The sequence below is a fragment of the Podarcis tiliguerta genome (assembly GCF_965153285.1).
Source record: "Podarcis tiliguerta genome assembly, chromosome: 7".
In the NCBI taxonomy this organism is placed as follows: Eukaryota; Metazoa; Chordata; class Lepidosauria; order Squamata; family Lacertidae; genus Podarcis; species Podarcis tiliguerta.
The window spans coordinates 61504956-61577044 of NC_139540.1; positions in this window are offsets into that span (position 1 = coordinate 61504956).

The following is a 72089-nucleotide window of genomic DNA, read 5'->3' on the forward strand; positions in this document are numbered from 1 at the left end:
CCACCCTGTTTCTGTGCCTTTGATAGAAGTTAGCTATGCAGAAACCAGCAGACAAGCTTTTCATAGCGAGGAGCTAAACATTATCACCTACTAATTGTGTGGATCAAAGTGGTCAGATGGCACAGGAGTTGGCAAGTCTATATAATAGTGAAAGAAAGAAGATTCTTTCCGAATATTCCCCTGCACAGTAGTACGATACTTGAAACAGTCCTTGAGAGAAGAACTTCACTGACTGAAGACATCAGAAAATGCTAACAAGGTTTTAAGTGGTTGAATTTCAGAAGCACTTGTCATTAATTTCTTTTGACTAGGGTTTCTTGACCAAGGACCTGTGCTTTTAACAACTGTGTGATTCAACAAACGGTGTATGTCTTCATCACAGATGCGGAATGAAGGGCAAACAACAAATGGCAGCTATAATCTTTGCTAGTATTCAAGTATTTCTATTGGGGGAAAGCAAATTGGATAACTAATCTATCCAAGACTTTAATATTAGACCAAAGATGGGGCATTATAGAAATAACGAAAGGCGCTTAATTAAGCCAGCCCTGCACAACCAATGACTTACGAGGCCAAAAGCATGTGCCTAGACAGCCACAGTGGCCCACCAGGTGTTTGCCAATCTCATCAACCTTCTCTAGGTTGTAACCAGGTGATGATATTACAAGCCCCTTGTGGGCTCCAAATAGATGACTGGTTGTTGTGTTTGGCTTGGTGGAATCATAAACTGAGCAAATAAGGACTAATCCAGGAGCAGCCAACTAGGGATGCTCCAATGTTATAGACTCCCATTTCCACCATCCCTGGCCATTGGCCATGATGGCTTTTAAGCTGCAGTTGTCTCACAAAATGAGTTGTGAAACTTTCCTTTGTTCTTTTGAAGCACCCAAATACAGTAACTCTCATTTACAAGGATTCCCGCACACTGGGACAAAACAATCACTGCAATCTAACCAACGGCTAAAATGCTTGATATTTTTAATACCTTCTACTGCAATACCAGGTAAAAAAGAGTGCACAGTAGATAGAAATAAATGGAAAGACTTTGAAGCAAAGCGACATAATGCAAACAGGTTGCAGTTGCCTGAAATTCTAGTTCTGAAATCGATTCATAAGGCAATCTAAGAAATCAATGAGATCCTGCTGAAGTAAGGGAATGCAAACCTCTTTTTTTGCATCCCCAGTTGCTGCCATTCAACCATTTTTAATCTAGAAAAATAGCTAAGTATTTGCAGGAATGAATTGGCCTCCATGTCCATTGCTTCCATTTCCTCTGCTCATTCTATGCCACCTGCACTTTTTGGCAAAGGATGGTGGCCAAATATAGCCAATATATGTATATCAACATTCCTCACCAACAGCCCCTGAACCTGTCTTTGCAGCTGGATCATAAAATGCCAGCACATAGCATAATGGGGCTGGGTGTTGTTGTTGTTTTAATTCGGAGTTTTACTTTGCAATGGTCTTGGTTATGAAGAAAGTGAAGGCTAAAATTACCCGGCAATAAATAACGCTTTGGGCCCTGCACACAATTTTCATTAGTGGGCTTGGGTGCCCAATTATCCTTACCATAATAAGGTTCAAACTGCGGCTTACTCCGTCATGAAATTCCACAAGGCAGAGACTACAGCCAAGTCTTAGGTCTTGAAATACTTGGCACCTGATCCCAAGAAAGGCCTTTGAAAGTACCAGCCAGACACCTTTCTCCAACGTAGCGCATGGAGAGACAAATCATTGGTTGACATGCACATTTAATATGGTTGGTTTTACTTATGTTATCAGTGGGATGTGTTGGGAGGCAGCTCATACATTACAGAAAATCATCCTCTCTTGGTTGGGGGTTGCCAGACATCTCAGATCCCCTCCTCTTAGGTTCCTCAGTGACAAGCTGAAAAAATAGCCAGCAGATGAGGACGAAGAGATGACTTTGGGCCCTTCCGTCAGCACTGCCTTTGGTGACCTACAGCATAATCTATCTGCATCCAGCCATTTAACAAGTGGCGGGAGCAAAATGAGTGACAGCCAAGCCTTGATGATGAGCTCAAGCCTTGATGAAGAGCTCAGTAGGCCAATCCACTCTGCCGCTGGCAGAAGGCGGGATCAGAGGCCACAACACCCTATCACTGGCAGGGCCATCGTTTTAGGATTTCAGGGTGGTGGTAGGAAAGTAAGAGTCACAAGAATGCTCTGTTGTCCTGTTCTGTGGGCCCCGCTGGCATCAGTAGGTGCTGGCTGTTTATTAAAACAGATTTTCCTTTTAATAAGTATAAAAATGGGATATATAGAAGATAACATAAATATAGCTTTCTGTGCTCACCAAAGTTTGTCTGGAATTTTGCAGGAATCTGTGACCTTATGTGAGCAGCCCACTTTCACAACCATTGAAATTAGCATATCAGCAATTAAATATAATGTAAGAAGTAGTGTTTGGCCAGAGTTTTGAAAAACATAGATAAGAGAATTCTGTGTGTGTGTGAGAGAGAGAGAGAGAGAGAGAGAGAGAGAGAGAGAGTTTCCCCCGAGGCTATTTCATTTCAGAGATATCCACTGGCTGTGTTCTTTGGCCATTTCTATTTCCAGTTGCGTTTAAATATCACCCTGATGAGTGTTTGCTTTGATAAGGCCGTTCAACAGTTGGGAGTCTTACCCACTTCCCAAATCCTACTCAAGATCACACATATGGCACTGGGACTATTATTTCTGTGGCCTCTCTCAACGTATACTTGCCAGCTTAAGCTGTGAACATTCAGAAATCATTAGCAAGGTGTGTGTATTTAAAAGTGGGTTTCTTTGTTTTTTTTGTTATGTCCTTAGGGTAGGAAAGTCAAGACTAAATCATGAAAATAAAATGTGTTTTATTCAGTTATAACATGATGCTCTCTATTCTGCGTACTTATGCCCTCGTAAGTTTCTGAATTTGATCTTGGGGAGGGAGTTACGTCCTGCTTTTACAAAGCAACCACAACCTATCCCTATCTGCACATGGAAACCTGGAACACCAGGGAGAAGAGTTCAGTCCAGTTCAATGCAGCTAGAAAACCTGGCGCTTGTCTTCCCATACAATTTCCTTTCATGATGATAATCTTCCAGTGGGTTGATTTGAAGGCACCACCTCTTTAGGGAGAGACAGTAGTTCTGGAGTTCCCCAGGCTCCTGAATCACATGCTTTTTAACTATTTTATTACCTCTTCAGCATATCAGTCACTGACAATTGTAATTAAAAATGTTTTCTTGGTAATGCATACATAGCTTTGTGTTCAGTTCCCTTTTCAGCTATCTATGCTCTGTTTTTCAGATGCCACTGAACAGTGACAGTGATTAGGGATGGGCGGGAAATTTCCTGAAACCATATGTGAACCAACCACAACAATGCATTCAAATTTGCACACCTCTGAATTTTATGATGCAGTTCTCCAGCCAAATAATGTGCATAAAATGTGCAAATTAAAGTGCATATAAAAAGGCATTGCATTAGTGAAAACAATGTTTTAAAAGGCATTGCAAGGGGAAATTGCTTGCAAAAATGTGTATATCAGGCAGAATTGTATACAAAAGATGTGTATATTAGGAGAAAATTGCACTGCAATGCTGATGAATTTTCAAGATGACTGAAAATACCGGTAAATCAAAAACCATTGCAGAAATGTGGAGAATGAAATTAAGATTGAAACAATCAGAAAGCAAAATTGACCGATTCATGCATCCCTAATGAAGGTACATAATAATTATTCTTGTCCTCACATTATGGCCAGATGGAGACACACGGAAGCAGGCCCTCTGCTGAACTATATACTCTGAGGCTCCACATATCTCAAAAACCGGTCTGACTGCATCACATTCACACAGAGATGCAGATGCACAAACCCTTGCAGAAGCTACATCCGATTGAATGGGGGAAGCTATGAAGCGCTACATCCTCAGTTCTGGCTCCTTACTGAAGTGAAGACTAAGGCCAATGGATTGCCAGAAATTAGACAGCCAGCTCTTTGCTTAGCCTCTTCAGCATCCACTTAAAATATTTGCTTCCCAGTAGCACAGAGATACAGCCACATGGACAGAATGACCATTTGTTTTCATATGAAAAAAAACAAGCAAAGGTTGTGTCAGATTCAGATTGTAATCACTATTGCCATGTAACAAAATGGAATGTATTTGCATACCTAGCAGACCAGCCAATCATACAAGTCATGCATATTCAGGAGCTTGTTCAGTAATTCAGCAATCGGTGGCAACTGATCTTCCATTTCTGAAGTAAAGTTTATGAATAAGGTAAAAGTAAAGGGACCCCTGACAATTAGGTCCACTCGTTAGGTCCGACTCTGGGATTGCGGCGCTCATCTCGCTTTATTGGCCGAGGGAGCCGGCGTACAGCTTCCGGGTCATGTGGCCAGCATGACTAAGCCGCTTCTGGTGAACCAGAGCAGAGCACGGAAATGCCATTTACCTTCTCGCCGGAGCGGTACCTCTTTATCTACTTGCACTTTGACGTGCTTTCGAACTGCTAGGTTGGCAGGGAGCTCACCCCATCGCGGGGATTTGAACCACCAACCTTCTGATCTGCAAGTCCTAGGCTCTGTCATTTAACCCGCAGCGCCACTCGCATCCCTCAAGTTTATGAATAGCCAGTACTTTTTTCTTTAAAGCATATATCATCCTGGCTTCTAGACATATTGGAATCACTGGCGGAGGAATGGGGGATGGGGGAAGTGCACCGCCCCCGGCACCATCGGAGAGGGGGGGTACCATCGTGGCCACCCCGTGGACACGTTCCACGCACCCCCCTCCCACTGCCCTGGGCACCATGCCCCCAGGACACACGCCACACCCCTGTGGGCAGCGGGCCATGCCCCTGGGACGCGCACCAGCCACGCCCCTGCCTGCTCTCCACCCCCAGAGCCAGAGCATGCAGCTTTGCCACTGATTGGAATGTTCCTCGTAGGTTGAACATATTGTGATGCTACGTTGATGATGTTCAAGCACTTTGAGAAAATATTCTTGTCCAGATTAGATGACATGTCTGCTCATAGTGTAGTGAGGGAAGGTGAACAAACCTGTCCTCCTCACCAATGCACCAGGCTGTCTTTGCTTCCTCCATCTCTGTGCAGGAACAATAGCATCTGTATACGACCCATGCGATTAAAGCCTTCATACCACATCTGGACAAATTCTTTTGTATCATATAATCCAGTGCTTTTTTTCTGGGGGGACGCATACCCCTAAACATTTTGTGAATCTAAGTTTGGCCTCATTGAGGGGCAGTAGTTCAATATGAGTAGGAAAATGAGAGTACCCCTAAACTTTTTTTAAAAAAAAAGAAAAAAAGCACTGATATAATCTCTGCAATTCTGGTATACATGTGTAGACCACATGTTGTAGGGAAGGAAAGGTAGTGCAGAGGTATGTTATAACATAGGACTTTGTACGTTCTGAGCTTGCTAGCCTTTTTGTTTTTTACAAATCCACTCTACAGCAACATAGTAGATCAGGAATCAGGCCTACTGTTCTTTATCTTGTGATGAGGTGAAATCCATCATTTTCTTCAAGTGGTGGCATTTCAAAGGACATCAATTTTTTGATATTTTTTTAAAAGCAAGCTAAGCAATCCAAAGACTCAGCTTCTCAAGGATGTTAACTCTGTAACTTCATGAAAAGCATACAAAATGAAGAGGTTGGCATTATATACAAACAATGACCATTGACTAATATGGAACATGTTGTGTGAAGCACCCCTGAATCAGATGGTAACCCACCTGACAGATGAGCAAAATATCCACACGGCTTGTGGACACACATATAAGCATTGGATCCAAGCAAGAAATTTGAAGGAAGAGGAATTATATACTTGGCTCATCTGACAGCAAAAAAAGTGTCTATGGTTAATTAGCCATTTAACTGCCATCACAGGCATAGAAAAATGTAACTGCTTCACTGTTCTCTAAAAATATATATTTTCTGGAAATACATAATGACTTTACTAAGACACAAGACAGGTGATGCCTTCATAAATTATACTCCAGTGTAGGTATTTTTTCCCAGTTTTCCATGATGGTTGGCATATGCTGGAAATTGCATTCCTTTCTTAATCCCTGGATTTTACCTATAGCCCACATGCAAGTGATGCACATTAGTCAATTAATAGGCTGTTAAATGACAACAGTTCCAGGCAATTTAATTATTGTTGGTAAAATACAAAATGAATTATTGCTTGCCAGTAACTAATTTCGGCTCCTTTCCTTGGAACAGATTAACTTTGAACATAATGACTCCTTTCTTGCAAATACAAATGCTGAATCATTTATTAGCGGGACTATGGAAGAGCATGCCATGCAAATGTTGGACCTTGACCCCAATGCTTTCATAAATGCATAACGTATATCAGCACTTAGGATATGATCCTATCTCCTGGATAGCAGCTGTGGAGCTCGATGGACTGGTGAAGCCAACACTGTGTCCACAGCCCTGGAAAGGTCAGGGAAGTAAATGCCCATTTGTTGTACCAGCTCCCAAGCTGGCATAGCAAAGAGGCCTGGATTGGGTCCATTGCTATCGTGCGACAGCAGCAGGCCCAGCTCAGGATCCAGCAGTTACTAGCTGGCTCTGCTCCCAACTATTCCCCACTCCTGAAGCACCCTACTTTGGGGTTTTCTGCTGGCTACCATCAGTGGCAATAGCACCAGCCACAGCTTCCAGCCACTATTTGAGAAGAGTCATTGAGGCACCTCTCACTGACCAAGATTCCCCACCAATGGCAGATCTCCTCTAGCAGCCAAGTTTGGAAGGCTGGGATGTCTCTCCCCACTGGAGAGCCAGTGTGGTGTAGTGGTTAAGAGTGGTAGTCTCATAATCTGGGGAACCGGGTTCACGTCTCTGCTGCTCCACATGCAGCTGCTGGGTGACCTTGGGCTAGTCACACTTCTTTGAAGTCTCTCAGCCCCACTCACCTCACAGAGTGTTTGTTGTGGGGGAGGAAGGGAAAGGAGAATGTTAGCCGCTTTAAGACTCCTTAAAGGGAGGGAAAGGCGGGATATCAAATCCAAATCTAATCCATCCAAACCCTCTCCAGCACAGAGGGCTGGGGTTTTGATTGCTTCAAAAACTGATTATTTTGGGTCCTCCTGCTTTTTCTGCTGATGAGACCCCGAACCTCTGCCCCACTGCCCTGCCCAATGTCAAACTGGGCAAAAAGGGTGATTTGTCTTATGCGCATACTGCAAGATGCTGCTTTGAGCTTCCTGGAGTATAGATGGCCCACTCGTAATCTAGTAGCAAACCATCTCCACATTTGATTGTCAAAGATGTCAACTGTTTGATAATGAAATGTATCTTGCCAAGACGCAGTGTCTGTCTGAGTCCAGGGATTAATCTACTTTCATCCTGTGAACCCTCATCTTCCCCAGCCTCTGGCACATCTACTATTCGCCTTTTGAATTAGCTATTAGTAAAGGAGACTTTCCGAATGCTTTCCAAGGCAACGTCTGCCTTCCATTTTCCAACTCATAATGAAGATTTACAGTTTAGTTATCTATTGTGAATAATTAGTTTCCCAGAAATTGCTTGGGTAACATTTAAGGTGACATGGGTTCACCATTCTGTTCTCATTCCATAATTCAGAGTTTTATATTGTAGCTCCCCTTATGACAAACCCTATTAACCAAAACCTTCCAGGCCTTACTGAAAATGTCAGGCTACACACACACACACACACACACACACACAGCAGATAAGAATCATCATTTTGCAGCGCTGGCACATAATTGCTGACTCAAGATCTGGCAGCGCACTGCATTTCCAAAGCCATCGTTCATCAGCTAAGAGAAGAAACAATCAATTGCCATGGCAGTAGGAGAAGAAAAAGGAAGCACATTGCGACTTGTTTCCAGTTGGCTCCATTCAATAGATGGAAGCCATTTTCACATTCACTGTAATAGAAGCACAATACACACAAATATGGGTTAATGAGGACATGAGTGGCTAGAGTGCTGGGTTTGGATGTGGGAGGCCTCTTCTTGATGTCACCATTCAGCCACAAAGGTCAGTGACTTGTTCACAGTAGAGCTGCCAATCTAGCAAGTCACTATGTTAAGGCAGGGGGGAGACAGACCTTAGGGAGTTCAATGCAATCACATTTTTTGCTTGGGTATAATTACAGCTTTTTTTCTTGATTAAATATAGAACTTGGAAAACAGGTTGCCTGTGTCTAATAATCGTATCTACACACAATGTGTTAGCCTGTTTTTCAGCACAAAAACCTGAAATCTAGTAGCACTATAAACACTGACATACTTGTTATAAGATAAGCTTTTGTGTATAGAGCCCATTTCATCATTTGATGCAACAGATGATGAAACAGATGATGAAATTCTTTCAGAACTTATGTCATAATAAGCTTCTTTGTCTTTAAGTTGCTACAAGACTCCTCAGAGTTTTCAGAGTGGACATGAAATGCAGACCTGGTTCAGATCTAACATTCCTTATACTCCTTTTTTGAAGGAGTAACCAACAGGGGGTCCTACAGATGTTGCCGAACTCCAGCTCCCATCAGCTCCAGTCAGCATGGCCAATGGTCAGGGATTATGGTAGTTGTAGTCCATCAACATGTGGAAGACACAACACTGGCTACCTCTGCACTAAACTGTGGTTTTGTGTCATGTCCATGAGCTTTTATCTCAAGCCTTCCTCCTCCTTTTTCTGGTCTAGCTGTTATCAGCGGATCATAACCATGCACTTCTAATTTAAATTAACCACAGTTGTTAATTTCTTCTGATTCAGGAAGTGTGTTTTGTTTTTTTACTAAGGTTTCTCTGAACTAACCAAGATCAGAAGTTATTGTTTGATCCGGACTTGTTTTGACTAACCATTGTTTAAATGAACCACGGTTTGTCCTGGTTCAGACAAAATGACAAACTGCAGTTAGTTTGAAATGGAAGCTTTCACACAGGATTGTGCAGAAAACAGTCTACTCCAGTTTAGTATCACATCCAAATTCTCCAACTCATTCAACACAGGGGTCAGCACCAGGGAACTTTTTCTCCCCTGAGGGACATGGGGAAATTGTTCGGAGTCTGCATGCCAGCAGTGGGTGGAGCCAGCACCAAAAGTGAGTGGGGCCAAGGATAGCCCACACAGCCACACATCAATTCGCATACACACATGCATGTATTCTATTCATGCATTCTTTTGCTTGAACATGAACAGGCAGCTATCAGGAATGAGCCAGCTCCGAGCGAAGGTTTGTAGCCAACTGCTGAAAGCAGCCAGGAACAGAGAAGTGTTGATGTCAGTCAGACAGGGGAGAGCCGAAGTCTGCAGCTGCCAGCTCTTCCTGACCTTTACGGGCCGGCTGATGAGGCAGTGGCTGAGAGCAGGCTGGACCACAGCCAAAGCTCTCCAGAAGCTCAAATAGGTGTGAACAGACACAGGGAGAGTCAATCAGAAACGGAAGGGGTTGGAGATGATCCAATCAGTCCAAATGTGCTGGTCCAGAGGGTTAACTGTGCAGCGAGGTCCAAGTCCAGTCCGACGTCAAGGGTGCGATATGGAGGCTGTCCATCAAAGCTGAAGCTAGGTCCAAGGCAGGGAGTCGGGTGAGGTCAGGAACTCGGGCAGAAGAGCAGGACAGGGTGCAGGCAGGAACAGGCTACCAACAATGTTGCTCCTGCAACCTAGGGCTGGGGCTGGCTGGCTTTTATCTGCCCCAAGGCATAGGGCGGCCCCGGTCCACAGGTGACTTGCCTCTCCTGGCCTGGAGGCGAGCACTCCTCCTGCGGGAACTTAGTTCCCTCCACCTTTCTGCCCTGAGCCTCTGCAGCTCAGGAGAGGCTGGAGGGTTACCGGACCCAGAGGCAACCTCAGCTTCCCCTGACAGGGCTGAGAGTGGAGCACCTGCAGGCAATGGGTCCTCCATCACCACAGAAGCCAGAGCAGACTCAGCTGGTGCCTGCACCTGAGGATCCAGCACAGGTGAGGACCCTTCAGGCTCATGCCCCAGCCCCGGCTCAGCTGGTTCTGGAGGCGGGGACTCCTGTGCAGGCTGGGATTCCTCAGGTTCAGCCTCCGAGTCCAAATCCCAGGCCATCACACCAAGGAGTTGGCGGGAGGGCTTCTAGACAGGAAGCAAAACAAAAGACGTAAGGTGCGAAAGTTCAATATATTCTGTAGTCACAGGAAGCAGTCTTCAGAAGGGTCATCTTGAGTGATAATGCTGGCAGCTGCTTTAGAGCTGTCCGAAGCTATCTGTTTGTTTTTGCAATAAATCCTCACCTACGCTTACTGCGTTATCAAGCTGGGAACTTGGACTCCGGACAGCAGCACAAAATCACTTCCCACCCCAGATCCTTTGCCTTCAATGAATCTGTTCCTCCTCCATGAACAGCCTTTTGCCCTTATAACAACTTTTAGAAGATGTTTAATGGCCTGTTTTATTTTGTCTTTCCAGGCATTCCAGGAGCTGGGAGGCTATGCTGAAGACCCTTGCCGCTGGTGCTGTTTCCTTGTAGAGAGCTTTTCCAACCCTTGGGCTTATATTGTTTTATTTTGTCTTTGGAATTGTAGGCCTAAGGGTGGGGTCAGCTGGGGGGGGGAGCAGCTGGAGGAGGAGCAAGGCTCTTTGATGCTGGCTCTTATCTGCCACACTTCCTTAAATACTTGGAAGGAAAAAGTGTGGGTGACCAAACTGCTGCGTCAGAGAGCTTTGTAACATGGCAAGTAGTTATGTGATACTCCTCTTTCCCCCAAAAAGAAAGTTTATAAACCAAAACAGTCAGCCATCTAGTAAGCAAGTGGCAGGGCCCAAGAAGAGGTGGTGGAGGAAAGCTGGTTTGGGGCAGAGTTAAGCAGAGGGGCAAGGCGGAGCAAGCTAGATATGGGGAAGTATGGGGAAGTTTTGTGGGGAAAGCAAAAAGTTTTGTTTAAGAATGGTGGAATTTTTTAAGGTGGGGCATTTCCATGCCTCCTCACAGGCAACAAGAAAACATTGTTCTGAAGTTCTAAGAGGGTAATTAATGAGCCAGGTCTATTGGGAAAGAAAACTCCCGACCTTTATTACAGGAAAATTTAGCGGTGATAACTGCCGCTTGCCAGATAGCACAAGTGATTAAGGCCCAACGCTGCTTTGTTTTTAATCAGTTCCTTAATCAGTCTGCCCAGCGTGAACTGGTTTGACTCAACAGACTGAGTGGCAACACATTTCAAACCAGAGCAGAGTAATAATAATAAAAAATCGTACCAATAAATCACGGGGAAGCGATACCACAATTCCTTTTATTTACCCCTTTGCTTCTATCAAAGCAAGTTAACCTCGGTTCTCTTCCATTCATCTTTTTGTTGTTATTGCTAGGAAATTTAGCATTTAGCTCTCAATGTTTCGCATGATGAATTATTAAAAATCTTTAACTCCTGGACAACCTTTGAGAGGTAGAGGTTTCCCCCCCCCCTAAAAAATTATCCCTGCTTTTTGCTGTGAGGAGAGGCAGCTAATGAAAAATGGCCTGGAATTATTGTGAAACAATTGTCTGTAGTGTAATCAACTCTGTTTTTGCCCTCCAACTACTCTAGGATATAATGATACATGTATCATTAAGCAGCTGCTATGGATGCCTGAGGAAACTGGTAGAGATCTGTACCTATTGTTTTCCTTTCTCTTTCCCCTGCCCCCACTCCTTCTCTTCTGTTATATTCTCTTCGTTCACTCCCCGTTGCACTCTTCAACAGCCATTTGCGGACAAAGGTTGTTCTATATTACACTTGCGCACACAGTTTTGGTCCGCTTTTGCCCTTGGTTAAAATGTGGCAATGCCCAATGCTGGGGAAAGCACGAGACCTGCATTCTGAAGGCCAACTTAATGCTTAATGAAGCTGTTCATGTTGTAAAATGGAGGGATGGGAGGGGGCAAGGGATTTTTTTTTTTTTTTTTAGGGTTTCAGTTTTTAACAGAGGGCAAGGGAAAGTGTGCGACTAACGTTTAATTAGAAAGGATTTGCAATAAAACAATTGTTTGTCTAATGCGGCATAATGAAATGGGGGTGGTGGCCTAATTCTGGTACATGAGATTTCTTCTGCATGCGTAGTTTTTGGTTATCAAGTGATTTTTATACCTAGCCCAAGGCAACATGTGCATAGAAGATCTCGTACTGGCACTCGGAAACGCTCTCTAGAGGTAACTATATCTTCGTCTACGTTCTGCTCAATGGCTATTAACAACAGCATTAGCAACAGCAACAGTAGTCATAAGTAGAAATTCAGCACCACCCAACTTTCTTAATGCAGAGCTAAACAGAAAAATGTCCTACGTTACAAAAAGAAGCCCAGCTAATTCTCACCGTCACTGAGAAGCCACCACACTAACTCAGCTTTGGAGTCTTGGAATGAATTGTCTCTATTCCTCAGGGATTATTCCTATTTTACGTGCCTCTGGCAAAATATTGTCCCAATTTTGCCTTGGGGAGATGTTGCAGAAGTTTTTGTAAATATTACTATTGTGCAATGCGCATACGCATTACAAGCTACAGTTCTACAGGTTTTGGCCTGTGGCCTAAATTTCTCAGCAAAGGGCGTGTGCCTCTTTCTTGACATGCATATGCATATAAAGGAACTCACAGAAACACACAATAACCTTATATGCACACCCAAAGGGCGGCCATACATCCTATTAGGGAGAAAATAGTCCCCTGTTTGAAGGAGCTGTCCAGCCCAAGGCCAGTTTAAAAAGAAAGAGGGGAACTGCATTAATATCAACTGCCCCTGGCATCTGCTGCTGGTGGTCTTGCACTGGTAAATAAGATTCAAAGGGGTTATAAACAAATTTGCAGCAATTAACTTGTTAATGGTTTGGACTTAAATAACTGCACATGCTACCAAATCAGTATAGGTGCCATTTGAGGTACTGGAAGAAATGTATGATAGCTTTTAGTTACTGAAACCAGTGTATTGTATTGTATTGTTTTGTTTTGTTTTCAGGAGGTACTCAAGGGGACGTAGTACCGGCACCTCTGTTGTTGTGTAGCATTTACTGTAACAACTTCATGGTGAGTATCAGAACTGATTTTTCTAGGGGGGTGGGAACAACTGACTAAAATGTAAGTTGAAAATTGTTAAGAGTAAATCCCAAGTTCCTTCTTCTTGATTATAACACCCCACAATTAAAAACAATCAAGTGTGCCCTCAGCCTTACCAATTAAAATTTGGCTCTACTGGTTATAATTGGCTGTAATATCCAAGGCAACATGATGACCAAATACAATGATACGATATCAATACACACTCTTTATATAATATGAAATATATGAAATCACATAAACAGACTGAAAGTCTTTGAAGACTATGAAAGTCTCTGAAAGAAGCAATGTATCAGATTCTTATCTGGTGAAAACAGGCCGTAAAGCTTTGTTTGTGGTGTCCAACGCTGCCAAAGTAGTTCGCAAACAGACGTTGTGGACAGTGATTCCGGATATGCCCACCATTTCATGGAATTCTTCTTCAGCACAGCAGAAGGATACAGAAATGCTTCATAAACCCATCTATATGGTTAATGTGGAGCAGTGGTCATAAAGTTATGTAGTCACTGCAGGTTATAATTGGCAGCTACATTTAAGTAACTAAAGTTACGGTGGACAAGTCCGCTGATTTAATCTTCCAGCCACATAGTATTCACAGCACCTTGCAGATGAACCAAACTGGGAAGGAAAACACACACCTTTCATCACTGACAAATTATTTTAAAAAAGAGAAATTGTATCTAAATCAAGCAAGGCAAAAGACTCAATCAAACTCAGAACAGAAAGTGCAGGCTTTTGTGTTCTCCCCATAATCGATAAATGCAGTGGGATGCCTAACTTGGAAGTGCATATTAATCTTGCACTCAGCCTTGGCGTCTCGCTTGCAGCTGGAATTATTCATCGAGCAGAGTATATCGGAGAGATTTGTTTCCATTGCATCACACATCCCATGTACAGCTAAGTACAAAATCAACTTCTGTTTAACAAAGTGAGCTAACAGTGTGAAGCCTCTCCTCTATACCCTGGAACCCTTTTTAAGAACACTGGGAACAGCTGCCGCATGCCAGCATAAGAAAACAGTCGTTGGAAATTTAGTTTGTAGTGAAGTCATGCAGGTTAGACAAGGCTAACAAATGACCACAAAAATTAGGTCACAAGGAAAAACCCACCAGACTCCTGTCTGAGCAGTTCAGTAAATAAACGTCTGGCTGAAAGTCTTCTCTTGTCTCTGCCCGACTTCTGTGCAATAGGGTCTGTGTCGCAATTTACGATGACAATGCAACTAGCTTCTTTGCAGGTAATGGAATGAATCTCTATTGTTAGCCAATATGAGTGGGAGGAGGAAGCCATGAGCTAAGAGAGGAAGCCTGGAAGGAGCTGGGATCCTATGTCTGGGTTCAAAGGGGCCTCAGGGACACTGGCAGCATGGAAATCTGCTGGAGGGGTCCTTCATCCGTTGGCCCACATCCAAGGAGACCCCGGGTTCCATGTTTGAGCAAATCTGAACCTTGACACCTTCCTACCCTGGTGTTTCTGCCCATGGAAGTGAGAAGAAGTTGTACTATTTGTCTGCTCTATGTAGTTCCTTCCCATAAAAAATAAGAATATAGACATTACTGGAGCAACATAGGATCCAGTAATAGCTCTCACCCTGTTCCAGTTGTGTACGAGTGAGCCCCAAAATAGGTGCATAGCGTTACTAAGTAATGTTGGGTTATCAGAAATGCACATCAGGACTTTCTGAATGGCAAGCTTGGGGAAGTACCTATTTTACATCTGTTGAAAGGAAGCTCCCTTTATCTCTGTTATGAAAGCATTCTGCGCTTTCATAAATCTCCTTCACGGAATCCATCAAGACCACAATATTCCCTGAAGCTACCCAGCCTTAGTTTGCCTATACCTATTCTATGATCTCACCAACTTTTCTCCAACTCATCCTCGCTAATTATTTACTTTAACGTGTCTATTTTGATGGATTGGGGTGTGTGGGGGTGTAGGTGTGTGTTTAATATAGTCTTGGCCTCCATACTGACTCCATCCTGGTCTGGTCCCTTTCGGGACAGACTGCATCCGATAACAACCCATGGGAGATATATGTGAGACCCTTGGTGGCAAGGTACCAATGCTGTGTGGGGGCCAAAAATATAGTCCACATTGTGCATGTATCGTAGTCTGTCCAGATACAAGCTTACAAGGTTTACACTTGCACAGGCCCTTCTCCGTGTCTCTCCACCACCACCACCCCAACCGTAGACATGGTCAGTGATTGGTAATGTTAGTTAGAAAATGCACGTATGGGCTGCACCTAACCAAATGCTTAACAAATCCATTAAGTGAAAATATTGAGGGAGTGGCTTTAAGTTTAAGCAGAAAAATAGAGGAAGGGACTACCTCTACCACACACACACACACACACACACACACACCCAATTCCATCTGCTTTTTGTTCATGTTCCACTCGTCCAAGTGGCTTTTCCCTTGCAATGTGAAGAGTAGCCAGGAGCTATTTCAACAAAAACAAGAAACTGCTAGAGGGAAAAGATTTAGGCTTGTGGTCGCCATCCCCCCACCGGCCCGACCCACATCAGTCTACTTAAACATTAAGCCGCTTGAAGCTGCTTTTCATTTTTAAAAGTGAGGAGAAAGTCGCACACCACTGTGAAACATCTAATGTCAACTTAAGCCAATTACAATAATGGATAATTTTGGCAATCTGGTTTCAGAGGAAGATGGCAAAATATGGTGGTGTTTTTTTCGTGGTTCTCTTAACGCTGTTACAAAAAGTTCTCATTATCTGTGTCACATTATCTGCCCCCCGCACACCCCTTCCATTAGTCTCTCGGAAAACTTCATTTATTCAATCAATGGCCTTGTTGCCATGGAAGGCAAACAGGAGGTTCCACTGATGATAACTTGATTTCCTTTTGCATCTGAAGTGGGCAAAGGGGGGAAGATGGACTAAATGAAATCCCATCCATCTTAATGAAATACAATTATATTCTCCTTATTAATCATTTAAAAATCAATATGTCTCCTCTTAGTGAACCTCGCCAGAATTTGTCATTCCATGCCAGGCCTCAATACATCTTCGCCTGTAGTGATTTTTATAAGTTCAGTCACCTGTGTCCTAGAGTAAATAACTGGGTTTCTTTATGCCATGGAGAGCAGGCAAAACATTCTCTCTCTCTCTCTCTCTCTCTCTCTCTCTCTCTCTCTCTCACACACACACACACACACACACACAGAGAGAGAGAGAGAGAGAGAGAGTACTAATGGAGTAAGGGAGATAATAAAGATGGCCAATACGCTTCAAATTGTCAAAAATGGCTTACCCCCCCTCTTGTATATAATTTTGTAAATTACTTTTTAAAAAACAAACAAACAGTGAATTGTCAGGTAACACATTCATTAAATATCATATTGGTGACATTTGTCAATTAAAAAGAAAAGCGGGAGAGAGGCCTTGCATTGTGTTGTATGCTTACTATCATGTGAATAATCTTGTGAGATAATAACGAGGTTGATGGCTGATCAATCAAGTTACGGTGCAAAAGGCACATACCGGAATGTGCACAAAATGCATATATTAGTGAAAATAAGATACAAAAATGTATTATATTAAATTGCTTTGCAAAAAATTGCAAATGAAAATGTGTGTGAGAGATTTATATGAAACGAATTGTGAATCATTTTGATGAGGATTTATTTTTTTTACTAAAAAAACTAATATAAAAACGTAGAGAATTGAACTAATATTTGAGAAACTGAGAAACTGGGAGAAACCAAAATGAACAGATTTGTCTACCCCTAGTTTCAGGAGTGGGCGTGAGGTTGAGGAAGGCCAAGCTAGATCATGTACCAGAACTGTTTTTCTGGGGTGTAAAACTAGGCACTGAAACTGTGGTGAGGTGGTGGAGAGGGGAGAGAACAACTCCAGGGAAGCGAAAGGATTCTCTGAAGAGGATCAACCCTCTTTCCACTGATGCTCCCTTATGTGTGACACACACACACACACCCTTGCATTTCACATTGTAGGAAAGGAGATTCCAACTAGACATACAGAAAAAACTTTCTGACAGTAAGAGCTGTTCAGCAGTGGAACAATCTCCCTCAGGAAGTTGTAGACTCTCCTTCCTTGGAGGTTTTTAAGCAGAGTTTGGAGGTCCATCTGATGGATGGCCAGGTAGAATGTGTGCAAAGGAGGGCAACCAAGACGATCAAGGGTTTGGAGCTCAAGCCTTATGAGGAGCGGTTGCAGGAGCTGGGTATATTTAGCCTGGAAAAGAGGAGACTTAAAGGAGATATGATAGCCATCTTCAACTATCTCAAGGGCTGTCACATGGAAGGGGGAACAAGCTTATTTTCTCCTGCTCTGGAGGGTAGAACTCGAACCGACACCTTCAAGTTACAAGAAAGAAGATCAGGAAAACCTTTCTGACAGTAAGAGCTGTTCAACAGCGAAACAGACTCTTTCAGAAAGTAGGTGAACCTTCCTTGGAAGTTTTCAAGCAGAGGTTGGATGGCTATCTGCCATGGATGCTTTAGCTGAGATTCCTGCATTGCAGGGGGTTGGAAGGGATCCAAGGGTTATCTAATCCAACTCTATGATTCTGTGATTTCCTGTTCGCTTAACAAAACTGGATTTAGGATCACGTGTTTTCCAAAGTAATGTCTAGATTGGCGACTCGGTTCCAAACTGATTTACCATATGGGATGTGTTGGGAAAGACTTCTCTTTGAAGAAAATCCTTTGGGGCAAGTTACACAGTTCTTTGAATCCTAGTCTAGATTTTTCTGGCATACAAACCTCAAATCACACCACTGGGTCTCTGCACTGCATCACCTTACATTAATATCCTCTTCAGGCAAGGAATATAACTATCAAGGTCATACGAAAGCACTAACACAAGCCTCTTCTATTGCTTCCAGTATATTCACATAATCAATATTTGCCAAGACAATTACACTCCTTAAAACTGGTTTAAAAAGAAAAAGGAACATACTACCACTACTACTATGTTTAATATTTATACCTCGCCCATCTGGCTTGGCTTCCCCAGCCACTCTGGGTGGCTTACAGCGCATATAAAAATTGGTAAAACATCAGACATTGAAAGTTTCCCGATACAGTATTACCAGCCCCTTTTAACCAATTACTCAAATTTTCTATCAAATCATTTGTTCATGCTAGCAAAGCCCTGCAACAAAACGTTGCAGTGTAGAATGTTTCTGTTCATGGTTCCAGCCACTACATTCCCTTCGCCTTCAGCCTGCTTTTCTTTACCGCCACAACCCCCTCCCCCCATGAAATGGCAGTCATTCAGCATTCCTTGCCCAGTGAACGTGCTCAGTCCATATTGGGCTGTTTTCTCCAATATGAGGGGTTTTTTTAATGGCGTGAGGTCAGGTAGGGAGAATGGCTGGGTAAACAGATTTCTGCCCATCCCAGCTGCATTAAATTGTTTGGTTTTTCAACTGATGTCTATGAACAGCTCTCTTTTCACTCCCCAGGGACATTTAAAGTTGTTTTTTTCAGTGTTAACCAGATGTCCATGGGGCTGGTGATGATATTGGCATAAGCCCTGGTGGTCCTCCCAAGCTATGTAGTTGCCACCGTGTTGAGGGGTGATGTAATCTTTGAATGTGATGTGTATTTTGTGTTTCTGCATATTGTACATTACCCTAGGGTCCTTTGGGTGCAAAGGCTATCTAGAAATTTCCCACTGAGCCCCCCCCCCCCAGACCCATTTAGGTGTCCACCTGTGGGCTTAGAGTGGCAGAGGCCCCCATGCAAATTCCCCCATACCCCAGGCAGGTGGGCTCCTCTGTGGGTGGTTTGCATGCTTAACATGAAGATCTGCCAAGGGTTTCGAAACCCGTTGGGTTGAGCACACTTAGAAACCTCCCCACAACCAGAAACCCTGCCTCACAAGAGGTTGTTAAGTGCATTAAACTGAACACACTTAGAACACACTCCACAGACCTTCTGACTAATTGCACAAATGCCTGAATAGGAGCTTACATGCCTGAGTATATTGGGGGTAGAACTTTCATGCTCATCCCTGCCTGTATCTCTGTTGTTTAAGACCTCACATGTTCAGGCATTTGCCTGAACACCCCCTCAGCCTCTCAACATTCCTTCCTTGGAGTTCTATGGGGCTGTTCTGTGGCTCTCACCTTTAAGGGTTTCCTCTATTGCAGATATTTTGAACTTATGCACCACATGGTTACCTCGAGTCTCTCAATATATCTCTGTTGTATATGGATTGCTTTTTTCCCCTTTCTGTCCAGGTTTGGCCATACAAGCATGAGCACAGGAAGACTCAAATCAGTATTAGTATACCACAGTTTTCCTAAACCATATAATAACATTTTTGAGATATGAAAGGAAGCATGAAATAACTTACAATTTATCAGGAAAGAAAGAAAAATAAGGTACCACTCATGGTCAGAAGGAAATGCAATCTAGTCACATTTCCCATTTATTCCTTTATTCTAAACACCAAAACCAAAATAGCTCAAAAATCAGCTACGCTATATAGCATGTGTTCCCTTAACTCACAGTCCCACCAATTAAACTTGGACACCACTGATTTATCAACTAAACCTTTAGTTGATCAACCGAGTAAACCAATTAAAGCCTGCAACCTTAAAGACAGAAAAAAATTACATTCCTTTAACCCATACTAAAAGCCCCCATGCAATCTCTTCCCCCCAAATTTGTCCACTCTTATGATCCTTGTTTTATAAAGGAAATGAAATTTGTCACGCACCATACATCATCCATACTGTGGTGCAACGTCCCATCTGTGTGTCAAGTACAAAACAAAAGCATTTTGTGAAAAATTGCTAAAGTAGTAATGATTTTTGTCCTCAACTCTTTGTTTTGCCTTTCAATAAAGAAGGCGACAAGTGCCACAAATGATGTATAGTTGTTTAGGCACAAACCCTAGTAACGCAGTGCATAACCAAAACCATGTTTCACAGCCGAGAAACTATAGTTTACTGCCCCTGTGGCTCTGATGAGAATGTGATGTTCCACAGTTTATAAATGCTTGGAGGTCAATACATGATTTACCCCGGCCTGTTCATCCAATGAGCAGGAGGTCCAAAAATATATCATACTATTAGACAGCCCATTGGAAGCTTGGCTGAGCCCCCCAGTGATGGAAAATGTTCTATGGTAGCCTCTCTGTCAGCTGAAGATGAGATAATTAGATCCAGGTAATACATTGAAGTCCCGTCAGGGAGCAGGACAGCAAACATGTCATCTTTATGGGTCTTCCTTGTTCTCCACAGCAACGCTGGACTGCGATAGTAAAAATTGTGAAAGATGCATCAGGGCAGCACAATAAACACAACAGTGGGGTAATCAACCTATCATCTTTCTACCCTGCTCATCACCTAAGAGACCCAGTCGACGTCCTGTACAAAAAGCAAAAAACAAGCAAACAGAAAGCACTGAGTTTATGTCAGTTTTATGTGCTCTGGGATATTGTGACATGAGCCTAAAATTTTGCTAAAATTTTCAGCAGCTTGTGGACATATAGGCTGTAGCTATATGCTAGGCTTCTGTGGTTTAAAAAAAGCATGTGATTCCATAGGGCTGGTTCACCCAGCCATGCTCATCACTTTAAGACAGCGGTATGTAGTTGGGACTTGCTTGTGTGTAGGTGCTCTTACAGCTAAAGCGCCACATTGAAGACTCCCATGTCGGTCCAATGCATTGTGTTTCAGTGGAGTTAGTCATCCACACTCCTCTAGTTCTTGCTGAAACCCGTGTTGTGGTTCCACCATTTTACATTACTGGTAGTGCCTCTCTCACACACAAAAGTCTGGAAACTAGATGTCAGTGGCATAGTTCTTACCTAGTCATACCTCCACATTTGTTTTTTTGATGTTGACACATCTCCCCCTTCGTTGCTGGGGGTTTTTTTGGGGGGGGGGTTCATATGATAAAAAGCATTCCCAGTTCAATTATATGAGGTGCAAAATGAATTGGGGCAGGGACCACAATATGAGAGAATGTATTGAATTATTGGGCAAAGGAAAAATTATTCTTAAAAACATGCACTTAAAAGTGAGAACACTTTAAAATACTGAGGAAGGCCTATTATAATATTATTAGACAACACGGATGTGGCAAAAATAAAATAAAATAAAATGAGAAGAAGTAGCAAAGAACTGCTTTCTGCACATCTGATTCTTCCATAAAGCACATTAAATAGAAATAAATAGTAATTCCTTTTCAGCAGAAGCAATGTCTTCCTTTGAAAAAGAAACACTACATCTTAATATATATCTCAAAAATGTAATGAATACTAATCTAGTTTTCCTGTTATTCTAGAACTGCCTTTAATGCGATTGCTTAAGATTATATCTCAGTACTGCTTTGTTCATTTTCCTTATATATTTTACTGTAAGGTATTGTCTAGCATTAGTACTAGTCACACGAATTTAATTATATCTCAGATGGAGAACAAATCTTATTCCCTACTATCATGGAAGATTTACATGCGTTGGTTTTGCATACAGTACTGAAACGAGGCATCTGCTAAAGCAATTCACTTGGAAAGATGCAAGACAATGGGACATCAGAGTAATAAAAGCTGTAGGAATGGAGTTGGACTGTGATACTTAAAGTTCTGTCCTCCTTACAGCCTTCCTTATACTGATTCTACAACCAATTTAATGTCTATGGTTTCATCCTCATTCCTTCATTTGTCCTATGTCTATCCAGAGTAAACATCTCATTCCTACCTATCTGAGTCTACCTGACTGGCATCATTTTTTATTTTTCTGTCCTGGGATCTTCAGATGAAGGGTGGTATACTACTACTACTACTACAGTGGTACCTCGGGTTACAGACGCTTCAGGTTACAGACGCTTCAGGTTACAGACTCCGCTAACCCAGAAATAGTACCTCGGGTTAAGAACTTTGCTTCAGGATGAGAACAGAAATCATTCTCTGGCAGTGTGGCGGCAGCAGGAGGCCCCATTAGCTAAAGTGGTACCTCAGGTTAAGAACAGTTTCACGTTAAGAACAGACCTCCAGAACGAATTAAGTTCTTAACCTGAGGTACCACTGTAATAATAATACTAATAACAATAATAATAATATTAAATAAGTCTCTCTTGGAATCCTCTATAAAGTAGCAGAACTTCAAATGAGCCTGACCCCAATAAAATAACACCTTAGCTAAACTTTAAAAAGAGAGAGAATGGAGGCACATTGGGAGAGAAATATTGAAAAGTAGGTCAGATTATATTTGGGACAAAAATCCCGAAACTACATTCTCACTCTTAGCACTTGGAAAGGGAATGACACCCTAAATGTACTAGGTAAAGGTAAAGGGAACCCTGACCGTTAGGTCCAGTTGTGAGTGACTCTGAGGTTGCAGCGCTCATCTCGCTTTATTGGCCGAGGGAGCCAGCGTACAGCATCCGGGTCATGTGGCCAGCATGACTAAGCCACTTCTGGCAAACCAGAGCAGCGCACGGAAATGCCGTTTACCTTCCCACTGGAACGGTACCTATTTATCTACTTGCACTTTGACATGCTTTCAAACTACTAGGTTAGCAGGAGCAGGGACCAAGCAATGGGAGTTCACCCTGTCACAGGGATTCCAACCGCCAACCTTTTGATCAGCAAGCCCTAGGCTCTGTGGTTAAATCATAGAATCATAGACTTTTAGAGTTGGAAGGGACCACTAAGGTTATCTAGTCCCAACCCCTTGCAATGCTGCAATTTTTCACCCAGTGTGGGGCTCGAACCCATGACCTTGAGACTAAGAGTTTCATGCTCTACTGACGGAGTTAAATAAATTTAACCACAGAGCATCACAAAGCATCACTTTCATGTCTGTTCCTAAAAATTAGATCCAGTCCTGCCTTCTATAACGATGCCTAGGAACCAATTCCTAGAGAAGAGACGTGACCCTGTTGTTTCTCCTTGAGTGACTTTCGATACTGGAGCAGCTATCCGAGTTAGGAGTGGGTGGCACTGCTTTGCTGTGTTGTTCAAGTCCTACTTGGGTGGTCACTTACAGAGGGTGATGCTTGGGGACTGCTCTTCAGCCCTGTGGAGACTTCAATATATCTACATGAAACCACTAAGTGGCTTTAATATCTACATGAAACCACTAACTGGGGTTATCTGGAGTTTTGGAGTCTGTTGCCAGCAAGATGCTGACGGCACACAGCTCTACTTCTTCCTTTACATCCGTGGATGTTCTGGACCATTGTCTTGCCTCAGTAATGGACTAGATGAGAGCCAACAAGCTGAAGCTCAATCCAGATAAGACTGATGGGAGGTTGCCAGCTGTTGATGGGGTTACACTCCCTCTGAAGGAGGCCACGTAACATGGGGTTACTTCTGGATCCTTTGCTGTTGCTTGAGACTCAGATGGCCTCAGTGGCACACAGAGTCTTCCATCAGCTTCAACTGGTGGCCCAGCTGCACCCCTGTGTGGACAAGGATAGCCTAACTTGTGTCATCTATGCTTTGGTAACATCTAGGTTAGACTACCGCAGTGCATTATATATACATAGTGCTGCCTCCACATGAGGTCCAGAGGGCGGCAACACGAGAATGGGCCTTTTTTGCAGTGGCTCTCCATTTGTGGAGGTGGTTCGCCTGGTGCCTTCATTATATGTTTTTAGGTGCCAGGTGAAAACATTCCACTTCAGCCAACCTTTGGCTGATTAATATCCTACAGCCTTTTAAATGTACCTGTGTAAGCACAAGCAAGGGGGAGACCTGTGAACTGAGCCGCTTTGGGGTGTAACTCTTGTCTTAAAATGTGGATAAACATATAGTAAATAATCTTGTCTCTGAATTATCCTCGTTACATTTATCTTGACAGAAGGATGTGCTGGAAAGTTATCATGTGCCAGTGTGGGGGAGCCAGTGTGGTGTAGTGGTTAAGAGTGGTAGATTTGTAATCTTGTGAACCGGGTTCGATTCCCCGCTCCTCCACATGCAGCTGCTGGGTGACCTTGCGCTAGTCACACTTCTCTGAAGTCTCTTAGCCCCACTCACCTCACAGAGTGTTTGTTGTGGGGGAGGAAGGGAAAGGAGAATGTTAGCCACTTTGAGACTCCTTTGGGTAGTGATAAAGCAAGATATCAAATCCAATCTCCTCCTCCTCCTCCTCTTCTCCTTCTTCTCCTTCTCCTGAAGATAATTACACTGCAACTACATAACAAATCTGTAAGCACCTCCATATATCAGAAACCTACTGAATGCTACACATGCCTACGTGCTTCAGCTTTGACCGTGGGGCCAACTCCTAGGGGCTGAGGTCCCTTTGCCCCCCCCCCCCAATAAAATATTTGTGTGTGCCAGCCCCTCCCCCCCCCCAGTTGATAGGCACTGCAAATTCAAATAGTGTTTGTGTGCCGCACCTTGGAATCGATTATGCAGGGCGGGGCTTCCCTGGGTCCCCCCCCCCCCATATTTAATTGAAGTTGGCACCTCTGGCTTCGACCTAGAATACATAGCAAAATCCATTGCCTGCTGTGTGGGTGGAGAGCCTTAGACCCAGCTCTCTAACACTCTCCATTTCCAGTGTGAACTTGCTGAATTAATACTTAACAAGGAGTTCATTTCCATCTCCTGTGACTTGAATCTAGATAATTTTATTTTTATTATTATCACACTACAGATGTCAGTTAAATTTCCCAAAGCCAGGCTGTATGTATTTTTATCAACATTGTCTTGTGAATGGTCACTATATTAATTTCACATTTAAGCTTTAACACAGTTATGAGATCTGCTAACTAAATAGGCTTTAGTCCGTTTTTAGTCCAATGCAGCTTGTTTGTTAATCTTCAAAGCGCCACAGCACTCTTTGTCATCGCAACAGACTAACATGCCTATCCCTCTGGAAATCTTTGGTTGATGTCACTGGTACCATCCAGTCAGGCACAAGTGACAGGTAAACGACAGCCATCTTACACAGAGCAAAGGAATGTGCTGGCACTCACCTGGAAGGTGTGGTGCCCATTTCAGCACCGAGAGAGACACAGGAGAGATGTATCCTGAGCCACAACCAAAGGTTTCTGGGGTGTGCTAATTTCTCACAAGAAGAAGAATAATCTGTGCACAGCTTGACGCCCAAGAATCTTTCAGCCATGTGAAATCGCGATATCCTTGCCCCCTTTGTTCTTATTAGAAAGATCTAAAGGAGGCCATTTCCTAGTATTATCCCTTTTTTCTTACATGGAGTTAACATATTTAGCCCTGTTTTGGGTGCTTTCTTTTCTTTCTTTTCAAGGTTGATACTTTAGAAGAGTGTATATACTGTATTCATGTTACCATATATGTCTCAATATATATTTTTTTTTAAGGAAAGAGGAAAGGAAAGGAGGGGGGGTGAAATCATTCTGTTTCAAATAATGAGCATGTGCACCTTTTTGCCTCAGGCCTTCATACACAATTTAGCCAGAAAGCCAGGGCAGATCATGATTTAGCTTTTGACATCTCCTGCCTTCAGGCCAGTAGAGACTAATACAGATTTCTGACTCTGAGCACACCACAGGAAAAAAAAAGTGAGGGAGAGAGGCCTTTTATTGACTAAATGATAAAGAGGTTTGTAATGATAAATAACAGTCATTTTATTGTGGAATTCCCCAGAAAAGATGCATTTTCAGTATCTGAAGAAGTCGACGAGCCAACACTGGTTCCCCGTGGATCTGAACCTGCTAAGCTCCAAGTCTTCCTGTGCAAAAATGAAGGTCGCAAATTGCATAAGACCCATCCTATTAAAACTGCATAAGCACAATACATAATCATGGCTCTATCCAGGCCAGCTGGAACTGAGAGGATTAGCTGAAGGCAGAGTCTGGCCTTGCATTCCCTCTCAGGCTGTGTGTCTGACACAGTCAGCGGTGCATCGTCGGCACCCGGACTGGACGAGCCTTTTTCTTTCTTTCTGCCAGCTTTGATCGATAGTTTAATTGTAGACTTTGGGAGCAATAATGGATAATTCAGCCTGAACCATCCTTTATGAGCCACGTTGTCAAGGATGGAGCTTTCAAAATTAAACAAGAGTTGGGTAATATTATTACATTTGTACAGCTCACATACAGTTAAAATCCACTTACAAATACTGTCTTGACAACTCATGGAGTTCAATAAACATTGGCTGAGGTAGGTTGAGAGATGCGAAGGGAAACAAGAGGAAAGAACTGGCGCCGATTGCAATATTTTTTCTGGGAGGCCTTACATTTACCTCAGGACTAGTAAAAACGGCAATATATATCTGAACTAAACAAGAATGGCAAGGTGAGGGGAGACTCAGTAAATAACTAGTATTCTGTAGCCAGGCATAGTTATACACACACATAGTCCATGGAGACTACAGATATTAGTTATCATTATGAATGCCCTTCTCCTCCTCCAGTGATTGGAGGAAATATGAAGTCAGTTTGACAAAAGGACATACCTGGTAAAGTCTAGAGGTTTCATGAGCAGTATGCTGATGGAAGTGGGCTAGGGAGATGAGCATACAGGATTTAGAGGGATTTAGAGGCTCTGAAATACACATATCAGTTCAAAACAACCAGTCATCAAATATTTGGCTGGAAGTCTCTGGTGCTTGTGTCTTTTCTGCACATGTACATTGCCATGCACTTCACAGAACCAGTGAAACAAACTCGGCATTACTTGGAACCAGGGTTTCATATTGTATCAGTGAAAACTATTGTGGTACAACAAGATGCTGGAAAACAACATGCAAATTAAATGAAACCGTGGTGAAATGCACATGAGAAGTACAGAGTGATTTGCTGGTCCAGTCTTTTTTTTTTTTAATGGCATTTATATCCCACCTTTTTCTCAAAGGAGTCCAGCATCCTTTTTCTCAAAGGATACATTAAACCATGCAGTAAAAACCATATAAAATTTAAAATCAGAGCTCAACCAACTAGTATTTTAATGGCCAGCGAAAGCTTGGGGGCATAGAAAAGTTTTCAACAGGGCTTTAAAGGTTAAAGCAGAAGATGTCTGCTGACTCTCTATTGGTAGAGCATTCCACAGGCAATAGCACTAAATGATATATAGCAGTAACGGTATCATATATCACTTAACAATAGCAATAAACCAGGTCACCTTGGACACTGAGGGCGGATCTACACTCACGGTTTATAACGTAAAGAAAGGGTTAAAGAATAGTTTTCAAAACAGAGGGACAAATGACACATTGCTCTTAACGTTCTTAGTGCATTATTAAAATGTGGCGCCAGAGGACACTACAGAGCAATCAGAAACCAGAGAGACAGCAGAGAAACAGCAAGAGAGAACGTTTCCTGTTTTGACGTTTTAGAACGGTATTTCTAATATCGTTTTAATAGCGTTTAAAAGGTCAGCCTAAGTTAAGTCTCTGATCCATTTGTTGATGCTGCCAATGCTTATCTTGCTTCTCAACAATTAATTCCATATCTGTTGGTTGCTGCTCATCTAGCGATCTCTCAAGAGTGGAAGGACACAACTTGTTATTCTGTGGTTCTATGGTTTTAAAAAGTCATGTTCGTTGCCATTTCTGAAAAACCGACAATATTTTTTTCTACAGTATGACAATACATGCGACAATATTTTTTTCTACAGTGGTACCTGGGGTTACATATGCTTCAGGTTACATACGCTTCAGGTTACAGACTCTGCTAACCCAGAAATAGTACCTCAGGTTAAGAACTTTGCTTCAGGATGAGAACAGAAATTGTGCTCTGGTGGCGTGGCAGCAGCAGGAGGCCCCATTAGCTAAAGTGGTGCTTCAGGTTAAGTACAGTTTCAGGTTAAGAACAGACCTCCAGAACAAATTAAGTACTTAACCCAAGGTACCACTGTACCAGGTTAAGAGACTTTTATTTGCCCAGGCATTCTAAAATATTTTTATGGCCTCTTGTTGTCCTTAATAGTTTTGGGTTGTAGCTGACTGCTCTCTACTCACTGAAATTAATTGGCTTAAGTTGCTCGTGTCTATTAATTTCAGTGGATCTGCTCTGAGTATACCACACATGGACTTACAACCCCTTGCGCCTTTCCATTTTATTGTTGTTTGAAGGAATGAATTTATTACAATAAAATGTTTTTCACTGTTGTTGCACACCGTCCAGGCATCTGTTGGATCAAGAGTGGTTTAGAAATGTTTAAAATAAATATATAAAAGAAGCAGAAATTTTCGAGAGTTCACAACAGCAATGTTGTGAAGTGTTTTATATCTCAAGCTGTATAGTGTTCTTAAGAATCATCCAATATCGCCGCCATAACTTTTGTTATGAAGGAGCAATTATGTGGAACTCTCTTTCCATAGAAATGAAGTGGAACTTCTGTTTGGCCTAGAAACCACTATGAGTGGCATATACTTCAATCCACTAAATTGTATCCTGTTGCCATAAGTCATTAACCTGCGCCTTGCATCACTGAAGGAAGTGGTCCTGTCCATGGTATCCTATTTAATAATGCTAAGTTCTGTTTGTCGCTTTTCCTCCGATGCCTGAGAATTAGATTAAGAGAAGAATATAGTGTTGGATTAAAATCATCATAAGCCACAACAAGCAAGGTCCTGTCCTTTCACATTCATTTTATGATAAACTGATAGGCTTACATGATACAAATTCACACTGAATGAAAGCCTTGGGCAACTTAGCACCCTAGGGATATTGACATCGATATATAGATACAGTGGTACCTCAAGTTAAGAACTTAATTCGTTCTGGAGGTCCGTTCTTAACCTGAAACTGTTCTTAACCTGAGGTACCACTTTAGCTAATGGGGCCTCCCGCTACCGCCATGCCGCCACCATGCAATTTCTGTCCTCATCCTGAAGCAATGTTCTTAACCCGAGCTACTATTTCTGGGTTAGCGGAGTCTGTAACCTGAAGCGTCTGTAACCTGAGGTACCACTGTGTATGCAAAGCATTGTGGTACTTCCCTTTAAATATGGCTTCTATAGCAGAAATTGAATAAAAAAGCACACAAGTTCATTATCATGAAGAGGTGGTAGTATTTTCAATATTATGTCTGAAAAAAGCTTAATGAAGTAAGAATAGTTGCTTAAGCAGTACCTCTGGGCAACACATGCAATGATATCTCCCAGTGTATGTCCTTACAGGGTGATCCATGCATGACAAAAGTGTCAACTGGCAAATGGCATGTGTAAAAGAAGAGGTATCCCATCTCAAACACCACAGATAGAACTTGCACCTCAAACACACCACTTTTTTTTCATAGATTCAGTCCGCCTCATTCAGCCGTCATTCATCAAGACCGAACAGCACCTTATCATGGTGTGCGAAAATTAAGATGTTTTGAAAAGTTATCAGAGATCTTCTAAGGATGTAGCCTGCAACTAAATCCAGTTCCAATGTTACTAGGTCATATTGGCTAGCACACAAAGGAAGATTTTTGGTATTCCAGTTATGGGTAGCAACTTGGATAATGGTAGCAAAATCCTGGAGAAGCATTCATCTTTCCCAAATTGCCCAGTGGTTCCTCAGCAGTGTGGGACATCATGGTCATGAACTTCCCTTCACTTGTCATCTTCTACATCAATGGTGTCCATAGTGTAGGACTTGTGGCTAGAAGGCTGCATGGAACTCCCAATATATTTCGATGTACCTCTCCGGCATTGTAGATCCACTCTTGCTTGTAACTGCTTCTTATTTTCCATGTAAGAGGCAGCGAAAGAGAAATAGGGAAAGCTATGCAATCCTGCATAGCTGTAGGGACGCGGGTGGCGCTGTGGGTAAAAGCCTCAGTGCCTAGGGCTTGCCGATCGAAAGTTCGGCAGTTCAAATCCCCGTGGCGGGGTGCGCTCCCGTTGTTCGGTCCCAGCGCCTGCCAACCTAGCAGTTCGAAAGCACTCCTGGGTGCAAGTAGATAAATAGGGACCGCTTACTAGCAGGAAGGTAAACGGAGTTTCCGTGTGCGGCTCTGGCTCGCCAGAGCAGCGATGTCACACTGGCCACGTGACCCAGAAGTGTCTCCGGACAGCGCTGGCCCCTGGCCTCTTGAGTGAGATGGGCGCACAACCCTAGAGTCTGTCAAGACTGGCCCATACGGGCAGGGGTACCTTTACCTTACCTTTATGCAATCCTGCAAATTCCACCCACTTTTGCTTCTGGTATTTCCCACTGGTGGCCTGTAGCCCCTAACAGATCATCTCACAGGAATATGGTGTTTGTCAGGAGGAGGGGGGAAAGCTTTTCCACTCCTGCAAGATGCATTGGCCCTATCTCCTAATAAGCTACGTACATTTGTGCATTACATCAAATACGTCACACAAAAATACAAATATAGCATTGATAATAACCTATATGTGCAGAACGTGGTGGAAGAACTGAGATGCACAAGATGAAAATGTATCATACCATCCATAAGCATATCAAGGTTTCTGCTCAACACTGTTCTTGGGGATGTATTACTTTTGATACTTAATCACTGACGCCAACTCCAGGGGCACCTAGGTGCCCGGGCACACACACAAAAAATTGTTGTGGGTGCTCAGCACCCACTCCGTGGACCTTGGACATGGCTTCTGGGTCTTGTACCTTGCAAGGAACTGGAAGTGATGTTGGAGGTCGTGTGGGACCCAGGACGCCAGTTTAAATGCTCTGTGAGGCCTCAGATGGTACCTCCGGGACCTTGGAGGCCTTGGAAGTGTCATCCTAGGCCTCACAGGGCATCCGACGCCACTTCTGGGGGTGACATAACATAACATCATGATGTCACATTACGTCGTTGCCACTGGGCACCCATGATCTGGGGCCCAAGTCAGCACCCTTGTACTTAATGGTATTGGTAAGGGGGATTTTAAAATAAATGTTTAGGCCATACTTTCCCAGTGACTAAGGACTTGTTCATCCTCAATATTATGCCCATTTTATGATTGATTTGGATAAGGCCTACCAAATTATACTTTACAAATCACACACACACCCAGCTACAATGCTTTACGTGTACACCTAACATGCAAAGTGTAAATGTGACAAATCCATTGGTGTATCATGCAAGTTCACTTGCGCTTAGATTGTGTGGTTCCCTTAACACTCAGTGGGATCCGGCATTTGCTGCAGTATCGTGCACAAAATGGGCTTCAGTGAATTTATGGTACAGTAGGTGATTTCATCTTAGGCTAAGACAGTTATTATAACCGCTCTAAATGTAGATAGGCAGCTCTGTAATTTTTTTTGGCTCCACAAACAGGGCAAAACCTATAGCCAGATGCAGGCTCTGGCATGTAAGTATTAAAGAAGAAGGTGAAAGTTGTCTCACATAGCTCCTATGGCTCATCTTCCTGGGCTGCTGAGCCACAGACTGTGTGAACTGAGGGAAACCTACTCAGAGTATTCCTACCACAAGCACAAATTTTGCTCACTGGGATTAGCATCTGTACCTCTCCCCGCCCCTGACCTTTGCACTTCGCTTGATAGCAGGCTGATTGATTTTTCAAGTTGATTTCCTTCCTAGGGTATTTCACTCTGGACTAATTTCATTTTGCTAAATCCGATAAGAGATTAAAAACCACACACATTTTTGGTAGAGATAATGCGTTCACATGGGCAGCCAGCCATCAAGTTCAGAAAGAGGGGGTGGGGAGGAGAGCGAACGGCTTTATTGCAAGCGCTTGAGATTCCTGTTTGTAACATAACTTCTTGGCAGATGCTTCTTAATTGATATGCACATTTCCAAGGTCACTTTTAACAGCACAACGACTTTCTCTTTCTACTCCATTTTCAAATTCATGCGCTTCCCCAATGTTGATATCTATGAAAACAAACCTGTTCTGTTTTGAAGGCTGGGGACACAAATCAGCCTAGCTCTTTAAACGCTGCAAGGAAAACAATATTGCAAGTTCTTGCAGAGTCAGGGCCGGCTTACCCATAGGCACTAGGGGTGCGGGGCACCCGGGCGCTGGGCTCTCAGGGGCGCCAGGCCGAGAGTCTGGGGCCAAGAATTGGAATCTGGGGATTGAAGAGCCAGGCCAGCCGACAGCCGCTCCCGAGCGGAGCAGACCCCGTCGGAGCGCCACAGGCTTTTCTGCTGTGGGCACTGAGGCAGCTGGCTGGCTCTGCCTCCTGCATGCCTGGAATTGGCAGGCCATCAAGAGGCCCAGCTAGCATACACATGCTGCTCACACAAGACACACAGTTTCCCTCCCAAGCCTTTGCAGGAAATGCTCTCCTCCCGCAGTGGCATGGGAGAGAGTTGGGCACCTGCCACTCATCTGGCTGTAGGGCACGCAGCTTCCCTCCTAAGCCTCTGTGGAGATTGCTCTCCTCCCTCCACCTGCAGTGGCATGGGAGAGAGTTGCGTGCCCCCCCCCCAAAGCTCAACAATTTTGGCCTGCCCCCCCCCAATTGGGGGCGCTGGGCAGTTTTTTGCACCCGGGCACTGCATATGCTAAAGACAGCCCTGCGCAGAGTGCAGGCCAAAGCCAGTGTAGTGCAGCGGTTAAAATGCAAGACTATGACTTGAGACACCCAGGTACAAATCTCTACTGAGTCAGCCATGAACCTCACTGTGTGGCTTTAAGTCAGCAACAGTCTCTCAACCTATATCACAGGCTTGTTGTAAGGATGAAATAAGGTGTATAGGCCACCTTGAGCTTCTTGGAGGGAGGCTGGCACTGCCATGAGACAAGCTTAGACACTGATCTCAGGCAACAGGCGCAGGTGGGCAGCACCTGCCAGCTCTGCTGCTGCTACCACCGCTGCTTCCCACCCACCAAGACTCTGCACCTCTGTCTCCCACTCCTCTCTGCCTCACTCCAAGGAAGGGACAAAAGCATCCTTCTTCCAAGTGAGGCATTCTGGGTAACAGATCTGAGAAAGTGCAGGTAGTGTTGTCGTTAGAAATGCTGTTTAGTAGCTTTTCACTACATTTTAAAAATACGTCTAACTGCTGCCTAACCACCATACTAAGAATGCCTCACTAACACAGCAGTATATGAAGGAGGGGAGACGACAGGAGAAGGAAAAGTGGGGGTCAGCAGTGGTAGACGCAAAGGAAGATGAGGGGTGATGGTGAGGCAACAGAGCTGCCAGAGCTCTTTCACCAGCCTTGCCTCCTGCAGTCCATAATTATCAAATGCACATTTACTCGGGGGGAGGGAGTTAGGGGGGTAGTACCTCTGGTGGTGGACATCCTTCTGAGGTAGTTTGTCCACCTTTGGTCCCCACCCTGCACTCAGCTCTCACCTGTGGCTCATAGAAGCTGTCAGCATACAATAGTTGCCACATCCCTGGAACAGCTTTGGCTGGCCAGCTAAAGCAGGTGAGGGCAGCTGATGGGTCTCAAACCCTCAGTGAGTTAGGGACTTCCCCTGCACGTGAAGATAGGCTCCAGTGGACGAGACCAATAGTGGGTCCAGTGGTCAAGAAGGCAGCTACTTCACAAGCTGTAGAGGGAAGTGAGGGGCAGATGGAGCTCATCAACCTGGGAAGGTAGCTCATCCAGAAGGAAAACTCTGATCTTGAACCTCCGTTGCCTTGTAGGACGTCTTTGGGAGAAGAAAGGGCTAAGGAGTAAAGTACCTAGGGTAAGTTCCTAAGACGGTTGGATGGCACCTTGTACATGTGATGGCCTGGGAATCTGATTCAGAGGCTGAACCTGAGGAATCCCAGCCCGCACAGGAGTCCCCACCTCCAGGGCCGGCTGAGCCGGGGCTGGGGCTTAAACCTGAAGGGCCCTCACCTGTGCCGGATCCTCAGGAGCAGACACCAGCTGAATCTGCTCTGGCTCCGGAGGTGATCGAGGACCCATTGCCTGCAGGTGCTCCTCTCCCAGCCCTGTCAGGGGAAGGTGAGGTTGCCTCTGGGTCCAGTAACCCTCCAACCTCTCCTGAGTTGCAGAGGCTCAGGGCAGAGAGGCGGAGAGAACTAAGTTCTCGCAGGAGGATTGCTCGCCTCCAGGCCAGTGCACCTCCTTCCAACAACTTCTGCAGCTGGTGCCAAACATATTGCTCTGCTTTCCTTTGGACCACATCCGCAAGACTAACAGTGGGGTCTTGTTGTCTAGGCAGCCCAGGACTTCCATACACACTAACCAGGCTTGTGCCCTGGGTAGATCACTTCAGTGCTGCTAACACAAGTGGTTTGACTTCATCCCTGGAGGCGCCCTCCATTTTCTTTTGAGACAGACTGATGCCAACATTTACTCAGAATCCATCTTTAGTCTCAACTTGATACATGTTTTTCCTCATCACCACCATAAATCCCAAGACCAAAAGGTAGTATTATCCATCAATGTAAAGTAAATACAAAGAAATATGATTTATTTTAAGATTGCCCTGGGGGCCTAGTCTTTATTCTGGGTAAGTTCATGTGGCATAGTGTTGTCGTTAACTGCATCCCATAAATAGCTCTGGTTTCACCAAGCTTTGGTATGTGAAACCAGAAAGATTACTCCTGAGGGATTGTTGTCTTCCCTGGTTATACATTATTATCACCAATTCCTTTATTTATAAATAAATATTTGTGTACTACTATACCATAAAAATATATCAAAGCACCTTAGAGCAATTAAAGCATAAAAACATAAAGCATAAAGAGAACTTATACCCATGGCTGCTTTTAAACAAAACTGAAAGATAATGCGAGAGCCTATGGTAGCTCTTCAAGTCTTATATAGCTCTGCTCTGACAACATGCAAAAATGTACTTGGTGAAACTTCACCTATCACTCTATCTCCCAGCCTAGAAATGTTCCACCTGTTACATGTCTGCTTATCAAGCTGCTTTTAAGGCAAGGGAGATGGGTCAGTAAAAGAGTTGGCAGCCCTAAGCTTTCAGCCGAATCTTGATAGGGTACAAGTTTTTTCAGGAACATAGACAAGGAAGGTTTTCCCAGGAGGAGACTGTGATTTAAGGAACCATTGAGGAGAAAGGATGTGTGTGCTAACAGCATCTTAAGGCTCTAAAAAGGCAACATCTATTTACTAGGGTTTTTTCTCTCTGTAAAATTGGAAATTCTACTCATTTAAGGGCTCCAGGGATTCTCCCACAAACAGAACTGGCAACTTCACTTCCTTAAGGAACACAAACACAGCAGGGTACAAGAATGGAGAAATAAGAACAAAACCAAGTTACAGAATTACAGGGCCATCAGCCGGTTTGGTTTTGTTTTTAACAGCCCCAGTTCTTCCGCTTTTAACACTAGCTCTGAGCAAATGGCCTCTCCATATCCTTCACCCTATTGGTGGGCAGAAAATTTTGAAAGGTCAATTTTGCCATATTTTTTTCAGGATGAGATATTCTCTAACACTTTCCATGGGGCAGGGCTCACCATTCAGTACAACATCGTCTTTCTTTTTTCCATTGTTGTTGTGTTGTTGTTGTTGCTGCAAGAGGCAGCAGAGACCATTCTGGTGGCAGCCTGACTGCCATTTTGCATCCTCCATAACACCCTGGGCCTAACATTGGTCTGGGGCATTGTGGATAGAAATGGCGGCCACCACAAAAAAAAAAAAAGGAAATATTGAAATAAAGTTCTGCAAAGTGGCCAGCCACAGCCCAGCAGAATTGCCCATCCATTACACACAAAAGGTCCCAATTTAGCCTTTGGCATCTCCAAGCAGATCAGAAACTGGTTCCTGTCTGAATTCCAGGGAAGCAGCTGCTCATCAATGTAGACAATACTGAACTACATGGACTAATACTTTAACTCAGTATAAGGCAGCTTCCTATATAGTGGGCCACGAAAATAATCAATACTTAAAACCCCATATGCATGAACCAGAACTTACAAAGTAAGGCAAAGTTAGAATCCAACAGGAGCAATATCGTGGAAGGGGCAACGTAAGCAGAAACCCACGTGGAGACTGCACAGCAACAGCAGGGATATGGCTTGTTAGACAGGTGAAAGGGCAGGCCGTAACCACAAAACTGATAGGCTGCCTAATCAAAATTCAGGATAAACCTGGCCAATCCAGCTAAGTCAGGTGTAGATGGTTAACAAGCTCAGAGAAGGTCATCGTGGAGCAGGCGAGGTCTCAGCCCTGGCCACTAGATAGCTCCCTGTGGACTGCCTGTGCCCTCAAGGCTAACTGTTGCCAGTTTTATTTTTAAGCCTCCGCCAAACCCTCTGCCTCTCCAAACAAAGAAGAGATTCCCTGCTCTGTTAGTCATAAGAAATGTTATCTACATGCTCTTTTGGCAGGTATGATCTCCAAGCTCATCTTCAACCGACAGCAAACGATTGGTTGAGGAAAAGCTTGAACTCACTAAAACCAGTGTTAATCTTGCCATTAAACTCAGTTGGGCAAGGTATCACCCAAGGGGGGATTAAAAATATTTATTTTTTTAGAGATGAATAAGCAGAATTCATAGACACACAGAAGCCTAGTATGGAAACAAGGGAGCCTCTGAGGACCAGTTTTCATAAATAATTACCTCATGACACTAGTTTTGTAACTGGCAGTTCTCTGTTACTATCTGTAAATAAGCGGTATTTCTTAAGGTCATTGTTTTATAGCTCATGAAAGGTTTTCATAAGGTGCACATTCCGTGTGCCTTTCCATTTAATTGCATGGGTCACTGAATTAAATAAAATAGGGTTTCTGGTTTGAAGCGAGGGGTGGGTGGGAAAGGGGAGAAGGAAAAGATTCTTATTTCTTTCCATTACTCAAGAAAATTATTACAGCCCAGCTCACCAAACACAAATTGCAGGCTTTATTGGTGTGTTCTGTGGCTACTTCAGTAAACCACAAAGTGTTTACATGTGCGGCACGCATACACTTTGGGTTTTTAATAGCTGGTTGACAAGAGATTAAAGGCAGAAATATGGCATTTTATTAAAGCAAACATATCAGCATGCCTACCATGATAAAATGGTCTAGTTTTCTTCAGACACAAAAGTTTCTGTTGAGTGATACCTTTGAAATTCCTTGAGGGCACCCTATTATTCACTTCCCTCAGCAGAGAGCAGCTGCAAATGGCCTCCAATTTTCAAAGAGTATTGCCTGGTCATTCTTTACTGTCAAAATGAAGAAGAGCATAAAAGTTAAGTCAATAAAGTAATATGAAATGCTTAATATAAAAATTCAAGAATGAATGATTAACCATTAAAAACTTACAGTAGCTATTTCAGCCTAGGAAAAAAAAAATTAACATTTCCCCTGAAACCTATTAACACTCCTTGTAAACAATATTCTTTCTTGAAATATATGGCTTTCCCCCCATTCTCTCTCCGTACCCTTGGCATTTTTCTTACATCCACTTTCCCACCACAGATATGCACTTGAATTCCTCAGGAGAAGGGCCTCGGAGCCCCCTTGCTTTCATGAACTGGAAAAAGGGGGAAAGGGAAGGGTGGGGGAGAAGCCTTTTTCTCCCCTCCCCCTTTTGGGGACTAATAATACACTTTCAGGCTTCCTAAACCTTCCATAACAATCATACTACCTGTTGTAGCTTCTGGCACACTCCTGTATATACAAGTGTTGCATCAAGTGTTTTCTTGCTCTAAACTATTTTATTACAAGATGAAAATGCCTGATGTCATGCACTCTTGAAAGAAAGAAAGAAAGAAAGAAAGAAAGAAAGAAAGAAAGAAAGAAAGAATTATCTTTCCAGGAAGTAAGTTTTAGGCAAAGTTTTATATGAATGTTTTCATTTAAATTATGTACAGCTCAACTATGCATTATATGTTCTAGTTCACGGCAATCTTTACACCAATAAGGGATTTGGTGGCTGGTATGCTATGCACCTTTGCTTAGTACTAGAGTAAGTCCAGGTTAACTCAGTGGGACCCCGGCTTCTGAGTAAACATAGACTGGGGTGTGCTGCATGCAAGGCAAAGCATGGGGAAAGTTCAGCAACATTAATATATATATATATATATATATTTGCTTTCGTAGATTTTCACGGGTACAGGAATGCAGGTTTTGGTGTCCTCGGGTGTCTTCCCGTGTAAAAGTTGGGGTGTCTAGGCGACGTTTCGACGAGGTCTCACTCGTCATCTTCAGGCTGGTGCTTTCGGCTTCTTGTTACTGGAACAGAGCAGGATCTCAGTGTTTGAGTTCCTATAAATACTGTTGAGGAGGTGTGGTGTATAGCCTCCAATGTTCTGGGCAGAGAGGAGGTTCCCAGGCTAGTGTGCCTTTTCTTCTTTTGTTCCTTAATTACTTGGGGGATATCTTGAGTGATTTCTTGAGTGATTTCCTGAATCCCACTTAGGTGGGTCATTAGGTGTGGATTAGTTGCTAAAGCCTTCGTGTCTTGAACTCTTGAACTTTGTGAAGAGTTTTTCTGAGAAGATGGCTGTACTGCACTTGGCTGTGCTCTGGCTTGGCTTCGTGTATAGGGGCGAGCTGTGGTTTTGTGGCCTGTGCCAGCCAGATCTGTGTAGGGATTGCAGGGGGGTGCAGCATCCGGAGGTGCCACCCTGGTTTGGCTACTGGATGGTGTCTGTAATTTATCTGTGGAGAGGGTCTGGGTTTGGGTCTGGTGTGGTTGATTGGTGATGGCGTTCTGTGTGCCTCTGGATCTGGTGTCAGATTTTGTGGGGAGGGCTAATTTCCAGATGTCTGGCAAGCGGGATGTGTCGTCACGCTTGTTCATGTTGTGAGGGTGTTTCTCTATCTCGATGGCTTCCATGATTATTCTCTTGTGGTGATGTTCCATGTTAAAGAGCAATTTGGAATCTGCAAAATTAATTTCGTGTCCTGTTTCTTTCATGTGTTGGAAAAGAGAGGAAATACCCTGCAAAGTCTGCCCAGCCACGTACATTGGACAAACAAACAGACGAATAAATGCACGGATCGCAGAACACAAGAATGCCGTCAAAAAAGAAGAAAAAACTTCCTCTCTTTTCCAACACATGAAAGAAACAGGACACGAAATTAATTTTGCAGATTCCAAATTGCTCTTTAACATGGAACATCACCACAAGAGAATAATCATGGAAGCCATCGAGATAGAGAAACACCCTCACAACATGAACAAGCGTGACGACACATCCCGCTTGCCAGACATCTGGAAATTAGCCCTCCCCACAAAATCTGACACCAGATCCAGAGGCACACAGAACGCCATCACCAATCAACCACACCAGACCCAAACCCAGACCCTCTCCACAGATAAATTACAGACACCATCCAGTAGCCAAACCAGGGTGGCACCTCCGGATGCTGCACCCCCCTGCAATCCCTACACAGATCTGGCTGGCACAGGCCACAAAACCACAGCTCGCCCCTATACACGAAGCCAAGCCAGAGCACAGCCAAGTGCAGTACAGCCATCTTCTCAGAAAAACTCTTCACAAAGTTCAAGAGTTCAAGACACGAAGGCTTTAGCAACTAATCCACACCTAATGACCCACCTAAGTGGGATTCAGGAAATCACTCAAGAAATCACTCAAGATATCCCCCAAGTAATTAAGGAACAAAAGAAGAAAAGGCACACTAGCCTGGGAACCTCCTCTCTGCCCAGAACATTGGAGGCTATACACCACACCTCCTCAACAGTATTTATAGGAACTCAAACACTGAGATCCTGCTCTGTTCCAGTAACAAGAAGCCGAAAGCACCAGCCTGAAGATGACGAGTGAGACCTCGTCGAAACGTCGCCTAGACACCCCAACTTTTACACGGGAAGACACCCGAGGACACCAAAACCTGCATATATATATATATATATATATATATATATATCTGGAATATGGCAGTTTGCTTTGGCTACCTGTCTCAGCTTTTAGGGTACAGCAAAACACCACAAAGCCACATAAATTATAATTGCTATTACATATGTGTCTGCATCATTTTTTGTTGTTGTATTGTTTGGCTTTTGAAGTGTGCCAACCCCACAAATATTTATCCCACAATTTTCCCCCTCCCTTCTAGGGCTAATTTGAGGAGAAGACAAGGCTCGCCCTCCCAGTGAGTTGTATCCAATCCTACTCAGATTAGACCCGTTAAAATTAATGGGGATAATTTAAGTTCATTCATTTCGGTGGTTCTAATCCAAATAGAATGTAGGCCCTATCTGCAGTATACATTTTTAAAGGCTGTTGCTTTAGCTCTCCTGTGCTCAGCCAACCATTCACTCATCCCCTCTGGGCAGGGCTAGCACCTTCACACAGCTCTCTGCTCCCAGGGATGCTTAGAGGCAGGTGAGCATGACTTATCCCTGCCAGAAATGGCTTTTGGAGGGGCAGCTGGACAGTCCTTCCAAATCAAGGGGTTCCTTGCTTACTTTATGCCCCTCCCATGTGGAAAGATCCACCACAGACCTTTCTTTCTGACCATTTCAGTGCTCATTGCATCCACAAAAATAATAACTTCTCACATGTGGATGATACATTTCTCTGAGCAGGAGTGCGACAGGCAACAGAAGAAGCTTTTAGCTGATTTCAGCTGATTACTGGCTCTGATATACAGTAGATATAACTTTTTTCATATTCATGTCTTGTTATACTCGTTCAAATGGGAAAAAAACACACATAGGGTGGGGTTGGTGGGTGAAAAACTACCTAAGTGGCGTTCCCAAAACAATATATGAACAGAAACGCAGCCATTGTTTTCTGAATTTTGCAATCAATTCAGTTTTTTTTAAGCATGCACATGTGGGAAATGAATACATTACAGGAAAGTGGGCATAAAATGCATATATTAGTGAAAACATATAAAATGCACAATGTTTGGGGAAATTGCTTGCAAAATGTGCATAGTACGTACACAAAGGATGGCTATTCGTAAGTACTTTTTAAAAAATGCAAACTGATGGCGAAATGTGGCAAGCTGAACTAGGGAAAATGAGAAACTGAGGTAAAATGAAATAGGGCTGCAGACCAATGAGAAGCCTCATTGTATTCTCTCTCCTTCTAGGGCTGGTAGTAGAATCTGTCCAGGGTTAGGACAGAGGAGCTGCAGGTAGTTCAACAGACCAATATCAAATACTCAATTAAAAGTTTCCATCGGTGAAATGGGATAATATAGTTCGCTATGAGAAGCTTGGGTCAACAGGATGCTATCAGAAGGTCTTCTAGTAATCCTTAACAAGGCTTGTATGTTGATTACCTTTCTGAAGATGTTTGCCTTCAAAAATTAGATTGTTCAGGTGAAATTAAATTTAGCCCAACAATGCTTCCATTTGTACCCATGTTATGCTAGAGGTAGGCTACAATTGATTCTCCATTACCACAACTAAATTACATCTGGCTACAGTTTAACAACAGGCTGGTTCCTGTCTAGAGATAAATGCAGCAGTCACCTCATAATACAGCAATGATACAGCAAAACATTTTTGGCTTGTTTGTTTACATGCGCAGAACTTTCCTCAGCACTGGACTTATTCATGGGATAGGCCTTATTCATGCAGACATCCATGAACATACTGCACACTCAAGTCAGTGCCCTGGGAAAGCAGTGGTCTTTCCCTTTCCCTTCCCATTAAAAGATGGGCTCTCACACCCTTTAGATCAGATTTTGAGCAGAGAATTTTTAGAGCCAGTTACAAATCAGACTGCCTTCTATGGACAACAATAGTGTTGTGAATAAGACAACCATACAAAAAAAAAACCTGGAGTTGCAATTGCTGCAACTAAAATACATACAGGCTGTAACTGCCACAATTTTCTATGAAATAGTGCTGCACCCAATTTTCTTGATATTCAGCTTTTTATGCCAAAGTTTCCATTTCAAAAGGGATGCGGGTGGCGCTGTGGGTAAAAGCCTCAGCGCCTAGGGCTTGCCGATCGAAAGGTCGGTGGTTCGAATCCCCGCGGCGGGGTGCGCTCCCGTTGTTCGGTCCCAGCGCCTGCCAACCTAGCAGTTCGAAAGCACCCCCGGGGGCAAGTAGATAAATAGGGACCGCTTACTAGCGGGAAGGTAAACGGCGTTTCCGTGTGCGGCTCTGGCTCGCCAGAGCAGCGATGTCACGCTGGCCACGTGACCCGGAAGTGTCTCCGGACAGCGCTGGCCCCCGGCCTCTTGAGTGAGATGGGCGCACAACCCTAGAGTCTGTCAAGACTGGCCCGTACAGGCAGGGGTACCTTTACCTTTACTTTCCATTTCAAAGGCTGTGAAATAGTCTAGCAAAAAACAAAAAACATACACACTTTCACCATTTCTGCACCAGATTTGCCACTATCTCTGTACCATTTTTGTTTTAATTGCAGGAACATTGCTCACACCTCTCTCTCAGTCTCGCTGATGTGAGCTGATCTGCATAAATGCCTGACTTTGAGCAACAATTGCAGAATTAAAAGCCTTTATAAGCCTGTTGCTATGTGCTAAGGCACAATAAAACTTTTAAAGCCCCAGTGCTGCACACTAGTGTGCAGAAATGCTTAGATTTAAATAAAATAAAAAACTTGAAATCATTCTGCAAGCATTTGTATGCCGAATGTCACCCAGAGGAAAGAAAAAGCCAACGATCGAGGCTGTTTTTTGAGGGGCACAAAATTTAGCAAAATTCAGCCTTCCTGGTTCAGCTCATTTCTACAATGAACCTTTGCTATTTGTTAATAATAATAATGTTGTTATTATTTATACCCCACCCATCTGACTTGGTTGCCCAAGCCACTCTTTGTTGCCTAGTTGGATTTTTTTTTCCTGAAGTTTTATTATGCTTACATGCATTCTGGTTTTAGAATTAATTATAAAGGCTTTGGCTGCTCATGATCAAAGCAGTGGTGGTGGCGGTGATGGTGATGATGATAATAACCCTGAAGGCCCCTTTCAATCTCCGAATCTTACGGAGTCCCGATCACAATTTTCCATTTCATACTTAAGTGTTATATAAAGGTAACAGCCATAAAAATCCACAATTTTGGAATGTGATTTATTTTATATGGACTTACTGTTATATATGTTAAAAGGCACAATTGCTTCCAGGTGCTTTGGGCTACCTGGTTGCCAAGAGGTCATGGTACTAGTTAAAAAGTAAGTCACACTCTCTTTTCAAGCCACTGTGTGTTACATAGCACAATGTGGCACACACACACACCTTTTAGAATTCCTGGGGAACAACAGTTCAGACAGAGGAGCAGCTTTAGCAAACATCAAGATCTCACAAAAGTAAGCAAGGCTGAGGCACAGCAAAGGTTAGCACCTGTACCAGAAAAGTCATAACACAGGCCCTGGCAGCGAGTGAAGGAAAGGATTAATAGGGGGGAGAAATAGGCTGTCACCAAGCCGAAGAGGAGAAGTGACCCTAATAGCTCTAACCTCAAGACACCTCTCGAGATTTCGTTCATTCACAACATCGCTAGACATGTTAATCAGCAGCCGATCCCGCAAAGGGACACCTCTTTTTCAGGCCTGCGTTTATGCCATTAAAAATGGTGGACATGATACTATTTTGCACTTTCCTTTTTCAGGTGTGTTTATGACAGGCAGCAGTGCTGCTGACAGAATGAAGGCATGAGGATGTATCTTTAAATGGCTCGTTCCATCACAATAGATTGTAAAGAGCTGGGAGGGAGGGGGGCAGGAAATCAGACAAGGAGGTACGTTCACAAAAGGTTTTCCATTCCTAAGGTGGCTACATCTTCGATGAAATAAGCAGGAAGGCAGGAATCGCATGACACCTGCACTTACTGTTGCCCTTCCAACAGTGTGGCATCTGAAACCAGTCATAGTAGAAAGAGGGAATCACAGAACCATGGAATTGTAGAGTTGGAGGGGACCTGGAGGAACATCTGGTCTAATCTCTTTGCAAACTCCAATTTGGGAGATTTGGGGAGTGAGGTTATTACCCCTCTACTACTATCCGTACCAGGTTGCTCAACCATTGCTACTAGCAGATCAAGATAATAGCAAACAGTGCAGTTCAAGATAATAGCAAACAGTGCAAAAAAAAAAAAAAATTAGCAGGGGCAATTAGAATAAGATACAGTGGTACCTCAGGTTACATACGCTTCAGGTTACAGACTCCGCTAACCCAGAAATAGTACCTTGGGTTAAGAACTTTGCTTCAGGATGGGAACAGAAATCGTGCTCCGGTGATGGCGCAGCAGCAGGAGACCCCATTAGCTAAAGTGGTGCTTCAGGTTAAGAACAGTTTCAAGTTAAGAACGTACCTCCAGAACGAATTAAGTACTTAACCCGAGGTACGACTGTCTATTATTTGATTATTGATGTAAACCTCTTTGTACAATTAAGTTTTTACCTATATCTTCATTTTATTTTATTTTATTGCTACGGCTAGTGCCTGATGCAAATAAAGATTCTTCTGATTCATTCTGTCCCATAAGGGGATCAAACCTGCAATGTTGGCCTTGTCAGCACCATGCTCTAACCATTCTAGCATAGGAAGGCATACACTCCTTCTCTTATAGGTACTGCAAATGCAGTCCATATAGACACGTAAGCTGGTTTAGATTGCTTCGCCGGGAGTAGCAGTAATATGAAGTGATCAGACGCAGATTTAGGGCAGCACGACTGGTTCCGCTGCACTGGATGCCAAGCCGAGGGGGCATCACAACTGTGACACTGTGAAATGAGCAGAATGGAAGGCGGGAGGCACCAAATGCTGGCCTTGCACAGGGTGCCACTGAAATATGAAAGACCAAAGTCCTGAAGTGATACAGTGTCTAGTGCAAGGAGAGAACATGAAAAACTCTGCCACTAAAATAAGGTTACCAGATGTCCCTCTTTCCTGGGGACAGTCCCCGGATTTACAAATCAGTCCCCATACAAAATCAATTGAAGTTGAAAAGCATCCCCGGATTCATTGAAAACAATCTGGTAACTTTATAGCAAAAGATTAAATGAAACAAGAAAAGGGAAGCAAGGCGATATGTATTGGGTTGGGCCCAGATGTAGTTAATTGGAATAAATGGAATAAGTTGAAATATATGGAACAAGTTAGTCAAGACTGGACTTATCTCTAATTAATTTCAATGGTAGCTTTCAACTCTCTTTCCAAGCCATTGTGTCCCATGTTACTGTCAACCATCTTCAGGAGCACAAAAGTTGGGGCTGCTTTTCATGAACTCTCAGTGGCTCGAGAAAGTGCTAATCTCTTCCTCCTAATAGGGTGAGTGACATCTTGGTCGTTCATTGACCCACTGTATTGCACTTCTGATCTCAGAAATCATAAGTGAAAACCATGCCCAAGCTCAGTAGTCCCTGAATTCTTTCAAGACAGCTCAGCAATCTGCAAAGTGCGAGTTAGAATAAGTTATTACAAGAGGCTTCCTAGAGTGGCTGTTTTAAATCAAGTGCTGTCAAATAATTTTTAACTTTCTTTGATCTGCGCTCCATCTCAGCTTTACTTTGCTGACCTATATATAGCATATAGCTCTCTTAGCCTTCCACACCTTTTTTATTCCCTGCCTATAAACTTTTATTTCCCCCTTTTTATCATATACGTGTTAGAATATAAAAAGAGAGCCGTTCCTAGTTTGGATGCTTCGGAAGATTATATATAAAACCCGTAAGTGTGTTAGCAACCTAGAAAGAAATGAGAAAGAGACAGGAAGGTAAATAATCGCGCAAGAGACAAAAATATGATGTTCGGGACTGGGAAAGTATTATCCCTCAGGTGGTTTATGGCTTATAAGAGACACATCTGAGGAACTTGGTATCAGATGCCTTCTTACAATATCTTTTATAGGAGTAATGACTATAATTTTAAAGGCTAGGAAGGAAAGGACTCTGAACAAAGACTTGGGGGTGGGCGAAGAAGGAACTTTAATGAAGACAAATGCATGTAAGAAAGAAAGGCACAGCAGGAGAGTAAAACCAAAAGAGGACAGGTGGAAAATTAAGACTCAGCATCAACTCAGACTGTAGATATTAATGCAGAAGTGCATTAGCGTGCCAGTCAATTAAAGAATCAAGTTAAAATCTGGGCAGGTGGCAATTATCAGGTTGGAATTGAGAGTGGTTAATACTTGCCAGGACCAACTGTTTCCACTGATCATACAAAGACCTGTGAGTGGGTTGGAGGCATCCTTCGGGCTTGTTTTATACAAAGGAAAGTAAGTCAAACTGCATCCTGCCCAAAGGCCTGGCGGAACAGCCCCGTCTTGCAGGCACTGCGGAAAGATGTCAAATCCCGCAAGGCCCTGATCTCTTGTGGGAGAGCATTCCACCAGGCCAGGGCCACGGCCGAAAAGGCCCTGGCTCTAGTCGAGGCCAGTCTAATTTCCCTGGTACCCGTGATCTTCAAGGTGTTGCTGTTGTTAGCAGACTGTAAGGTCCTCCGTGGGGCATACCAGAAGAGGCAGTCCCCTAGGTATGGCGTTTCTGTGCGCTCTGGTTTCCGTCACGGTGTCCTGTTGCACCAGAAGCAGTTTAGTCATGCTGGCCACATGACCCGCAAAGCTGTCTGTGGGCAAACGCCAGCTCCCTCAGCCTGAATGCGAAAGGAGCGTCACAGTCGCCTTTGACTGGACTTAACCATCCAGGGGTTAAGGGTTGGTTTTTTTAATTGCATTGACTCTTATGTAGTTGTATGTAGGGTGGCACCTGGAAAATGTGCTTTGCTGATTTGCCATATGAAAACATATTAGTAATATAGTATGTAATCATAGTCTATAATGATAAAATTCTATCATCACAATTACCATCAGTGTATTACCCCTTCGCTGATAATACCAAGCTCTCCTTTTTAACTGGTGGCTATAATATCCAAGTCCGCAGGCTTTTATGTAAGTAGAAAAGTGCAGGTAGCAAGGGATCTGTGCTCTCAGTGCAATTCTTTTTCATCTTGCAGATTTGACTCCCTAAGACTTGTCTTATGAAAGGCAAATTTGCAGTTATCATTGAAGCAATGAAGAGGCTATTATTCATCCTTGCACTGCTGAAAACTGAACAGTCTGGTCTGAAGCTACCTGGATTTCTATTTTGCTTCCCATACTTCTCTCTTTAGGCATTCAAATTGACAAATGCTCTTGTATATAGTTTTTAAACCCTGTCCATATCTAATGCATCAGCATCTTGTTATGGAGCCTTTGATTTCATTGTTTGCAAGGCTACTATATCAGCAGTGTGGAATTGCCAAGGCACTAAGAAGCCCAATTTTTCTTTAATTTCTCGGGAAATTGACAGCTTTATGAACTGTCTCTTTACCTATGCCTCATAAACATGTCAGGCTGTAGGAAGCCATTCTAATTAAATCCCAGGAGAACTGCAAAGGAAGATTATAGCTTCCTGGCAGATTATTAAAAAAACAGTTGTTCATATATACACAAGTATCTGTACTGGAACCTAACATTTGATAAAACAGCCACAGAATTAACCCCACTGGCAATTCCAGATGACACCTACAAAAAAGAAAATCTCAGGGGAAAATATGCTAACCATAACTTTTGAGTGGTGTTTTGTATCTTCCAAACTGAATATCGATTCAGGGGGGAGGCACCCCCCCCCCAAAAAAAAAACCTTCCCAAATACAATTAATTCAAATTAAGATCTGGGAGTTTCACCTTTTACCCTTGATTACAAGAACCTGATAGAAAATGAGGTATGAATATGTCTTCAAGGTTAACCCTGGAATTAACGCATTCAATAGATTCAAGTTACAAGAGATTCCAAAGAAGACCTTTCTAACAATAAGAGCTGTTTGACAGTGGAACAGTCTCCCTTGGGAGGTTGTGGACTCTCCTTCCTTGGAGGTTTGTAAGCAGAGGTTGGATGGCCATCTGTCATGGATGCTTTAGCTGAGATTCCTGCATTGCAGGGGGTTGGACTAGATGACCCTTGGGGTCCCTTCCAACTCTACAGTTCTATGACTCTAATATTATAGGGGGAATAGTTCGCCTGGTAAAACATGGTAACAAGGAAACTTATAGGCCAGTAATATGTTTCAAATTCTGCTTGATATTTAGGAGACCGAGCATCCAACCATGTGGCTTCATAAGGGTTCGGTGGAAAATAATAGATATGAGCTTAACAGACAAATATTGATGTAGCGGACTGGCCTCCCTTTAGAGTTGATCATAAGAGTCATGAAGAGGAAGAGGAAGTGCAATGGCTAAAGGTACAGATGTAGGTACAATGCAGTCATTGTGATTTGATTTTATTTTATTTTTATAAATTTTTAATTAAGTTTTCCACAATTATAACAAATATCGCCTAACAAACTAACAAACAAAAACAGAAACAAAAAGCAACAAAATACATCAAAGAAGAAAACAATACACAAATAAACAATAAAAACAAACATAGTTCTTTAAAGATCCAACCTTTATAAACATATTATTGACTTCCCCTAGTCCCTCCCTTCTGAGTTTCCTTGTATCTGGATGTAACAGCTTTCCAATATCATTATTAAGCAAAAATATTTCCAATTGTCATCTAACTTATTCACTTTTCTTACTGTTGTAAATCCCATTTATTAAATTAAATCCTAATTTGATCCTAAGCCAATTTGGTACTTTCAAGTAATTTCTAATTTTTTATATTACAATATTCATTCAAATAGTCCTTAAATTTCTTCCAATCTTCTTGGTATTCCTCTTCTTTCTTGTCGCAGATTCTTCCAGTCAGGTCAGCTAGCTCCGAGAAGTCCATCTTCATCTGCCAATCTTCCACTGTTGGTATTTCTTGTGTTTTCCAATTCTTGGCTATTAAAATTTGAGCAGCCGTTGTGGCTTACAAAAATAACCTAACACCTTTCTTTGGCAGTTCCAAACCTGTTATTCCAAGAAGAAAGGCCTCTGGTTTCTTGATAAATGTATATATCAATATTTTTTTCAATTCATTATGAACCTTCTCCCAGAAGTCTTTCACCTTGGGACAGGTAGGTCCACCACATATGGAAAAAGGTACCTTCTTTTTCTTTACATTTCCAACAACATTGTTGTTGGGTGTAAGCTATTGAAAGGACCACTGAAATCCCAAAGCCAGGATACACATTTGGGGTGACCATGTCCCCTGCTTTACAAAAGACAGCCCTCTACTGGAAAAGCTGTCAAAGGACACTTCTCCATTGGCAGGTATCCTCTAAGCCTAGGGATGTCTGGTCCCAAGTCCCGTTTAAAGGCAACAAGCCACAAGAAGGAAAAACAGGCCCTTGGCACAGCCCATCAGACCCGGACAGCAGACTGAACCTGTCTGGTCACAGTCTTCCTCGCTATGGTAAGATGTATTGTATTTCTATTTAAATTAGAGTGATTGTTTCTATATGTGTGTATGAAAATGCTATGCAGGTCTCTTACTTATTTGTCATCTTTTTCAGTTAGGCATTTTCTCTGTTTTGGTGAAGTGCAAGCAGCCACTTGATGCACACTTTAAAATGAGTGTGTTTGGTGACACAAAGCAGGTACATCCTTTGCCCTCTTAAATAGAGCCTTCCAATTGCTATGCAGTTCCTCAAATAATTGAATTATTGGGCAACTACAGTCCTAGTTACAAAGAAGTATTCATTAGGCAGAACGGCCCACTCTGTAATTATTTGCTGGCCTGCCGAATGTATTCGTTCACTTTTTGAAGAATTTTGTCAACAGTCACTATATAACAGAAGTGACTTTAGCAGTAATTTTGCTCTTGCACACTGCTTCTCTGTGTCTGGGAATCTAACCAACTTTCCACTGAAGAAGACTTCCTGAAGACTCCAAAAGAAGCAGATCTAATAAAACAAAAAGAAGACTCCAAAAGAAGCAGATCTAATAAAACATATTAGCTTATCTCTTTTATTGCTCTTTTCTAGTGCCTTAATATATTCATGTTTTAGCAAAAACAGACTCCCCTTGTCTCATTTGTGCTTTATCCATGAAATCAGAATCTAAAAAAAACACACACAAACATGCTGAGTTGCTTGATATGCAAATCTACGTTTAAAAGACCATCTGGGTTTACTAGCTTTATCGCAAGATGTTGACTGGCAGAAGTGACTAGGAGTGTATAATTTGAAAGCACACTGGACAGTCATATTGTTGTGCTGCAGTAAAGTCACTGGCTTTTATCATTTTCACTTATGGCCATGAAGTGTAAGGGAGGGTAGGCATACACCATTCATCATAAACCAGCCTGGCCTTGTAATTTGTACTGGGAAAACAATGGTTCATTTGCCACAACCAAGGAAAACCTATATACTGCGTTGCCAGTCTGTGTGAAGGCTATTAGGAGTGCCAAACCAGATGGCAAAAAAATGTCACAGTGATGATCTGCTGCTAGCCACCCAAGTTCTCATGCCAGACATCAGTTGAAAACGAAGAGTATACAGACCAAAGCCCACCAGGAAAAGTCGAGATGTCAAAGGGCAGACAGCAGGAAGTGGTGATTGTTCCTTGCCAGTGACAGAAAAGCTGTCTGTTCTTTCACCAGCTCTCCCTCTCAGGCCAGCTGTGAGGAGTGGATCCTGTGATCTCAGTCTCCACCACCACCCAGAGAGAGAGGTGGGCACTTTTCCATGGATGCCTTGTTCACCTTCGGGCTCTGGGTGAGCAAGCAGATGATGCTTCATAGGAAGAGCCACATGGGCCACAATGCACTGAAGGAGGCTTCCAAGGTCATTTCATGCATAAACACTTACCAGGTAGCCAGAATTCATGGTTGATCCCTATAAAATGTATACTACTACTAACTACTACTACTAATAATAATAATAATAATAATTTATTATTTATACCCCACCCATCTGGCTGGGTTTCCCCAGCCACTCTGGGCAGCTCCCAACAGAACTAAAACTATCCTAAACAGGGCTGCCTTCAGATGTCTTCTAAAAGTCAGATAGTTGTTTATTTCCTTGACATCTCATGGGAGGGCGTTCCACAGGGCGGGCGCCACTACCAAGAAGGCCCTCTGCCTGGTTCCCTGCAACCTCACTTCTCACAGGGAGGGAATCACCAGAAGGCCCTCAGAGCTGGACCTCCTTGTTTGGCTGCAAACAAAGGTAAAATGGCCTTAAGGAAGAAGAAGAAGCAGTGTTTGGATTTGATACCCCGCTTTATCACCACCCTAAGGAGTCTAAAAGCGGCTAACATTCCCTTCCTCCCCCACAACAAACACTCTGTGAGGTGAGTGGGGCTGAGAGACTTCAAAGAAGTGTGACTAGCCCAAGGTCACCCAGCAGCTGCATGTGGAGGGGCGGAGACGCGAACCCGGTTCACCAGATTACGAGACTACCGCTCTCAACCACTACATCACGCTGGCTCTCCTCTGGAATATTCTTAAAGTAGAACAGCTCAATGGAACATGGTGGGGGTGGGGGAGTCTGGGTTGGGCCGCTTGCCTGAAGCCGTTCATTTTTATTTTTAAGGAGAGTAGAATTGTCACCTCCACAGCTGTCCAAGCCCCTCTTCCTGCATGGAACCACCAGCTGCAATGCTTTCCCCACCTTGATCTCTTTTCCAGAATAATGTAAGGATGTGTAATTTGCAACTTACACATTATATACACAATCTGGGGGGAGAGAAGGGCAGAGGTGTTTGTCTGAAAAGAAAGATAATTAAAATTCATAGGACAAGCCAGTAACGGGGGAGTTAGCGTTTCAATGTGAACTCACCTGATTCACTCTTTCCCAAACAATATCCAAACTGAAAACACAGCTTTCCATCTCCAAATTGCGTGATGTAGTTCTCCAGCCAAATGATGTGTATATTATAAATATGTATGTATGTATGTATGTATGGCGTGCTCTGGTCCATGGGGTCACGAAGAGTCGGACACGACTGAACGACTAAACAACAACAACAACAATGTATGTATGTATGTATGTATGTATGGGAAGTGTCCTTAAAAATCTATTTCTTAGTGAAAATAAAATATAAAATGCATTATATTATGGGAAACTGCTTGCAAAAATGTATATGTCAGATAAAATTGCATGTTAAGATCTGCACATTAGGAGAAATTTGCACTAAATACTGATTAATTTTTACTTCCAAAAAAAAAAATCTCAAACTGATTCAAACATGTGGAGAATGGGAGACATAGAGAAATAGAGAAATGAGAGGAACCAAAACTGACAAATCCATCCATCCCTAGGAAAATGTTATGAGTATTCCTTTAATTCATACTCTTAAATACTTCTAGTGCCATTAGGGCACCATTTGTGCCTTAAATCAAAGTGTGTCTATAGTGGTGGGGTCAGTTACAGGGAAATGAAAAATAAACAGTTCAGTTGAGCACCTTTTTCAGAGCAGCTTAACTCCAGTCTCATTCATTCATATAAATATTCTTATTAACACCTGCAGTAAGCCCAAATTTCCTGACAGAGTTTTTGCACGCAAAAATCTCCACTCACCCTTGCCACAGTATGAATGTTATAAAAGTGAACAAGGATGCTACTGGTTTAGAATTTAAAGATTTTTTTATTAAAATAAACACCCATTCACCTTAGCTAGAAGAAACCAGAATCATATTATTAAAAGGAATTTTTGTACCTAAAGACAGTACATATGTATGAAACCAATTCATTTTTATTTTAAAGCAGGCCTGCCTGTTTGTCATGTGCATCACAGACAGTAATAAAACTGACAGCTAAATAAGGACAAACGGCCTAAATGCTGACATAAACTAGAACTTGGCTCTTTCACCTTGCATGACAGAATCACAAGTTCTGCTCTTCCCTGAAGTTAAACGTGATGCTCTCTTGTATCAAATGGCTGGCACCTTTTTCTCTACGGGACTTTCAGTCACAGCAGCCCCAAATGTAATTTGAGTTAATATATGAAGCGTGTTTGGTAAATGGATACTTATTGCCTGCAAGATAAATAGTCAAAATATATCAAATCTTGCCATGTTTTGAGGAGATGACATTATGGTTGTTTAGCAGGATCGCGGGAATGAAATGAATATACCACTTCTCTCTATCTTTCTTTTAAAAAAAGAATTCGTCTGGCCCTTAGGAAAGCACGATCTCACTGAAAATAAAAGGACAAAAAACTTCTTTGGATTTATACAAGTTAGGGCAAAGCCCCATGCTCAATTTATGCCAGCCGGAACACCTTAGGAATTGGCTTTAAGCAATGTGCTATGGTTTTCCCAGTAGTGATGTATGGAAGTGAGAGCTGGACCATAAAGAAGGCTGATCGCCAAAGAATTGATGCTTTTGAATTATGGTGCTGGAGGAGACTCTTGAGAGTACTGCTACTCCTGCAAGAAGATCAAACCTCTCCATTCTTAAGGAAATCAGCCCTGAGCGCTCACTGGAAGGACAGATCGTGAAGCAGAGGCTCCAATACTTTGGCCACCTCATGAGAAGAGAAGACTCCCTGGAAAAGACCCTGATGTTGGGAAAGATGGAGGGCACAAGGAGAAGGGGACGACAGAGGACAAGATGATTGGATAGTGTTCTCGAAGCTACCAGCATGAGTTTGACCAAACTGTGGGAGGCAGTGGAAGACAGGAATGCCTGGCGTGCTCTGGTCCATGGGGCCACGAAGAGTCAGACACGACTAAATGACTAAACAACAACAACAATGTTGACTGGTGCTCATCAACACAGGTGGGGAGGAGAGCAAGGGACCCAACAGCAGGTGGAACCAGAACCATGGAAAGGTGGACTAATTCTAGTTTTGTGTGAGGACCCAAATGCAAAGCACACACCCCTTCCGTCTCTGAAAACTGTGCCTGGGGCCAAAACACCCCGGCAGCCTCCCTCACACTTACGCCCCTGGAAGAAGGCAGAGGGTGGTGGTAGAGCGAGTTCAGGAGGCACACAGCGGAGAAGAAGGTCAGATCTGCCACCCTTCCCAGCTCCCTGGAGCCTGCCACCTTGTGGACCAGCCGTGGACCTAACTGCACCACTGCCCCTGCGTTAGCAGATCTTGGCAATATGCCACCACCGATTACATTGCGCTGGCAGAAGGTCATGCCAGGATATTTCCACTGGCAAGAGGTGGGAAATAATGTTGAGGAACACAGCAGGGAGGCGCAGTCCCAGTGTGAATTCTGTACTCCCCCAGACTCCACACATGGCCCCCCCATCAGATGCACTAGCAGAAGCTTGTTGTGGGGCCTGCTAAGAGCAGATTGAGGCTGGTGGGACGCTGCCCCATTCTCCCTAATAGCCTACTTTCCACCAGGGGTGCCAACTTGAGTAAAATACTGTGGAGGCCCAGGTAAGCCCCGCCCCACATAATTGATTACATGACGCAGTGTGCATGCACCATTTGAATGGGAATGCCTATCAAGCTTGCGGGGCTCCGGCCCCCTTACATATTTTTTTGTGGGGGGCTGAAGCCCCCATGGCCCCTAGGAGTTGGCTCCTATGTTCGCCGCTGCCATCAGCTGTTATTTGACACAGGTACTACATTGGGGGGCAAAATAATGTGGGAGAGGAACAACTTTTAGTGGGAAAATAGCAATGCTTCCCCCTCTCTCTGGTCTCTGTATGGATCAAAGTGACCCCCATGGCTGCCTTTTGTAAAAGAAAGAGCTGTCACTTGTGAACAAATATTGTGAAGCTGGGGGTGGAAGCAGAAATCATGCTTCTTGACTTGGATCTACTTTGTTTTTTATTTTGTTACTAGAACTCTGAGACATAAAGTCAGAATTGAATAATGAGGTGTATCTGTGTGCATTCTGAGCCCACGTTTATTTTCAGGACCAGAACTGAGCTGAGGTCACAGTCATTTTGCACAAAACTAGACCCCTGTGGTTAGCATCCTTCATTGCAGCAACCTAATTTAAGTGGGGGGAGTTGTTGCTATTGATAAAACAATTGGGAGTCAGAACCCCTTGCCAATTTGCTGCCAATCACCCAGAGAGATCTCCCAGTTGATCTCAATGTACCTCTTGCTGCGTACCCCTTCTTTAAAGTGTGTGAGGGAAATTTTTGTATTTCTTCACAGATTTAGAAACCGCGTCGCAACAACAACGAAAGCTGCCGTACAATAAGATAAAACAAGATAAAATGCAAAAGATTAGAGCCAATAAACTAAAAATCAAAAAATCATTTCTTCTGTTGTACCATTCATATTCCAAAAAATGACTAGATCACACATTTCAGGGAAAGCCTAAAATGGCTACTCTCTCTCCTCCAGTAGTACTTAGTAGGAAAGGACAATACACCCTTCCTCCCTGCGTATGCTAGCCAATGAAGAGGATACCTCTGAAGATGGTGACGTCGTGGCATTGCTCATGAACTATTTCCAGAGAGACAGGCTGGTACAGTGGTACCTCGGGTTACAGACGCTTCAGGTTACAGACTCTGCTAACCCAGAAATAGTACCTCGGGTTAAGAACTTTACCGCAGGATGGGAACAGAAATTGCGCGGTGGCAGTGGGAGGCCCCATTAGCTAAAGTGGTACCTCAGGTTAAGAACTGTTTCAGGTTAAGAACGAACCTCCAGAACAAATTAAGTTCTTAACATGAGGTACCACTGTATTAGGCACCTTACAGTGGTGCCCCGCAAGACGAATGCCTCGCAAGACGGAAAACCCGCAAGACGAAAGGGTTTTCCGTTTGCAGAGGCGCTTCGCAAGACGAATTTCCCTATGGGCTTGCTTCGCAAGACGAAAATTGACGAAAATTTTTGAGGTTTTTTTTTGCTCCAAAAGACCCTTTTTCTGAAGCGCTAAGCTGCTAAAAGCATTTTAGCAGCAAAACCGCTAATCCCTTAAGCCTTTAATAGGCGTTAATAGCCCTTAAACTGTCAATAGCGCTAATAGCGCTAATCCGCTAATGGGCTTGCTTCGCAAGACGAAAAAACCGCAAGACGAAAAGACTCGCGGAACGGATTCTTTTCGTCTTGCGAGGCACCACTGTAATGTCTTGTAGTGCATAATTCGAACCATGTAGGTTCTGGTGTGTAGAAGGTTATACTAAAGCTGAACGAATCCTGAAGCTTTTCGGATTTTCTCCGAATTTCTTCGCTGAATGACTGCATGGCATGGGTTACTTAGGGTTCGGTCTTTGTGTTTGTGTGTGAGAGAAATGAAGGTTGCTGTTACAAGGCAGCCTTTCCCGAGGCTTTGAGAGATGCTAAGGTTCAGTGGCATCTTGCGTAGCTCTGAATTCACAGAGCAATTGCAGAACGCCTAAGTTCTCCTTTAAATAGTTCTCTGGCAAGCTGCCCAATCCTAACCATGGGTCCTTAGATGCAATTTCAGTGGATTTCAATGGACTTTACCTAGTATGCTTAGGAGGACTGCAGTCTTTGTTTCAGGGGCAGGGGGAAAGAGCACTTGTTAAACAATACTTGTGGGTTGCCCATCTTTAGGGAGAAGGAGGCTGGCTGCGACTAATGGCTTACTTAATAAATGCTTGCAAGTCAAAATCTATTTTTATTCGGCTTGTTTCCTGTGAGAGGGGAAGCGGGCAGGTTTGTAATCCACACTCTCACACTGCCATCTTCTGGCTAAGGATTCCTCTTCAGCAGCTGCGTCTCTGTGTCAGCGGGCAAGAACGGTGCCTTCCCCTGCCTTGTTTTGACAGACAGGATGCTCAGCCTGTCGCACCTTGTTCAAATAACTTGTGTTCTCCTTCCCCAAATCCCCGGCTTCTCTGCTAATAAAGATGGATAGTTCTAAGGCGAGGCTGAGCCAAATTCAATATGCCTATTTTGTAATGTCATATGAAATGCATAAGGAACAAGCCACGTTGCTTTGACCTCGTGTAAAAAGCAGGGCGGGAAAGGAAAAGGAAAACAAAGTTACTGTTGTGGCTTTGAAATGAGCAGAGTCGCCTAATAACATCCAGAAGGAGGAAAATCATTTCTGCACAGCTGGCCAAGGGTTATGGCCGAGATGTGAGAATCGTGAAATAACCTCCCCACCCCACCCCACCCCCCAAAAAATATCCTTTTGCCGCCGACTGCACCTGATTAAAATAGTGTGGCACTAGCATTTTATATCTAACTCTAATACAGCTTGGCAGTTCCTACCGAGTTTAAGTAAATAAATGGTCGTGCAAGGATCATTTTCAGTTCACCGTCAAATATGGCCTGAAATTGTATTTATTTTCAAAAGACAACTATTGATCCATGGCAGCCATTCCGTTATGACTTGTACTTCCTCAAATGCCTCTTAGATCATTTTCACGAGTCTGTATGCCTTCCTCCGTGGGTTACATCACTTGGCCCACTGCCAGTCTCGCAAGGTTTGCCTTTAACCCTTCGGCCGCTACTCGGGCCACAGTGTAATCTTGCAGTGTCACCTTAATGGCAGCAATGTTTCACTTGAATCAATAGAATGTCACCTGAAACATCCAGAAGCACATTCCAGTGCTGACCTGCACCTTGTACGGTCATTTATACTATCTGCCTAATGTACTCATAGGAGCAGAGAGATTCCCTCTCTCTCTCTCTCTCTCTCTCTCTCTTTCTCTCTCTCTCTCACACACACACACACACGATACACAGTTTATACATGTTGCATAGATGGGTTTTGGAAAAAGAAAGGCTACCACCTTCTTCATAAATGCATTCCGCTTTTTTTGTATATATTGTTGTTGTTGTTTAGTCGTTTAGTCGTGTCCGACGCTTCGTGACCCCATGGACCAGAGCACACCAGGCACTCCTGTCTTCTTTGTATATATTATCCCCCGCTAAAGGGGATATTGGTTTGATTATGTGGTACTGATCTAGAACACTGGCCAGCTTTGTGAAATTTTTGTCACCTGAGGATTTAGGAAAAAACTATGGGAGATCATATATATATATATATATATATATATATATATATATATATATATAATTAGTTTTTTAACATAGCATTTTCAACAATTACTAAACATGCTTTTATATCTTAAACAATTTTTTTACTTCCATCAATCACATCTGAAAATTTTCCAGTCTTTTTCACTTAATTTACATTTCTTACTTTCACTATTACATTCAAATATCATAGCTAATATCTCTCTTCTTTCTCTTCTTTGAAATATTTCATATATTCCTCCTTACAAAACTTCTTGTAGTCCTGCTAGCGTAATTTGTTGATTATAGTTGCTCCTCAAATAGTTTGTATATTTCTTCCAATCTTCTGTAGATCTCTGGTCCTGCAGGTTTCGAATCCTTCCTGTCATTTTGTCTAATTCTGCGTAGTCCATTAATTTTGTCTGCCATTCTTCTGGGAGATCTTATCATGAGAAACGTGGGGAGGGAGGTGTGTGTTTTATCTCATTTACCAGATCATCTAAATGTATTTTCTTGCAAATCAGCTTTTTTTATTAAAAAAAAAATCAGAATCAGACTTTGAAGCTATTCTAATAATAGTTCTTTGCTTTCCCTATATGTTTGAAAATCCTGAAGAGCCATGAAATGCTAATGGTCATGGACTACCCAGATTCCCATGAAAGAAAATACAATATTTTGCCTATATACCAGGGCAAGATCCAGGTTTGCATAAGCAGAGCCCTGTCGAATCAGGTCAAAGGTACGTCCAGGATCCTGTTCCCCGAGTGGTCCACAATATGCTTAAGGCAAGCCTGCAAGCATCATATGAGTGCATGATCCAATTGTGCTCCCAGGCCACTGGTATTCAGAGGCACAACTGAACACAGAGGCTCTCTCAGTTCAGTGAAAATAAGCAGCCCCACTGTACAGCAGGTAGTCCCAGCTCCTCTCTCCAATCCCTCTGTCCTATTATTATAGTCCAATTTCAGCAGACAACTGGGATCGCCTGCGAACAGCAGAAAGGAAAAGGAGATGACAGCTGTGGCACAGAGAGAGAAGGAAGGAGAAATTGTGTGGGTGAGGCCAGGACTGAAGAGCTGGTCCTGGCAATACCAAACACTTTGCAGCTGGTTGATGGTGCAATCTGGTTGAAAACATGCACCTGCGGATACAAATTTAGTGAAAACAAGATAGGTATTCAAAGTGGTCAGCTCAGGAACAGTACAAAGGTATGCTGTATATTCCACCTCACTGACATTTCTGTAACCAAAAGGTATTGATCTATAAACTCCTAACAGTGTAATATTTGCAAGATTGGCACCACATCTTACTTACAAGACATGTGGTGCTAACATTTTAAGGTGGGCAATTTTATCTGCATGGCTGTTTTTAGCTGTAGCCAGCAGATCATACAATAGAGGCCTCACCACCACCATTTGTGTGCTATATCAGCTAAGAGAGAGAGAGAGCAATCAGTCAAAAAGGCTTATGATCTAACTGGAATATTAGTTCTACATGCATAGTAAGACCTTGTTCTCACTGATACAGAATACTGATGTCAAGTTCAGGAGCCAATGGAGTTATATGGGAGAAAAATGCATAGGAGAATTGGAAGAATTTGACTTTTGGTTTCAGGTACACTAATGAAAAAGGGACGCGGGTGGTGCTGTGGGTTAAACCACAGAGCCTAGAACTTGCCAATCAGAAGGTTGGTGGTTCGAATCCCCGTGACGGGGTGAGCTCCCGTCGCACGGTCCCAGCCCCTGCCAACCTAGCAGTTCAAAAGCACGTCAAAGTGCAAGTAGATAAATAGTTACTGTTCTGGCGGGAAGGTAAACGGCATTTCCGTGCGCTGCTCTGGTTCGCCAGAAGTGGCTTAATCATGCTAGTCACATGACCCGGAAGCTGTACGCCAGCTCCCTTGGCCAATAAAGCGAGATGAGCACCGCAACCCCAGAGTCGGTCACGACTGGACCTAATGGTCAGGGGTCCCTTTACCTCTACCTTTACACTAATGAAAATCTTGAACTAGCATTTAAATGTTGGCTCAGCATTACAGCCGATGTAAATAGCTAAAACGGGATCTATACATTTTCATAACAAGAGCCATACTGAAATGGGAGCAGAGTAGAGTTACTCTTTTTCAAAACGCAGGCACAAAAAGAGAAAGAAGACATTTGGATGTTTCGCTCCACTTGGGAAAGTGAAAAAGCCACAAAGGTCAACTCAGGGCACTCTACACATGATCTGAAATAGCACGCATGCTAGTTTTTTAACCTTATAGAATGGGATTTTAACTAATGACCCCAAATATTGAGAGAACGGGATAAAAAGAACTACTTCACACACAGAGGCAGGGAGGGATTCAAGTGTAGCATCTGGGTGTGCAGAATTAAGTGAATGGTTCTTGGGCTCCAGGCCATTGTTTCAAGTCTCTGAAAGTACATTTCGTTTGTGAAGGAGACCTTTAGGATATGTTGGAAACTTAAATGTTACCACAGAAGGAGGTAAAAGGAAGATAACTTGGGATTTCCACTTATGGCCTTTACTGTGTGGAGTTGAAACGACTGAGAGTGACTTAAAATGCATTAATTCTCCACTCCCCACAAAAAGGCTCTTGGAAATACTTTAAGCTTCCCTCCAAATTCCCCAAATGCCTTTGCTCAAGCAGAAGCCTCCATATTCACCTATGAACATCGCCTGAGGTGAAATTCAGCACATCCAAGGAAGGTTCTCCGCTTATTATTCTGAAACGGCTCCTTTGCCCTCTGCAGATGTCAGGAAAGCAGAAACTCGGTTGGCAAATCTTTACCAGGCAGGCATTTGCCAGGACCAAAAGCTGGCAATCGTAGAATTGAGACATAAGATATTTTATGTTAACTGGCTTACTAATGCCACAATATTTAGATTATCAACAACTGGGTTTTTTGGTGACTGCCCTGTGTTAATGATATAATGATCATATCTGTACCTTTCTGTATTGCATTTCCTTTTGATGCAATTGTTTGTTTGTACAAATGCATAGGTATGTCCTGAATTTTGACTCCAAAATGCCTGATGATGTATGTATAATTGCCTCCTCATCCCAAATGGAACACTCTTGATTGATTGTAGAAATACAGTGTGTAGTAGAGGAAAAATGGACATAGGTGGTTGAATAATACATGTTTAGTGTGCATACAAATATTAAGTGTGCATTATTTTAATTTTCTCTTTCAGTGCTGTTTGAAAGAACATATGCAGGATATACATACTTGGTAATTTCCTTCAGTCTGCAGGAAAAGTCAGCAACAAGCATTTTTGTCAGCCTTCCAAGAAGGGAACAATATAATCATTCACTGACAAGAGGGACTGTTCCTGCATATGATCTCTGCCTTTGGGCTTCAGGACGATGCCTTTTTAGTGGTATTCATGCAGAGCTTTGCTGCAATTAGGTGCCTAATTTGCAGGACCTTTCAATTATAATATGCAGTGGTCACTGAACAGGATATTCAGCCATTGTCTTGTTATGTCTTATTTATAGGAAGAAGCCATTAAAAAAAACGGGGTGGAACAGGTTACTCAAAAGTGGACTGATCAGTTATATTCTCAAACTATAGATATAAAAATATACTGCAACAAATGCTGCACATCAACATCAAGGATGGGGAATACAAAAAGGAAGGTGTGAATGCCCTTTTTGAATGAAAGATCTAATCCCTTGCTTTGTGTATGGAAAACATGGAATGGAACTAAATATGCTCCAACACTTTGAAGCCAAACTCTTTCTTTTTTTTATCACAGCAGCCATTTTGGTTGCTGTGATTTTGCACCACAATTACTGCGCGCCCCCCCCCCAAAAAAAAACCTTTTCTGGGTACGGTGCGAAGTAACACACATATTGGGGTGCCACACAAAATCACAGTCCTGAAAAAATGCATTTTGGGCAGCGCGGCAGGGGGAGGAATTGCATGTGAATCCATGCAAGATCCTGGCAACCAAAATTGCCACCATTCTCTCATGATAAACAACAATCGGGATGTCCCAGTTTTTCTGGCACACTTGTGTGGTATGGAACTAATGCTAAAGTATCTCCAACAAAATTAGTGTCCGCCATCATAACAGAAATTGCTATCAATATTGGGTTCCTCTCTTGTATACAGAGAGGGGAAGGGGGGGGAGAGAGAAATTGTAATTGTGGCACCTTCCCTTTGGAATACTGTGCCAAAGGAATACAGTGGCACCTCGGGTTACATACGCTTCAGGTTACATATGCTTCAGGTTACAGACCCCGCTAACCCAGAAATAGTACCTTGGGTTAAGAACTTTGCTTCAGGATGAGAACAGAAATCATGCTCCGGCGGCGCGGCAGCAGCAGGAGGCCCCATTAGCTAAAGCGGTGCTTCAGGTTAAGAACAGTTTCAGGTTAAGAATCGACCTCCGGAACGAATTAAGTACTTAACCTGAGGTGCCACTGTAGTGGGCTTGCCTGTTTTCCAGTTTACAAAAATATATGAGTTTTGTTGCCAACTTGGCTTGTAAAAATTGCCAATTTATTCTCTGTTTCTATTCAGATGACATAATTTGAATTGGAAGTGATCTTATTCCAGCTGAACTATTTAAAATTTTAAAAGATGATGCGGTTAAGGTGCTACACTCAATATGCCAGCAAGTTTGGAAAACTCAGCAGTGGCCAGAGGATTGGGAGAAGGTCAGTCTACATCCCAATCCCAAAGAAGGGCAGTGCTAAAGAATGCTCCAACTACCGCACAATTGCACTCATTTCACACGCTAGCAAGGTTATGCTTAAAATTCTTCAAGGAAGGCTCAAGCAGTATGTGGACCGAGAACTCCCAGAAGTGCAAGCTGGATTTAGAAGAGGCTGAGGAACCAGAGACCAAATTGCAAACATGCGCTGGATTATGGAGAAAGCTAGAGAGTTCCAGAAAGACATCTACTTCTGCTTCATTGACTATGCAAAAGCCTTTGACTGTGTCAACCACAGCAAACTATGGCAAGTTCTTAAAGAAATGGGAGTGCCTGATCACCTCATCTGTCTCCTGAGAAATCTCTATGTGGGACAAGAAGCTACAGTTAGAACTGGATATGGAACAACTGATTGGTTCAAAATTGGGAAAGGAGTACGACAAGGCTGTATTTTGTCTCCCTGCTTATTTAACTTATATACAGAATTCATCATGCGAAAGGCTGGGCTGGATGAATCCCTAGCCAGAATTAAGATTGCTGGAAGAAATATCAACAACCTCAGATATGCAGATGACACAACCTTGATGGCAGAAAGTGAGGAGGAATTAAAAAACCTTTTATTGAGGGTGAAAGAGGAGAGCGCAAAATATGGTCTGAAGCTCAACATCAAAAAAACGAAGATCATGGCCACTGGTCCCATCACCTCCTGGCAAATAGAAGGGGAGGAAATGGAGGTAGTGAGAGATTTTACTTTCTTGGGCTCCATGATCACTGCAGATGGTGACAGCAGCCATGAAATTAAGAGACGCCTGCTTCTTGGGAGGAAAGCAATGACAAACCTAGACAGCATTTTAAAAAGTAGAGACATCACCTTGCCAACAAAGGTCCGTATAGTAAAAGCTATGGTTTTCCCAGTAGTGATGTATGGAAGTGAGAGCTGGACCATAAAGAAGGCTGATCGCCGAAGAATTGACGCTTTTGAATTATGGTGCTGGAGGAGACTCTTGAGAGTCCCATGGACTGCAAGAAGATCAAACGCATCCATTCTTAAGGAAATCAGCCCTGAGTGCTCACTGGAAGGACAGATCGTGAAGCTGAGGCTCCAATACTTTGGCCACCTCATGAGAAGAGAAGACTCACTGGAAAAGACCCTGATGTTGGGAGAAGGGTATGACAGAGGACGAGATGGTTAGACAGTGTTCTCGAAGCTACAAACATGAATCTGACCAAACTGCGGGTGGCAGTGGAAGACAGGAGTGCCTGGCGTGCTCTGGTCCATGGGGTCACGAAGAGTCGGACACGACTGAACGACTAAACAAATGGCTGTTTATATGACATCTTTGTCATTTGAGATTTGTTTCCTTTAAAATAGCTGTTTCAGGAAACCTCTGGCCTGGGAGCCAAATGAGGCCCTCCAGAGCTCACCATCTGGCCCTTGAACCTCTCCTTGGGACATGCCGCCTCCTTGGTTTCTCTCTCCCCTGGCCACACCCCTGACCAGCTGGAATGTGTCATTGAATTCTGATCATGCCTGAATTGAAGACTCTCTCTCTCTCTCTCTCTCTCTCTCTCTCTCTCTCTGTGTGTGTGTGTGTAGAAGCTAACCCAGGCTTCCTCAAACTTGTCCCTCCAGATGTTTGAGACTACAATTCCCATCATTCCTGACCACTGGTCCTGCTAGCTGGGGCTCATGGGAGTTGTAGGCCAAAAACATCTTGAGGGCCGAGTTTGAGGAAGCCTGAACTAGCCTAATGAACAAAGGTAGCATTTATATTTCTATGCATTATATATATAGCATTTATATTTGTTGCATTACCCACTTTTGGCCCTCTCACCAGAGGCATGTGCTCCCTTGAAGGATGCCCAGATGCAACACTCAGTCAGAAAGGGGTTCTCCAGCCATGCTTCTAAGTTGGAAAGGTTACTCTGAAATGTTATGAATGAATGGTGGTGAAGGCCTGGGCTAAGAGATGTCAAATTTAGTACCTTGTAAGCTTTCTCTGGAGGGGCAGTGAAAGATGGATCAGTGACAGACTAGAACTGGTAAAACTCAAAATCCCCATTCAAATGCCCATGGATACCCTGTTATTTATCAGCTAACCTACCTCACTAACAGGGTTGCTGTGATGATAAAATGGAGGAGAGAGAAGAACAGCACACTCCTCAGTGGAAAGGTGAGGTAAAAATACATTAAATACTTTTAAGTTGTGGGTGAACATATCAGACAGCACAGCAATTCTTCAAACAGCTCTTGTTTATTCAAAGGCCAGGACAGAACTGAAGGGTTCAGTCAGCCTGCTTATATAGAGCTCCAGTACAATGTAACTGTAACAATTTTCTAAAACTATCCAATCACTGAACGTCACTTTCGATCCCTTATTTGCATAACTATCTACAGTATCCCCCTGCTGGCCCAGGGTGAGAACTTCAGTACATAACAAATACTTCCAAGTGAGCACTGAGAAGTTGGGAAGAATGTGGCAGGGGCAATACTGGGGAGAAGCTACAGCCAGGTAGAAGGAACCTTGCGTGCTGAGGTCCCCCAAAACACCCTAACCCAATAACTCACACTTCACACATCATTTTTGTTTAAGGTTTTTGGCATAATTTTGGCCACAACTTTATTATCATACAAATTGTGAGTGGTTGCTTAGGCATTGGTTATGACTAGCTGTCCCCCCCGCCTTGGGGGACAGCACTGACTCTTGGATTCCAGCGGGAGCCAGTGTGGAGGAACAGGACCCAGGGATAACTGGAGCTGCGCCACAGACCCTCAGCTTCTCCCTGCCTGCTCCCAGAAGCTTACACGGCCCGCACCCTGCACCAAGGGTTTGGACGAGGGGGATGGTAAGCCCCTGAATTCCTTTAACGGAATTCCCATGCAGCAGCAGCATTGGAGGGGTAGGCACAGCCAATCCACACCCCTCCACCAACCAATTTAACCAATGCCTAACCACCAACCTTACAAGTTGTGACGATTTGCTACGCAGTAGGCAAAACCCAATTGGCACACACTAATCAGCCAAAAGGTAAATTCCTACCAGGCCCCCGCACCAATGCAGACGACCCCATGACAGGCATAGCAAGGTCAAAGCGCAAGCCCAATCAAGGGAGGGCGGGCGGCTGATCTGGTGCCCACAGTGAAAGAGAAAGGAAAATGCTGTGCACCTTGTTTAAATAAGCTCTGATCCCACCCCTAAATTGGCAACATCAAATTTACCCCAGTAACACCAACCACCAATCCAGTTCCATCCCTTTGAAACTAGCCTGCCTGGTAACCCTGGGGTGCTTTGTTTGGCCCCATCCGCAACACGTGCTCTTCTTTAATGAGAACACGCTTTGTGAGTAAGATTGTAGGTTTAGTTCCGAGAATACATTTGCCAGGTTCTGCCTGAAGTTGTGTGCACAGATTCTGAAAAAGAGTGCCTGATTTGAATCCACCCTAGCTCGATTTCGGAAGCTGGAAGAAATAAGAATTTTGCACCTCGAAACCCAACACACAGGAAGTCACTCAAAATGTATAATTGGCTGTATAATTGATCTATATTTGGATGGTAATGGTAATTTGATATTGATAAAATGCGGCTGTTATTGGATTTTAATAATTGAAAATTAATAAACATTATTATTATTATTATTATTATTATTAAAAAGGAATCCATCCTAGCTCAGTCAACACAGCCACCAGGTTAGCCTTTAACTCTTGCCTGACTTTGGTCAACTTTTCCTTCCCTCTGAGGAAGTTTAAATCCAATGTAGAGAAGCTGTTTATTAGATATTTTGCAAACAATTACATTGGATCAATTTCTAGTTATTGTTTTGTTATGCTTTTAAAATAAAGCACAGAGTGTTTCTTTCTTTCTTTCTTTTATTTTACAACCAGATTTCATCAGAGGAAATAACAATGCATCTATAATTTTTGAACATGAATGCTTCTGCTTTCATATTCTAATTGAACTCTCCCCCCTCAAAAAAAACAAAAACAGATTTTGTGCATGAGTGTATTTATGTTGCATTGATTTCTGAATAAGCTGCTAAGGTGAGGTGTGATCAGTTATACGGACAGGCTCACCACACTTTCTTATATCAGAAATATCCCTGGAGGCTTTCAGCATTTCTCAGTATCATTATCATTCATCTTTATAGACCCAAAGCCTAAAATTACAGCACAGTTTTGTGTTTATCTGCACAAGGTAGCAAGGACCCTAGGCCTAAAGGGCCTTACTTTAAAGGCCAATGATGTCAGTATCTACTATGAGTGTGATATAATGAAATCCTCAAATCAGCTGTACTTCCAAAACAAAGATTTCACTGAAAAATGTGTATTGTGATATCTTGGGAACATAGGAGTCCTATTCAGGTATTCTTTCTCTTGCACACACATTCATGTGATACTATCATACAGGGGTAGAGAGTGGGGTGAGGCTGTTGGCCCCCATCTCCTCTATCCCCATTGCTGACATTATCACCTTCCACAGGCTCGACTTCCAGGGTTCAAAACTGCACAGAGCCCCACCCCCAGGAATGGAACATGTGTTACAATATAGAAGCAATGATGCTGCGAGCTGATTGCTTGGAAAAGTCATGTGATGTTGGGAGTGTCTGTGGGAAACAGACAGCACCGGAATTAGCTCAGAGTGTAATATGAGCTGCACAGGAAGTGTTTGTCTAGTCGTCTGCTGGAGTTTGAAGAGAGCAGACATGTTTTCTGTAACACTGCAAAGACAGAAATAAAGCCATGTAAATACGTTTCTGTCTATCTCTTTCCCCTGCCGGGGGGGCAGGAAAGAGGGGTGTGTTCTTCTCACGCTGAGAAGGATTGCCTATCGTGACCTCTGCCTGGATCCTGCCGGGAGAGCAGACCGGGAGGTCAACAGGAGACCAAGCCGGGTGCCTGGGAGAGTTGCCAGTTTCTCCTGATAAAGGCTTGGAATCCAACAACATGGTCCTTGCTCCAGACATTATCCCTCCAGCCAATAGATGTCTGCAAGAAGGGAAAGAGCGTTGTGGTGGAAGGGGATGGACCATTCCTCTCACACAATGTATTAGTTGGGTGCAGAGGAATGGTGGAAGGAACCAGCTGGGGAACCCCCAATGGAAGAAGGTTCAGAGCATGGGGATTGGTGGTGGGATGATGATGAATGGTCAAAGGGAGAAGACAGAGAAGACCGGGAGAAGGAGGTGTCAGAAGCTGAAGCGGTAACAGGGCTTAGTGAGCTGGGAGAGTCTGTGGCAGGGAGAAGTACAGAACATAGCTATCAACTTTCCCCCTTTTTTAAGGGAAATTCCCTTATTCTGAATAGGATTCCTCACAAGAAAAGGGGAAAGTTGGCAGCTATGGTCCAGAATCAGAAGCAGGAGAGGGAGGCCAAGAAGCAGAGATGAATCAGGCTCATGAAGAGTCACAGGTCTCTGCCTCCTGCCACAACAAGCTCCACTCTCCCCTTGTGTCCCAGAACCAGAAGAGGCATGAAAAGGGCAGAGGAAAGGTTGGCTTCACACAGACACAGTATTTGATTGCTTGGGGAAAGTTCTAGAGAGGTGGAAACTTAGATGGCTGTGGGGAGGGGTGGATTTCAGTTTCAGCAACTGACATTTAGATGTCTTTGAAACATAAGGAAGTCCTTACACTGGGAGTCAGACAATTAGGCTACCTAGTTCAGTATTGTCTACACTGAATGGCAACAGATCTCCAGTGTTTCAGATAACAGTTTTTCCCAGCCCTCCCAGGAGATCCTGGGGATTGAATCTCTGTTAGCATTTTATTAGAAGAGGGTGTGCTGTTGTTCTATGCATTTAATACCTGCAAAAATTAAGCACAGTGTAGCTGATATTAGGAGGATCTATTTGACAAAGGGCCAAGAGTAAATATACAAAGAGGGGGGAAAGCAGAGTAAGTATACGTAGCAAAACAAACATGTCAAAAGTTCTTGCATGGAAATCATTCATTTCCCAAGGAATAAGAAACATGTTTAGTGGCAGCCGAATTTTGACAACTCTATCAATCCAAGTATAAGTTTATCATTGTTGTTTTTTAATGCCTAATGTGAAAACATGACACTTCAAAGAATAAGCCCTATTTTGTTGCTACTCTGCCAGAAACTATTTAAAGTGGGGAGGCAAGAGAGAGGGAGAAGCAGAAGTGACAAAAGGGATCTTCCGAACCATAAATAATATTCTTGCTGTCATGCTTGTGTCCTTAGTCCTGAAATCAATTTACAAAACAATTGGTCAGGGCACCCTGGGAATACAGAATCATTCACTATTAGCCTTTGTGTGATTACTTAGTAGTGTAATTGAAAACATAACCATTTTCTCTTGCTAGTTTTCTATTGCCAGGAGATTACATCATGAATGGCACAACATATTTCCAAGGGAAGCTCTATCAATGTCATGCTGGCTGGTGATAAACAATCGGGGACGGAAGGACTACCAAAGCAAAACACCAAAGACTCCATGGTCATCATTTTCTTGAGAAAATGCAATGCCACAATGTCTACAGAGATAAAATCATAAGTAAAAAAAAAAAACCCCACACACGCCCTGGGAGATAATTTGTTTAAAAAAATAAAGGAGGCTTCATAAAGACATTAACTGGTTTAAAAGAATTGCATTCATATGATATGTCTAATATCCAAAATGTTTCATATGTTGCAGCAACCCTGTAAACCAGCCTGATGCCCTCTAGAAGTTTTGGACTACAACTGTCATGAGCCCCAGCCAACACAACTGATGGAAGTCATCGTCTAAAATGTCTGGAGGGCACCTGGGTTGGGGAAGGCTACTGTAAAGCTGTTGTGTTCAACATGACCTATAAGGAACGTAGGTTGCTGCCGAAAGGTTATTTGGCCAAAGGGGTTCAACAATCTGAAGTCAAGCTTCTGAGGGATGGGTGTAGGAGTATAGGAATCCCCAAACCAGAGACCATCAGCCAGCTACCTTAATCAGAAAGAAGTAATAATAATGATGATGATTTTATTATTTGTACCCAGCTCATCTGGCTGGGTTTCCCCAGCCACTCTGGGTGGCTTACAGAATATATAAAACATAATAAAGCATCAAACATAAAAAACCTCCCCAATACAGGGCTGCCTTCAGATGTCTTCTAAAGTTGTATAGTTCTATATCTCCTTGACATCTGAAGGGAGGCTGTTCCACAGGGAGCGTGCCACTACTGAGAAGGCCCTCTGCCGGGGGCCGCTAGGGGCGCATTGGAAGATGGCCAACAATAACATCTCTCCGGCTCACATGAGATAATTAAGAGGCTAATATAGGAGTATGCAGCCTCCCTTGTTGCCCAAGGGAATGGGGAACACTGCCTTGCCTGCTGTGGCCATAAATCACCCCTGGATTCGAAAGAAGGGGGTGAGGGCACTAGGCACAAAGCCCTTGTGTGGGTCCGGCTCTCCCGGACGCTGTCTCTGATCGTGCGCTGGCTGCATTAGTTCGAAATAAACAATTAGAAAAGAAGCAAATGCACATACTTCGAGTGAAGATCGGGAGTAAAGACTGCTAATTAAAGGGATCTCTGTGATGTGGAGCGACGGGCTGGATTCAACAATAAATCAAGAAGAAGAAGAACCATCAAAGGATTGGTATGTCGGAGCGAGACTGAAAAGGGGGGGGGGACTTTTCTTTTTTTGTCTTATGTGAGTACCCAATAACCCTTCCCCCTAAGAAAGAATTGTCGCGATTACTGATCACAAGCAGGAGGAGTAAGAACTGTGTGGAAATTAATTACTAATCAAAGATATGGCGTGTGGGAACATCAAGAAAGTTCTTTGTGACGCAGTCATAAAAAGAGTCTGTTATAGCAGGCCTGTCTGCAGGAGGACTGAGGGGGAGGAGGACTATGGCCGTTATTATATCGGCCTGGCAGGGCCCCATGAGAAAATTTATGAGAGCGGCAGGCCTGTGGAAACCAGGACAGACTGTGGAAAACGTTTTGTACGGAGGTGTTGAAATCATGTCTGTCTATTTTGATATGGCTCTTGGTTGAGTGTAAAATCCACACAGGATATAACAACTTTTGTTTTCAACCCACTTATGGAGACTATCAGAGATCATAAAGAAAACAAGAAGATGAGGAAAACAACAAAGAGAAGATGGAATAGAACTGTGAATACTATTTGGACAGAACTGTGTATATTAAAGCAGCAGCAAGAGAGATGTTTGGATCCCGTTCGGAGCTCGAAGTATGGGTACCCCCAACAAAAAATTTAAAATTTGGCTGTGTAATTTGGAATTAATGTGATTTGATTGGCCTGTTAATAAAAATTATATATAAGAGAAGGCCCTCTGCCTGGTAAGAGTAGTTGCATAAACTTACCTGAGATGGGCTCTCAACTCACACACCCAAAGCATGCCTATTTCTTCCTCTTCATGCTCCTGCTTACTTAGATATTTACACACTTAGGCCCTCACATGTACTGATGGTTCTATAGCCTGTGGGAAGTGTGCATGGGCACCTGGGAGATGGATTTAAATACACCTCTGATATACAAATCTTATTTACCTGGATCAAGTAATTCTATTCACTTTGCTTCCATCTATGGTGGCTGCTTAAACATCACTGCAAAACAGGAAATGCATCACTGAAAAAGCAGAAGAAGGAGAACATGTACTTGCATTAAAAATTCCATATCCAATGCAAATGCATAGAAGCAAATTTAGAAATAATAGAAATACCATACCTGTCACCCGCCGCCAAGTGACCTGTGTGACTGCATAGTCTGCAGTCCAGGTGCTTTTGTGTTGATGAACAAACTCAAGTCCTCTCCTCTGCTTTCTTATGGTTCATTATCTTCTAACTGGATCTGGCTCTTCATCTTTTAACAACTTTTCTAGCAGAGGATCATCCCTTGTAGAGTAGGACACAGAGCCACTCTACTTCTGACAGGAGCATTGCATACCCTCATGGTGAAAGCTGCAGGTGCCCACTGGGTCATACATGGAGATCTGCACTGAAGGTCTATTGTAAAACAATAGCTCAGGCATCTGCCACATAAGATGATGGTGAACTCACACAAACAAAGATCGCAACACATTTTTCAAATTAAGTGTTCCATAACATAAAATGTTTCAGCAGTAGTTCTGACTGAAAATAATTCACAGATCTGTACAAACACAGGTTATAATTTCTTTTTGTTTTGTTTTGTTTTTTCTCTTGTTCTTTATCCTTGAAAGGGAAATCTTTTATTACCAGATTTTTTGTATATATATAAAAAAACTTTTTTGCTTCCCAGATGCCTTTTATAGAGTTTCCTTAACTGTTTTCAAAATATCAAATGATCAGAACAAACGAGATTATCTCCTCCTAAATTGTCCAGGTGACCTACCGTATAAAGGGCTATTTTCTGCCTATAGTCCTGTTTTCACTGTGGAAAGCTATGTCAGTCCCATTAAAATACTTTTAATCTATTCGGTTTGTGATAGCTGAAGTGCCGGAGCCTTCTGGGCTTTGTAATATAATAGCACCCCCTTTATCACGTTCATTGGTTTATTGGAACCAGCTTGTACAGATGATTTAGTTTATCATGGTGAGGCCACTACCACAGGGCTCAGAAGGCTCAGTTTGGGGACTCTTCTGTCATTTTTTTAATGGTTGAGAGTTTGGGAGCAGAAGGCTGCTTGCCTTTTCCTTTTTTATTTCTTTTGGGGGGGTTTAAAATTGTTCCTGCTTTTTTATTTGTTTAGTAAAGGAGGATTTGCTTGATTGCATTATTTACTATTCTGATACAAATTCTGCACATGATCTGCTAATCTCTGGGTCAACTCAGGCATTCTTAAACCCTTTATGCAGAGGGAACACTCCATATTTGTTGGACTTCAGTTCCCACCATTCCTCACAGGCTGGGACTGATGGGAATTGGAGATGTCAGGAAATGATGCATTTCAACCTGACTGTGCCAGGTCCACACATCTCCACCTATACAGACACTTCAGGTGAGGAGGGTTCT